General features: G+C 41.5%; 1 protein-coding gene across 2 annotated transcripts; it reads right to left on the minus strand.

Moving 5' to 3' along the window:
* Positions 1-1,891: 1,891 nt before the first annotated feature.
* Positions 1,892-52,678, minus strand: CFAP95 (cilia and flagella associated protein 95). Of its 2 annotated transcripts, none has more exons than XM_007065567.4 (6): positions 52,263-52,674; positions 36,041-36,149; positions 28,249-28,370; positions 27,152-27,220; positions 16,766-16,823; positions 1,892-2,201 (listed from the first exon to the last, which is right to left on the minus strand). In XM_007065567.4, exons 1-6 carry the CDS (start codon positions 52,358-52,360, stop codon positions 2,004-2,006), a joined length of 654 nt encoding a protein of 217 aa, XP_007065629.2. In that variant the 5' UTR covers positions 52,361-52,674; the 3' UTR covers positions 1,892-2,003. The 2 variants fall into 2 exon arrangements, with proteins under 2 accessions (XP_007065629.2, XP_043403325.1); XM_043547390.1 differs by lacking the exon at positions 1,892-2,201 and adding an exon at positions 11,383-13,145 and having other exon boundaries at positions 52,263-52,678.
* Between the last annotated feature and the right edge of the window lie 2,812 nt (positions 52,679-55,490).

Genomic DNA, 55,490 nt, shown 5'->3' on the forward strand with positions numbered 1-55,490 from the left:
TACTACCACAAATAGAAAAACAACAGAATTACGTTCACTGGCTTGTTTCATTAAAATCAACATCAACAAAAGCCATTGTATTTACCAAGGCTGATTTTAATTTCTACCTCAGAGTCAGAGTTAATAAACTGTGTGGAAACAGATTGGCTGTGCAAGATTTACCACACAAAAGGAAAATCCAGTTAAAGTCCTATGGGACTGAAGGGCTTACCTCTCTCTCCACTTCCACAGCTGAACATTTTATTCATTACCAGTACTACTGAATCTGGAAACTATTCTATTGAACTGTTTTAGTATTAGGATTAATGTCCAATCTCAATCTAAGGACAAATATAGTAGCTAGTTGATGCCGTGATTAAAGTTGCCTTAGACTTTCCATATCAGTGGCACAGCAGGTGGCAATCAGGCTATACAGTCAGGTCAGACATCTCTGCAACATTACACTGAATTTGACATCTCTTTTTTATGATATTGTATTGCAGCATTACTCCTGGCCTTCCTTGCTTCCACCGCAAAAGAGAGAGCTTACATCATCTCATCACCAGCAGGTGCCTGGCCTCAGCAGTTTTCATTGCATGCATTTGGTATAACTATCCACTTTGTTTCTAGATTAAGGAACCAATTCTGAAAAGAGGACTGAGGGCAAAAAGTTCTCACAAACCTGCAGAGTCACATTCATATTTGTCACTGTGCATACAGGTAACTCGTTAGTGTATAATAACCATCTGCACACACAGTCACAGTAATTATATGTATAAAGGTCAGTGTGCATTTGAGTGCACACACCTTGTTTTCTAACCCTTTCATCATTCTTGTGGCTCTTCTCTGAACCCTCTCCAATTTATCAACATCCTTCCTGAATTGTGACACCAGAATTCCAGTGCCAAATACAGAGGAAAATAGCCTCTCTGTTCCTACTCAAGATTCCCATTTATATGTCCAAGGAGTGCATTAGCCCATTAGGCTAGAGCATTGCACTGGGAGCTGTGATGAGGTGTCTGCCCACACAGGTGCAGAAAGGGTTAATCTCAGCAGGGAGCAGTGGAAGTGAAACCTCCGAGCAGCCCTGAGAGGCTGTATGAGGCGCAGCCAATCAGGGAGGAGCTGCAGGGAGCAAACCAAGCTGGGCCTGGCAGGCTCAGATAAGAGGAGTTTCAGGGTAGAGCAGGGTCAGTAGCTGTTTGGAGCTCATGGAGTGAAGGGCTGGGCTCCCAGCAGGTGGAAGAAGTACTAGCACCATGGACAGCTCAGTGCTTGAAGGTCCCGAGGTAAGGGCGGAGTAGGTGCAGAGGCATGGGGAAGAGGCTCTGGGAAAAGCAGTGAGCAGTTCCAAGGAGAGCAGCATGAGGTTGCCATCAACAGAGTTCTTGGGTTGGGACCCGGAGTAGTGGGTGGGCCTGGGTTCTCCCCACCACCACCACCACCAACACTGGGGAAGTGGCATAATTATTGGACTACAATACTAATCCCCAATAGGGGGAAAACATAGATGGTGACATGGCCAGAGGGCAGAGCCATGAAGAGGACACTGTGGTTCCTGAGGCAGCAAGAGGGGCTGCAGGCAGATGCAGAGACAGAGTGATGGTATGCAAACCGCGGTCCGGGAGGGTGTCTGCCTTGAGCTAATCCCCAGAGGGACCAGGAGAAGGCACCAGCCAGTAAGTGATGTGCCCCGTGACAGGAGCTCATATCCACCACAACCCCCAAAGCTTTTTCAGAGTCATTGCTTCCCATGATAAACTCTCCCATCAGAGCAACAGTGTTCAGCTAAGATCAGTGTATATATAATCTGTAAAAGCTCCATAAAATGCTTAATCATAAAAAATACTCCATATATAGGAAACCTTCATACAATGTAGGAATAGTGCAACCCAATATAAAGAGATCACTTGCAGAACAATGCATCTACTGTAGCAAGCATTTCAAAAATATTTATTGGAATATTTGGAAAATAGTTAATACATGACATACAATGTGTCTATTTCAGACTCCATTATTACTGCTTAGAAGTTATCTTCATGCACATTTGAGGGTATAGGATTAGTTACTGGGAAGACCTTTTGCTTTATATCAGCATTGGCATATATACCACTCTCATCTTGCCATGTGTTGATACCATGTCTTCTATAATCTGCTGTGTCAGTAAACTGAGAGTGACATTTTCTATGAACTACAGAATAACCATCTGGTTGGGCTCCAACCTGTGGATACAAGAGAGAATATAGTAGTTCATTCTTCAGCAAACAGAAATGTTCCAAAACATGCTGCTTGATAACATCTTGCTCATATTATGGTCAAAATTTAACCTGCAAGAAATTAAACCACTTCACAGAATATAATTATATCTCCTAATTAAATGTCTGGCCACAATATCTGATGCACTGAATTGTGGACCACAGAATACGTATGGTTTAGTGGCCAAGATTGGTGAACTTGGAAGACTGATTTATTTCCTGGCTTCTGGAGATTATTTTTTTTTAATTAAATTAAAAAATATTTGTTCTTGTATAATTTTTTCTAAGAAAAGGAAGGTAACATACTTTACAATAACTGGAATTCTTTGAGATGTGTGGTCCCTATGGATATTCATTGTGGGTTCTCATGTGCTCCATGCACCTGAGCCTGGAAGATTCTTCACTAGCAGCATCTGTTGGTTCACCTGTGCCCTGTGCCTCCTTGTGCTCCGAACCAAGGGCACAAGTGATGGCACAGACAAACTGTCTCTGCAGTTCCTACTCTACTGTAAATCAAGTAAATAACTGAGCAGAGGAGAAGGAGGACAGGTCGTGGAATACCAACACAGACCACACATCTTGAAGAACTCCAGTTACCATAAAGGTAAGTAACCTCCCTGTCTTCTTCTAATGCTGGTACCTGTAGATATTCACTGTGGGTTACTCACAAGCAGTACTCCTTGAGGAGGATGGTGTGAAGACCCAGGGTAAACCACAGATTGCAGGACTACCATACCAAAGGATGCTGAAGATGCCTGAACCAATATGTATTGTCTAGTAAACATGTGCAGTGAGCTCCATGTCACTGCTCTACAGATTTCTACAAAAAGTATGCCTTGCAGAGATGTAGTATATGCTCTAGTCGAGGTACAGAGGTTGTGTGCTCTAGTTGAGTGGGCCCTCACACCTTGAGGAGGAGCTATGATCATATAATAACACTGCAGGCTGTATTCTACTATCTAATTTGGGAACTTTTGAAATGAAATTTCCTCCCCTTTCATCCACTTGGCAAAGGAGAAGAATAATCTCAGGGATTTTCAAAAGGGCTTCATCCTTTGATGGTAAAAAAGCCAAAGCTCTACAAATAGCCAGGGAGTTGTCTCCTAGCCTCTCTAGTGTCAAGAGGTTTCAGGTAGAATACCGCTAGATGGAGAGTCCAATTCAGGTGGAATGTGGAGGGAACCTTTGCGATGAATTTGGGATGTAACCTTAGGGACACTTTGTTATGGAACACCATGTAGGGAGGGTCTGCCATAAAAGCCACAAGCTCCCCAACTCTCCTAGCTGAAGTGATTGCTGTTAGGAAGACTAATTTCATAAATACATGGAGAAGGGAACAGGAGGCCAAAGACTCCAATGGTGGATTCACAAGTGCCGACAGTAGGAGGTTAAGGTTCCAATTAGGAATTGGCACTGATACTGGAGGCTCTGACAAGACCCCTCAGAAATGTCATGGTCAAAGGGTGGGTATACATCACATAATTATCTGTTGGAGAATGGAAAGCGTTGATTGCTCCCAGGTGCACACACAATGAGCTAATGGATAAACCCAAAGACTTCAGGGAAAGGAGATATTCCAATGGTAGAAATGCCAAAATCCAATGGATGTACGTGGCAATGCTGGCACCAGATGAAAAATCTCTTCCACTTGACAGCATAGTATTTTCTCATGGAAGCCTTTCTGCAGTGTCTGAGGATGGATTGGACTTCCTTGCAGCAAGACTTTTCTATGCTTGTCACCCATCCAAAAGCTAAGTTGTGCGGTGGAGGGAGATCAGGCTGGGATGGACAGTTTTGCCTTTGTTCTGAGTCGGAAGGTTCAGCGACACATGGACATCTAGTAGATACTGGTGAACCAAAACTGTCTCAACCACTAGGATCACTGTCAATTTGTCCTGCTTGATCTTGTTCAGGACATGATGTAGGAGGGGAATGAGTCGGAATGCATACACTAGTGACTATGACCACTGAACCATGAATGAATCCCCTCTGGAATTGTGCCCTTGAGCAACACAGGAGCAATAGGCCGGACATTTCTTCTTACTGGGATGCAAAGAGGTCCCATGACAGGGAGCTCCACTGACAGAAGACGTTCTGCACCACCAAATTGTGAAGTACCCACTCACAGTCTCTGTGCAAGTGGTCTCTGCTGAGGCTGTCTGTTATAGTGTTCATTACTCTGGGAAGGTGCACTGCTGAAAGGGTGATCTGGTGTCAGATGCACCAATTCCAGAGCTTGTCTCTTGTTTATGTAGAATACTGCTGTTATGTTGTCTGACATGATGTGAACATATGAAAAGCAGAAACCTTTTGTAAGCCTCATGCACTGCCCAAAGATTGATATGTAACTGGGACTCCTGTTGGGTCCAAGAACCTTGCAACCTTTGGATGTCCAGATGTGCTCCCCAACTTAGGGGGAAGGGGGCGGTCTGTGCTTAGATTCTTTGTAGGTGGAGGGGACACATAGGGAACCTCTACAAACACAGATTTCTTTTTTTCCCCCACCAGATGAGAAGACAGAACACTCTGAGGGATCATAACTTGACTAAGGTATCTCTATTCAGCACCCACACCATACACAGCCATGCCTGAAGGCAATGAAGATGGAGCCTGGTGAAGAGTGTTTTGTATCTGCAGGCAGCCATGTGTATGAGAAGGACCAGACAGAAATGAGCTGTTTTCTATGGACTCAGTCAGAGTTAGGTGATTTTGGAGGTCCCTGATTGCAAGGCCCTGTCTTTAGGTAAGTAAGCTTTGGGTGAAGTCAAGTCCAGAGTTGCTCCAATCAATTCTATAATCTGCATGGTGATTAAACCGGACATTTCTAGGTTCATCTGAAGTCCTACAAATTGCAGGAAACTGAGTATACTGTCCTGTGAGCAGCTAGTCTTAGAGGTTAGAGGAAAAACTGGACTGCCCTGGTGATGCAAGTGTGTTGCTACCACCGCGAATTCCTTTGTGAAAACTCTTTGGGATGTCGAGAGGCCAAAAAGAACCCTGTACTTGTAATGTTCTAGTCCCACCAAAAAGCACAGAAAATTCCAGTGAGATGGGTGAAAGTCTATATGAAAAGAGACATCCTTCAAACTGAGAACTGCAAACCAGTCACCTTTGTTGAGGAAAAGGATGTTGTGATAATTGGGCCTACAAATTTACCCTAATTGTGATCGCTACTGTAAAAAGTAAATGAAAGTTCATGTCACAATAACCTATAACAAACATTGATGGGGAAAGGGAGACAGACTGAATTAGTCCAAACACAAATGCCTACTGATCTAACTCTAGGACTGTGTGAAGATCATGCTTGGTACACAATAAAAGTGGGAACCAGAAGTCAGTGATGAAAATCAGTGTGTTGGAAACTATTTTGTCCATGAATTAGGCCTAATGAGGGTATGGACTATTCCACCCATCACTCCCTTTCGGGGTCCTTAAAGAAACAGACTTTAGGGAGAAAAACTGACTACTGGAGTGATCTTCACCATCATGGCTGCCACCCCCATCATCTCCTAGGACCCCGGGTCCTACATCATGATCTTGAGAGATATTCTGTCCTGACCAGGCCAGACAGAGGAACCCACTACCACTTCTGGATCCCAAAACACCACCTGGGATGAAAAAGGATTGAACTTTAACAACAGCAGCAACAGCAACTCCAGCCCATCTCAACTAACTTCTTATTTTTCCCCAAAAGGATAGTTATTACAATCTTTAATATAATCTAAAAGACTGTCAGACAAGGGAGGGTTTTCCTTCTAAAAATGCTCTCCAGCTAACAGGGAAAAGGAAAAGGGGATGTTAATATGAAAGTCTTATGTAATACTTCACATTTTCAAAGACTGTTTTCCCTTCTTGTTGTGTTTGATAAAAGTTTTAAAGGCTTTTCAATGGTGTGTTTGCCATGGTATTAATCAGGCTGAGGTCTCTGAATACCAAAACCCAAATCTTGCTTAACACTGTTTCATATTGGACAGTGACTGGACTATTTTTACACCTTTAGCCCATATATTCCTCCTTAATTAATACAACAGAGATTATGGAATCCAGAGTGGTCATCCTGAATCTCAAACAGAATATGAAGACATTCAGCTGTCTGGGATCTAGAATGGGTCTCCTTCTTGGAATGAGGAAGTATCTCAAATAGGAAACCCTTCCCCCTGTGTTGAGGAGGCATGGGTTCTATGGGTCCTAACTGAAGATGGGCGTTTACCTCCTGTCTGAGGAGCCTGTCATGAGAGGGATCCCTGAAGAGGGACAGGGAGTGGGCATTTGGTGTAGGAATGGAAAGGAATTTGATTGTGTAACCAGTGGAGATAATCTCCAAGACCCATCTGTCTGAAGTAACATGTTGCCACACTGGAAAGAAATGAAACATGTGGCCACTGAAGGGGGTAGGGACTGTATGGATGCACCAAGACTGGTTTTTAGCTCTTGAAGGTCCCATCAAAATGACTTCTTGGCATGGGATAGCTGGTGAGGGGGGGAAGCAATGGTATGGGGTGCATTCTGCCTGCAATGGTGTAACTTCTGGTTTCCTGGGTGGCTCATAAGCTTATTGATGGAAGAAGGGATGGGGAGTGAGACGCTGTTTATGACAGTGGCTTAGATTACTTCCTCCAAGGGGCTGGGATGTAAATCCCCAGCGAGCAGAGAGTAACCTGGGAGTCTTTGAGAGAGTGTAATGATTTGTCTTTTTTTCTTTTTTTGCTGAACATAAGGTTACCCTTGAAGAGGAGGTTTTCTACCATTGTTTGGACTTCAATAGGAAACCTCAATGACTGAAGCCAAGAAACCCACCTTATAACTACTGAAGTCTCCATGGAGCGGGAAGTGGGGTCAGTAGCTTTGAAAGATGTTTGGAGGGACAACTAAGCTATCCACCATCCAGAACAGCCTGAAATTGTAGATTGAGCTCCTGGGGAAGCTTGCTAGCAAATGGAGACACCTTATTGTAATGAGTCATTTCAACATCCAGAGCCCGGTAATTTGCCATCTGGAATTGTAGGCTGGTAAAAGAGAAGCTCTTCCTCTCAAGGAAGGTCCAGTTTTCTCCCTATTGGATGGGGTAACCAAGGCCACTTCAATCTGTTGTGCTTGGTACTGGCTTGAACTACTAGCAAAGTTGGGACAGGATGGGGGAAAAACATTCTGCCTCTTTAGATGAGACAAAAGTATCTCTTCTCAGTCTTTTTTGGGGTTGGGGCACAGTTAACTGCAGTATGCCAAACAGCTGGAGCCAATTCTAATAAGACCCTATTGATGGGACGTGCTACCTTACCAGGGCCCATAGTTTGAAGGATGCCCAGAAGCTTGTGAGTAGGGTCCTGAACTTCTTCCAGAGGGATCTGTAAAGCCTTCACAATCATCCTCAAGAGGTCCTAAAGTTGTTTAAAATCATCAGGTGGTGAAGGTGAGACCAGCATCACTGCTTTGTCAGGAGCCAGGGAAGACAGAGCTGCAGATGGATCAGGTAGTTCCAGCTGGTTGGGGTGTTCCTCCTCTTCACAGTGCTTCTGGGTGAAAGGAGGGGGGGCTGAGGCTTTTCCCGCTAAGAAGAGTTGTGTTCATATTCCTGCTCTGATCCCTTGGAGTCAGGAGGCCCAAAGTATGGGACCCACGGGTGCCAATAAAGCCCAGATATAGGGTTGTATGGGTATACAACCCCATAGTGGAGGGCACCACTGGTCCCAGGCCTGCTGGTATGTCTTGTGGCACTGAGAGGGCACCCATGCCACATCTTGGCCATTGGAGTGGTCTGTGCATCGGCCTCAATCTTGCTGGAGGAATAAGTCCTTGGCATATACAGGCAGAGCTGTCAGTACCTCATGTCTTAAGCCATGATTGGTAAATTGAATTGGTGAGTGGCACACTTTTGATGCTCACAGGTCAACATCCCAGCTGGTGGAAGGGACCAGGGAGTGGTGTACTGATGGTGTAAGTACCTCTCTGGAGATCACTGGAACAGAGAGTAGCAGTGACTCTGAGTTGGTGTAGACCCTAGTTCCTCAAGAATAGCATAGCTGGGTCCAGCAGAAGAGTGAGAAGGGGCTCGTGTGTACGTGAATTGGACAGTGCAGGAGGTAGCTGTTAGTACCACTAAGTCCCTCTTCCTCATGAAGTGTGGAACCGCCAGTGCAGAGGGTGATCACACTCTCCTTTCCTTCTCTGATGATGGAACCAGACCCATCCCTGGTTGGGCTGTGGGTATCCCTGTCTCTCAGTATTGGCCCATGTTTGCTGGGAGCTGCAGATGCATACTGGGGCATAGAGTTTTGTCTGAGTTAGAAGGGGTAGAGGATGCAGACATGTTAGAGAGTTTAAGTGCAGATTTCAACTGCTTCTTAAGAGTGTTTTCTTTTACCTTCTTCCCATACACACCTGGTAGAGTCTTTAAATCTGCACTCTTACTGTCCATGACTGCAAAATGCCATGTCCAAAAGGGTGATAATGGCAGATCCTGCTGATGTACATGGGGTGTCAGCAACCCCAGGGTTGTGCTGTGGCCTTAGAGTTCCATCAAATGCTTCCTAACCCAGAATTCTCAAGATTGCACATGAATGAAATGAGACACTCCCCAAGGCAGCACAAAAAGGAGGCTTAGGGATCACTAACTGGGAAGACCTGGGGGCAGGCCAAGTGGGACATAAAGCTGAGGATTTGAGGCATAATAGGTGCTCTGAAGAGTGGGGGTGGCCTGGAAGATAACTCCTACCCCCAACACTACTCTAACTAGAATAAAATAAAACTATTTACAAAAAAAAAATCAAACCTGAATAGAAGGCAGGAATGCTAGGAAAGCTGTGGATGCTATTGGCCCATGAGCAGTAGAAAGGAACTAGAAAGCCAGTTGGTTCATGTCACCCATATGCCCTCAGTTTGGAGCACATGAAGGCACAGGAAAAGACCTATGGACACTACTAGTGAAGAATCTTTCAGTCTTGGGCGTATGCGTAGCCATAGTGAATAGCTATACCAGTGGTTCCCAAACTTTAACAGCCTGCGAACCCCTTTCACTAAATTGTGAAATCTCATGAACCCCCTCCTAAAAATGAATATTTCCAGGGATTTAAGTTTAAATTTCCTCCACACTCTGAGAGGCTCCTGCTGCTGGACCCATTGACCGCCCTGGTCAACTGAGCTCCACTGAGCTTGGGCTGCAGGTTCTGCTGACCGCCGGGGCTCGGGCTGCCAGCCCCAACTGCCCGGCCCCGCTCTCCCTGGGGCTCAGGCTGCCAGCCCCACGTGGAGCGCTGGGGTTCAGGCAGCCGGCTCCCGCGCTGATGGGGGCAGGGCTCGGGCTGCCTGGCCCCGCTCTCCCTGGGGCTCAGGCTTCCAGCCCCGCATGGAGCGCTGGGGTTTGGGCTGCTGACTCCCCCACTGATGGGGGCAGGGCTCAGGCTGCCAGCCCCAACTGCCCTGCCCCACTCTCCCTGCGGCTCGGGCTGTCTGCCCTGCAACTGGGTCCCACCTGCTGCCTCCAATGCCCAGGGTCCTCTGGCCGCCATTAGTGAAATTTTTCTGGCGAACCCCCTGTAATGTTCTGCAAACCCCCGGGGGTTCGCAAACCCCAGTTTGGGAACCACTGACTTATAGGAACCAGCACTCAAAGGACCTTCATGTTTCAGAATTTACAATGTGTTACAAAAAATAATTACCATGGTCTGCTTTTTAACTGTCTTTTTTTATATTAAAATAAATATCATCCATTCAAAGGAATAATATCACTAACCATGTTTTCATTTCTTGGATTTGCTGCATAATGTATCAGGGCAATTGTTAGAAAGGAAAAAAATAAGAGCAATATTAATTCCTTCTGTGAATTTGCCTTAGTAAAGGAGCACTATTTGGGATATTTATTTGCATTCTAGCTTACTTGGACATCTAGTTTAATAAAACAGGGCACCATATCATTATCCACATCCCAAAGGGAAGCTTACTTCTGTAGGAACAGGCCAGGGTTATATCTGACAGGGATATTGAGCACAAGATCCTACATTAATGAACCAATTTTTGTTTGGAATAGCTATTAATTTTACAGCAAGCCAAGGATGCTGAAAATTAGATGACCAGAGCTGCTGAACAAAACAAAGGGATTAAAAAAAATGTTTTGTTTGATCACGGAATCAGAGTACTGAGCTTTATTAGAACTAGAAGGTTAGATGGTATATGCATGGGCAGTTATTGCCTAAGGGCTTGAGAGAAGGTATAAAACAATAAGTATAAAACTACAAGTCATAAAAAGAGATCCTATTTGAGCGTCTCTCCTGCTGTATAAAATTACAAAACAGACATGAAATAATGAAGACTTCTTGAAAGTCTATCTTTTGCTCTATGGAGAATTCATCCCCCATTGTTTCTTTGTTTTGAACAGTACTGAAAAAGAGTTTACTTCCTTTGAATACTGTTAAACTAACATATGTCATATTTCTTGTTTGATGGATATTGCTATCCTGTATCATTAAAAAATATTTTGACTAACCACCTATATGGATTTTTAAGTGTATTTCATAGGCTATGGTCTGTATCAAATTTTTTTGTTTAAACCTGTTTTTTTATAAATGTAGAAAATATAGCAAATGATACAAATATATTTAATTATAATTAAGAAAGCTTTTCTGCTCCCTTTAATCAACAAAAAGCTTTCAAAAAGAGTGTAAATACTTGTCAAAGATCCTACCAAGTACCCTGTTCCAGCTGCCCACCAGGACTGCTGTATTGGGAATCCAAGCCTTTGCTACTCTGGATCCCTGGGGTGTTTCAAGCTCTAAATGCTTCAGCAGGCTCCAGTACTGATTCCTCTCTAGACTTCTCTGGCACATTTCCTGGGCACTGACTCGCAGTCTGTTAACCTTTCTAGGAAATGGGGCTTCTCAGCCCACTGCTCTGGGCCCCAGGAACAGCACTGAATGATCCCTGAGATATCCTGGTAACTCAAAACACCCCCTTTTCCCAGAATTCTACCCAAAGGAGTGAAGGTTCTGGTTTACAGTTTAATAACTCTCTCTCAGGGCATGAAGTATGTGTGAAGCAGTCAATAAACAGACTGTACAGAGTATAACACCTTTATGCACAGGTGCCAGCTTCCTCATTTCCCCAGGGGTGCTTGACCCCTGCTCGGTCCCAGGTCCTGCCCCCACTCCACCCCTTCCAAGGCCCCACCCTTTATCACACCCATTCTGCCTCCACCCCAGTGGCTCCTGCACACCACTGAACAGCTGACAGCAGTGGGCGGGAGGCCCTGGGAGGGAGGGGGAGATGCTGATCGGCAGGGCCACCAGCAGGCGGGAGGCACTAGGGGGAAGGGAGAGGATCTGATCTGTGGGGCCGCCGGTGGCTGCTGAACACCCACTATTTTTTTTTCCATGGGTGCTCCAGCCCTGGAGCACTGACAGAGTCTGCGCCTATGGCTTTATGTTCTTTTATACTTAATTGTGTCATGCACTGGAGAGTATGGATCATACAAAAGAATGAACAGATGACACCACAAATAACCCTCACTTTCTAGTCCACTCTGGCTTTGTGAGTCCTTGGGAAACCAGATGGATCGAGGCAGGCAGAGTTCCCACCAAATGCAAGCTAGTGCATACTGGTCTCTCCCTCATGCTTCTGTGACATTGCTCACTCCTGCCCCACCCTTCCTTTTTCTGCCTCACTCCCCCTATTCCTGTGTATTTCTTTATTTAAAACTCCTTGTGGTCACCTGGTCTCTTTTGTTCTACTCCTGGTAACTTTCCATTGCTCCTACCTTCCTGCCTCCTTTCTGGAGTCAGCTAAAACTGTTTTCTAAGGATACAGCTCATCCATGTCCCAGATGTTTGCACCTGAATCGGGTCTTTAAGTCCTAAGCACCTTTGTATTGTATCGGTCTGGTGCGTACATGCTACAGGGCCTGTCAGCAATGGTGGACCAACACATATATAAGCACTCAAGACACAACGAATTTTCATAACACAACTTCACAATATCAATCAAAATTCATAAGCGGTACAGGTATTGCCTCACTATCACATACCATTCTACTGTAGGTTAATATGTTCTTGGCAAATACAGTAATGCAAACAGTCATATCTAATGAAAGAAAAATGGCCAGTTAAGCATGGCCAACATCCTAGGGGTGATCTATCAAAACACTCAGTCAAATGACAATTGACCTTTGTGTGCAAACACTTTACAGAATAAGTTATGCCATTTAAAGAGTATATGGCCAGGATTCTCATCCTACCAAAGCACACAAAGTAAGGCATCCAGACCATAACATGAACCCTCTTTTCCTTCGCCAGGTTAAGTGCTCTATTAAACTTTCCATTTTTGGTGCACAAAAACAGAAATTTTACCTTAATTTTTATTTATATCAGTATGTGATTTCTATCACTTCCAAGTGAAAAGTTTCTACATTTATTATAAATATATGTTGCAAAGTAGTTTCCAATGATAATAAAATGCAAACAAGCTAAATTACTTGTCTATGGGCTCGCTCCTACTTCTCAATGGGTCAATGAGAGTTTTGCCATTCACTTCAGTGGGAACAGGTTCATTTATGTGTCATTTATTCTGTTTGTTTTTTGTTCCCCTTCTGCCTTCCTCTGAAGCACCAGAGATAGCCACAGCTGGAGCTGGAACACCAGATGGGGTGGCCTGGTGCTTTAAGGTGGTACAGAGAATTCTCTTTCTCTGATGCTCTGTTGGTGAGTCTTGCCCACATTCTCATGGTCAAAACTGATTGTCATTTTTGGAGTCAGGAAGGAATTTTCCTCCAAGTCAGATTAGCAGGGACCTTGGGGCTTTTCACATTTCTCTGCAGCCTGGCGCATGGGTCACTTGCTAGAATCCTCTGGGTCAGTCTCACAAAAACAATTGTCCAATTGCAGGAGCCTCCAGCATTGGTGCATCTTGGTCCCTCCTGGTCTCTGCCTGTGGTACACAATAGGTTTAGTCTCCTGAGGGTTATAAATACTTTAATCCAGGTTATTGGGTTCAATGCAGGAAGAAGTGGGTGAGGTTTGATGGCCTGTGGCATGCTGGATGTCAGACTAGGTGATCTGATGGTCTCTTCTGGCCTTGAACTCCATGCCTCCATGATTATGATTTATACTTATCCTTTTCCTATTGAACACATAAGATATTATTGAAATTGTTTTGTTGTGAATACTGTATATTCTTTCCTGATTTCAATTTTTCACATTGTTTGGACACGATGTGCTAAGCAAAATATCATAGAATTTCAACAAATTTGTCCCTTAGAACAGAACAAACAAGCAAAAACAGAAGTCTTTCAGGATCTTATGCTTGGCCTGTGATAAAAAGAAACTTTTCCCGGTATTTATAGTAAATTTTTGTTCAAAGATGGGAAAGTTCTGCTGTAAATAGTCCCTGTTTATACTAGTTTCTTTCCTATAAAATTTCTCACTGCTGCTATCGCTGGTTGAGCTGCAATCTAGTGTAGACAGAACTTCAGGCAACCACTGGCATTTTAACCACTGGGTTGTCTGACCAGCTAAACATACTGACAGACCAGGACTGGGAGGTACAGAGGATATGCAAAATGTCTTAGTCAATGAGAGTTGCAGGTGCTCAGTGCTTCTGAAAAACTCAGAATTATTTAGGTGCTTAAATATAGATTCCAAAGACCCCCTTTTTTTTCTTTTCTTTTTTTTCAAATCTGGGCCCTAAATAGCTGTGATATGCATTTCATTCAATTACTGTGGTTGCTGTGATGCATTGCAAAGTCATGCAATGATGTGGTATTGCATCATCTTATGGTGACAGGATGCAATAGGGGGAAGAGAATGGGGTTGAGAGGCGAGGAGGTGTCTAAAAGTTAATCAAGTCCCAAAGTAGGCCCCTAGCCACTCAAGCACAAGTATGTATGTATGTATATAAACATAGACAATGTGTGGAGTTGTAGGGGAGGAGGGTACCTCTCTGGTGCTACCCTCCCGCATTCCTATGAATATCATCATTTAGGAGATGACTAGATCAAGACAGAGAACCTGTATTGATTTAAAAACAACAAATAAAAAGAGAGGGCTTAGGGTCCTTCCTTAGAAAATTTTTGAAACACTTGATGCAATTCCTTGCATTATAGAAGATTTTAAACTTGCCAGAGGAAAGTTGTGTTTTATTAAACTATCAACCAACATACACCAAAGCTGCCAAATCCAACACACCCCACCAGATAAAAGCAGAGCAATGTGACACTCTTGGTTCACGCAGGGCAGTAAGTGGGTAAGTTGACAGCTGTCTTGCACCTCTGAGTGCCTTAATGCAATGCTATGCTTCTGTGTCTGACAGCTCTGACACCAACAGCAAGCATACAAGCAGGCAGGTCACACCCTAGTTTCCACCATACAGTTACTCTTTGCAGCGTGACCTCAACAACCTTTCAGCCCCAAGTTCTCCCTCCACAATGTCTTTCTCCGCAGTTGTCAGCACCTCTTACTGTAGCACCCACAAAATCTTATTTCACTGCTCCTTTAAAGACAGTACAGTGAAGCTTATTAACTAAACTTAGTTAACTTATTAACTTAACGCTCCACTTCAGTCAAAGCACTGAGCTGCATAATGGTAAAAGTAAAACAAGTTTATTAAAAAGGGGACATAGGTTTAAGTGATACCAAGAAAAGGAATAAGAATAGAAATGGCTACAAACAACAGTAAAAATATTTTTCTAAGACAAAAACTCAACAAACGAGTCTTTTGTTCAAAGAAGGTTTTCTCCCCACAGTCATTCTCCCAGCATGGCCGGCCCATTCTTTAGTCAGGATCCAACACACAGAGCTCAAAGTACTTCATTTCTCTGACTCCTTTGGTGAAGGATAACTTAGATGGCTCTCTCCCCTTCTTTGATAGTAAAGTAAATCTTTCAAATGTATTCATTGAAAAATAAGCCCAAAGTTTCTCTGTCCTCCTTGGCTGTAGATGTCATGCTGTCTTCCCCACTGCTTGTTACCTTTGTTTACCTTATATGTAAATGTACCTTCACTGTCTCTGCCTGATGACCAGGCTGGTCAAATAGAAACACGTATTCCTTTGTCTAGGGCAGACTGGGTTTTTGCATTGCTTGGCAAACAAACACAGTTCTAGCACATATTTATAACTCTTTGTACATACCCCATTTGTACATCATGCAATGATTTTGGTACCAGTTTGTATATGATTTTTCCACGACACCTTTTAGATACAGATTATGACAACAGTGTGTTAATGTAGAGAGTATGTCAGGCCTAACAAGAATTGCTGAAACAATGCTGAATCAAGCTTCCTCCTGACACCATGTCACCCAAGAGACCAGACAGAGCCATTTTGTTGCTCCTGGGCTTTTTTTCTCTGGGGTGAGGGGTGCTGAAATAATATCTCTTCTTCTATCCCATTGAAGCTTTCAGTGAGATTCCTTATTCCTCCCCCTCTTTCCCTGAAGAGAAGGCAAAGCTGTTAAGAGGACGCATCTTCATGTAAAAGAGGCTATTAAGGGACACATCTTCTCTCCTCAGATGTTGTTCCACATATTGGGGGGAAGACTAGAAGCCCCAGAAACTCCACAGCCAAGTGTCAGGTCCTTCTGCTGCTCCTATTTTAGATTCCCATGGATGGCGAGTCCTCAATTCACCAGTCAGTGAGATGGAGCAATCAGCACTCCCTCATGTTCCCTCCTCATTTTAACCTCTACCTTTTATTTCTAGAAGTAGTCCCCTCTCAGTCAATGCTGAGGTACTTTGCTAGGCCAGTGTCCGAGAGCTTACACATATATATGCTGCAACTTTTATACAAACACCGGACTTCAGACTCCATGTCTGACAGGCAAGCATCTTTCATGAACAATGTATTCAGATTACAATAAAAATTTGTTTAAAAATACAGAGGAGTCTCTAAGAGGGTACAGTAATCAATTCCATGCTCAAAAAAAAAAAAAAAAAAAAGAAGCAGCTTTCCCAAAACCTTTGGTTTTCCCTCCAAAAAACTGTTATTCCTTTAAGTTTTTATTTTATTTTAATTATTATTTAATTCCAGTTTTGTATTTGTTACAATACACACAATAACACAATTCTTTCACTCCTTGTATCAAGAGAGCCCTGATACTCATGCATGTGGTGGTGAAAAAAGAAGATATACAGAAATGAATTCTTTAAACTTTTATCATGCTGAAGCATCAATAAGTTTAATCAAAGATGGAAAGAAAGTTATAAATATTTTATTTTCCACAAAACACTGAACTTGTGTGGTAGATAACCAAGAAAGGACAGAAAATAGCTGTGGAGGGAAATCTTAAATAAACAGTTTGCTAGCAAGTTATAAGCAAATGAAGAACTTTGTCCCTGTAGTATATAAACTTAAAAATAAATTATAGCTGTTATAACGGTCTCACTTAATTACTGACTCCCATAGTTATATTGCTAATGGCTCTATGCAAATGTGAACAAATCAACATTTCAAAAGCAGCCTCTTCTTTTCCCAAGGTTAATTAAATACTCTCGATATGAAGCTACATGTAAAACATCACTGTAAAATAGCACTTTTCTTCTCCATATACTTACATATGGCGTATAATCATATGGAGGAACATAGTCTATACGGTATGTTGTATCCAGATACCTACGATGCACAAAACAAAAAAGTAAGGTATACGGTATCACAAATACCTTTTCATTAAGGTCAGTTTATTTTATAGATAATGGAAACATTAGGATAACAACCATTTTTAGAAGTGCAGTTAACTGTTTAAAGTCTTGTCAAATCTGGTCACAACAAATTAGTCCAAAAAGACTGTCCTTCACTTCGTGAATAAGGTTGACTGAGCAAATGTACGCTGCAATTTACTTCCCTCTTTCTACTTGGAAAAAAGGAAATTCCAGGTCAGAATCCAGAGGCAGACTATTTTTATATTAATTTAACTGGGAGCAGTCCTGATACTGAGCCATATAGTGCTACATTTTCAGATATGCGTGTGCAAAAATTCACCCACCTATTTGCATACACTCGGCCTATATAAGCAAGTACTGAGATGTGCACACAGAGTTAGAGCTTTGCATGCACACACTGATGTGTATGCACAGCCCTCCATTTTCACTTTTAAGTACTTACACCTATAAGCTGGGCACATACATGTCTGAAAATATGGCCTGATATCTTCCTTTGTAAGATATTGTAACTGTAATACAAAATCTTTCTCTATTATAGCTTGAATTAAAAGGACATCCTTCGTTTCATAAGAGATATGTAAGTTAGGAAACAGTAGAGAGGTTAACCATAGGTATCATTCACAGGAGCAAAGTGGAGCAATTCCTACTACAACCTTCCAATTCAAAGTTTAAATCAGCATTTTTTCCTACAGTTGAACTATGTTTATGTGCTGTAGCCTGTAGGATTATGAGTGCTGTTAGAATAACTGAGCATTTTCCACCCACTGTCTGTCTGCCAGGTGCAGTGCTAATGCACCCCAGACTTTGTTCCTGTCAGTTCAAAGGAAGGAGCACTCACCTTAAAGTACAATGGGGGAGAAATTATCAGCAGACTTATAGGTAGATAAGCAGCAGAAAATAAATATGTTCAGGAGATAGGACTTGTTCTGTAACATAGGAGATTCAGCTGCACAGAGTTTAGGCAGGTATTTAACTATTTAGGTACTATATCCAGCAAAGTGGAACCCTCCAGACCATGCTCAGAGGAGTCTTACAATGAGAAGAGAGGGGCTCTATATACAATTCTTGTAAGGTCTCTGGTGGTATATGGAAAGTGGTTAGAGAGTGCTAGATCAGTGTAAAAAAGCTGTAGGATCTTTTCAGGTGGCTGTCAATGCATTTTTCTAGGACAGGAGTTCTCAAACTGGGGGTCGCGACCCCTTGAGGGGTCACAAGATTATTACATCAGGGTCACGAGCACATGCATGAAACCGAGAACAACTGCTAAAATAAATATATAATTTAAATCTAGCGTTTCAGAAAATTACACACACCTTTCCATCACAATGTAGTGTATTTACTTCAAAAAGTATTGTAAATGTATAATGCCGCGATCCTTGCTCCTAAACAAAGTATATATTTGGTATCATAACCACTTTAAGGAAATTGGACTCTGGTGATTGTAGTATAGTGCATGGAGGTTTGTTGTCTTGAGACTGAAAAGGTGGGACTGAGACAACATAAGAAGGCTTGATTGTTCAGCAGCTAAAGAGCTGTATTACACCGCAGACAAATCAGAACACTGAGATTGGCACCAACAAAAAAAGCAAATCTATAATTTAACAGTCAGACATGCTGGTGGGGTGGTGCTGGGTCACCCCAAAATTTGCCTTAGCCCCCCTGTAGCCACCCCTCCCAGTGCAAAGGTCAAGTGTGATACAGGGAGTAAGGGTGGCATGGTATAGCATTACCACCCTTATTTCTGCAGTTCTGCACTGCTCCTGGTGGCGGCACCTCCTTCAGAGCTGACCAGACCACTTTCTGGTCACCCAGCTCTGAAGGCAGTGCCAGTGCCAGCAGCAGCACAGAAATAAGAATAACAATGGGACACTAAGTCTGCTGTGAAAAGTAATACTGACAGAGTTTCTTCACACCCCTCCCCCAATATTAAAAAATAACTTTTCTGATTATAACAATCATTTGATAAAAATGTGTTTTAGATTTAATTTAAAAACAGTGAGAAAAGGTAAATTCATTTTAAACAATAGGGTTATAAATTTAGCATTTAAAATAGTGTTAAATATAAAAAAATGTGTTTTTAATTTATAAGGGGTTGGGGTCGCACTCAGGCTTGCTGTTTGAAACCAGGCTTCCCTGGTTCTTGTCATGCAGACAGAAAGCAGAAGACCGGAAGTCCGAAGTGCAGGCAATGCAACGTTTATTGGGGTTAGTTCCAAGCAAGCATATCCATTGCTCTATACGCTGACACAGTCTGTTTCCCAGTGTTCCGTTCCAGCTCTGACACTGCACAGCCTTGTCTGTGTCCCTATCCCCCATTCCCATCTCCTCCTCTTTAGCAGGCCCAAATACCTGCAGTGCACGCCCTAGTCACTCCCCTTACAACTTATGGTCATGTTCCGTTTTGGAGGACAGGAAGTCTGGGGTCTTTATCCCACCTCTTTTGTATCCCACGGGAGGGGTAAGGAGTAAGGTTGTGTTCTGGCCAAGGCCAGGCCTTTCTTTGGTTTTTAGGGTGTCTTATGCCTCCTCCCCAACCCCCTTAACCCTTCTAACTGGTTGCTTGACTTTGGCTTGAGAGAGGAGCCAGGCAGCCTTCCAGTGTCTGCTCATATATTACACTCCCACCATACCCCGTAACACTTTAGCGCTATCCCTTATCTTTTCTCATTGTACTAAAAGCACCATCTGCTTGTGGGAAATGCTACACACAGTGTCTTTGTTCATTGCTCTTCGCACATATTAGTATAAGATATAAGAGTATCAAAAAGTCAAACCCAATATTTTATCTCAGGCTGACAAACAAGCCTATATACTAACTGGGGTTGCCAATACAAAAAGTTTCAGAATCACTGGTCTGGGGATCCCAATGATTAATGTTGCCTTGTGTCCAGATTGAGGACTTGCCTCACAATTAGTCATCAGAGAGTTACCTGGGAATAGTAACCCAGATCTTTCCTCTGTCTGTCACCTATTTGTGCAGTTAAGAGCAGACAGCCAAGAGAGCGAAATAGAAGTTTAGTGCTGTCCAAATACTGTTGGTCAGTTTCTGGATGGCAGAGTGCAGGCTCATGTATCTTTTAATTTAAATGAAGCGCCTCCAACAGCTTGGAGGACGAAAGGCATGTCAGCTTTAATAATTTGGTGGCGTTACGGCAATAGACGGAGGGGTCTCTAGAGGTAAAATCCCTGAAGACAGGTCAGGGACCTTGCCTTCTACGTACAGTCCTCAACCAGAGTCAGGTACAGTTCAGTCTAGCTATTGCATGAGGCAACTAGACAGAGATAAAGAAAAGGAGAAAGGTCCAGTTTACTAGCTAAGCTACATCACTAAACAGCATCTATGGAAGACTGACTCATAATATTTAAATGCATGTTGCTGGATAGGACAAAGGCAATGGGGAAAATGTTAGCCTTAAGTGATGTAGCAGAGAAGATTTTAACTCTGGTTGGATGGAAAATTCATAATGAGTGATTTATTCAGTTTGGACATTGTGATTTTCTCTAACAGAGTTGGATTAATTGGTTTAGTGATAATTTTGGTTCAGTCTTTAATAAACAGTGGTTTGTATTTCAGATTCCACAACAGGGTTCTTTGCTAAAAATGAGCAAGGCCTGAGCTCAAATCTCCAAAAGTATAAGTGCTAAATTGCACTTGTACATGTTTAATTTTGATACACAACTACTGCAATTTATACATATTTGCATATTTGTATAAAATGGGCTTATTCAAACGTAAAAGCACATTTTAGAATGAGCACTTTTGAAGATTTAGCACTGGATGATTTCTCTTCTTGATGGAAAATGGTCTTTTAAAATTATGCCTAAAAACTGACAGGAAAATGTGATAGTTATGTGAAGTGGCCAAACAAATTACATTTAGCTCCTGTCCTGCCCATCCCTGGCCTTCAGTAACTATACATTTCAAAGATATAGTCCAAAGACTACTTTTCCATTTTCTCCTACTTACTTGAAGGACACTTTGGGCTCTATAAATAAAATAAAGACTGCAACATCCTTTGATCATCCTCACCAAACATTATGTGTTGGTCTTAAAGTATACCCTCTCTGAAGATCCTACTCCAAGGCAATGACTAACTTTTTGAAATGGGTTCAAAGCTATCATCAAAAGCAGATGATCCAGTTAAAATGAACCCCTTAGACTATGTAGCTTTTAAGAAGGAATCTGTACGGTAAATATCAAGTTTGTGGATTTGGCTAGCTTACCCACCATTATATTCAACAGGGCTATCATTGCCTCAATTTTTTATTTCCTTTTCTTCTATTTAAAAATATATATACCAGCAGCTGCACAGCTACTCTTTTTGTTTTGCATTTAAAAGAAAATTGTGTCCATTTTGCTCAAACCAGCAATACACAAGTTTGTTGAGAGAGAATCACTTCTCATCATGAATAAACTGATATGTATTTGAATAACCCACAGACAAGGCAAAGCAATGCAGGAAATTCAACAAGATGTAACTCACAAAGTTCCTGACTTATTTTTAATGGGGAGGGTCTTATGGGTCCACAGAGGGGACATGGCCTTGCAACCACGTGAGTTTACAGAGATCAGCAACGAAATCCCGGGTATCCCCAGGCCTCATGTGGAGTACGGGCCTCTGCACTATACCCTGTTCCCTCAACATGAAACCTGGAAACACAGATCCCTCAGATTATTGCTATTTGTATTGCAGTATCATGTAGGAGCTCCAGTCATGGATCATAACCTATTATGCAGAGGTCATTATGTCAGGTACCATCTGTATATAGCTGAGCCATACCAATGTCCATACACAAGGATCCATACACCAGGCTCCCCTAACCTAAGATGCCACTCTCACATGGCTCTCTCAAAAGAGTTTCTGAAAGGGTTGAAAAAATGTAACATTGGCTCCCCTCACCTTCCTCTAACACATTTAGGGTCAATGGAATAGACTTTTATCTGCTTTCATCTCCACTACATTGCACACAAGTGACTCCAAAATTTTCTTTAAAACAGATTTTGTTAAGAGTGAGGGCCAGCATTTAGAAATGTAGTTCTCTAAAGTTAGACAACTAAATCCATATTTCATACCTAAATAAAATACTTGATTTTCAGCAATGCCAAGAATCTACAGCTCACACTGAAGTCAATAAGACCAGAGGATGTTTAGTATAACTGAAAAAATCAAGCCACCAATTTAGGTACCTAAACATGGATATAGGTTTCTAGCTTTGTGCATCCAAATTCCAAAATCTGGGCCTAGATGTTCTTCAAATGTGATTGGCAAGGAACAGCATAACAACTTAAAGTCACTTCACCATATACAGATTTACTGAAAAATTTGTACCCAGAATCCAGTTCAGGTTCTTCTTTTTCAATTAACTGTCGCATAGGAAGAGGCCTTTGACTTCAACAAGGACTTCATTTCACTCTCTGTTTTAATCTAGTACAATAAATCAGATAAAGTCTAATAATAGCCAGTACAGAGAAAAATATACTTGAAAGCAATACTAATCAGGTTAGAAATCAAATTTTCTGAAAAATAAATTCTCTGTTTATGAAGTTAATCCATTACTTTCTAATTTGTTTATAACATTTGCAAATGTTATATATCTCACTATCCTAAATCACTTGAATTATTTTTCCCCTTCAAATTGTTAGCTTCAACACCTCAGCAGATCTCAACTATCAGGACAGAATACAAACAGAAAAGTGGGCTCCAAAGTAGCCGGAAAGCAAACAATAAAAGGTATATAGGCCAAATCAGTACCTGTTGACACTAGCCATCAGTATATTGATGCATTGAGAAGAAAACAATATATCATCCCTAGTGACTTGCCTACACAGTGAAGAAGGGTGACAGAACAGGACCTTGGCCCATCTCATGAGAGCACCATCGAGACAGAAGAGCAATCACCCAACGATACTTTCTCAGTCCTTTCAGACAGTAAGGAACACAGCCATTCAAGTACCATTCTGGAACACTCCGGGGTCTATATCAATCTCTGTCAATCAGATGTCATGGTCAATGGTACAAAAGAGATGCCATGAGCAGATCATTAACAGAGATGATTGGTTTCAGAGTAGCAGCCGTGTTAGTCTGTATCTGCAAAAAGAACAGGAGTACTTATGGCACAGTAGAGACTAACAAATTGATTTGAGCATAAGATTTTGTGGGCTACAGCCCACTTAATCAGATGCATGCAGCGGAAAATACAGTAGGAAGATTTTATATACACAGAGAACATGAAACAATGGGTGTTACCATACACACTATAATGAGAGTGATCAGTTAAGGTGAGCTATTACCAGCAGGAGAGAAAAAAAACAACAACAACCTTTTATAGTGATTATCAAGATGGGCCATTTCCAGCAGTTGACAAGAATGTGTGAGAAACAGTAGGGGGGAAAATAAACATGGGGAAATAGTTTTTCTTTGTGTAATGACACATTCACTCCCAGTCTTTATTCAAGCCTAATTTAATGGTGTCCAGTTTGCAAATTAATTCCAATTCAGCAGTCTCTTGTTGGAGTCTGTTTTTGAAGTTTTTTTTGTTGAAGAATTGCCACTTTTAGGTCTGTAATCGAGTGACCAGAGAGATTGAAGTGTTCTCCAACTGGTTTTTGAATGTTATAATTCTTGACGTATGATTTGTGTCCATTTATTCTTTTACGTAGAGACTGTCCGGTTTGGCCAATGTACACGGCAGAGGGGCATTGCTGGCACATCATGGCATACATCAGATTGGTAGATGTGCAGGTGAACGAGCCTCTGATAGTGTGACTGATGTGATTAGGCCCTGTGATGGTGTCCCCTGAATAGATATGTGGACATAGTTGGCAACGGCCTTTGTTGCAAGGATAGGTTCCTGGGTTAGTGTTTTTGTTGGGTGGTGTGTGGTTGCTGGTGAGTATTTGCTTCAGGTTGGGAGGCTGTCAGTAGGCAAGGACTGGCCTGTCTCCTAAGATCTGTGAGAGTGATGGGTCGTCCTTCAGGATAGGTTGTCGATCCTTGATGATGCGCTGGAGAGGTTTTAGTTGGGGGCTGAAGGTGACCGGCCCAACAAAGGAAGTAACAGAACGCCACTAGCCGTCACCTTCAGCCCCCAACTAAAACCTCTCCAGCGCATCAATAGATGATTTCTTGACCAAGAACATAACAATTGCTTGTTTAAGAGATCCTGGCATGTTGCACTTCCTAGGATGCACAAATTATCTCTACCACTAATGGATCAGTGTCTACCCATTAGATTTAACAGCTGTACAGGGAATGTAACCAAATTATAGGTCATAGCCTGAAGTTCTTCAAACACTTCAAAAACTTCAGTAAGCAAAATTGACTGAAACTCAATACAGAGGAGGTCTCATCTACACTTTGCACCCACCTCCCTGACACAGAGCTGCTACCATGAAAGCAGTCTCTCTGGTCTACGTGAACTTAGCTACATGTACATACATCAAGCATTTGCACACCTATCTTGAGTATGGGCAACAGTAGATTGGAAAACTAAATTTAAATACTTAGCTCCTTTTTTAAAAAAAAACCTTAAAATAATTAAAAGTTATTTATTATGAACCCTATCTATAATCTAATTTTTTTGGATGGCTGAACACCAACAAGAAAAATGTGATGTGACTGACACTGCACTTGTCTGAATAAGATCAAACTTTAAGAGCACAAAGAAACACAGACAGACCAATCACTGAATATTAGTCAGTCATATAGAATGTTATTGTCTTTGACATTGTCTGGAAATTTTCCAAAATATTCTTCTTTTACAAGCAAGTGGAATACTTCAAGTATTACTATAAAAATATTATTTTCCCATAAGGGTTAATTTGATGTTGAAATGTATCTTATGATTACAGTCTTTCCGACATAACATGAAGCACTCCTTTTCAGTCCATTGAGCAAACTCATTCTTTTGCATTGTCTTTTTTAAGTTGGCATTTAATTTTAACAGCTACACAGTCAGTGAGAAGCAAAAAAAAAAAAATTTACATTCAAGAGAGCAGATTCTGAAACACTGTGGAATTAAAGTGTTTTTACCATAATTAGCATTCTATCTGTATACATCTATCTGTATGGTAAATGAGAGACATCTTAAAGTTATAAGAAAATTACATGGAGGATTGGAATCTGATATAATTAAAACCCAACTTATCTCTGTTTCCTTATGACAGTTTGATTATTTTAATGTTATAACATATTGAAACCCCCAAAACTACTATGCCTTTCCCCTCCCAGACAGATCACCTTCTCCTGCATTGTCCTCATGTCCACCCTAACAGATCTTGTAATAAAATGCTTTGGCCCTACGGATATGATGCACTGCTCCACTGCCTTTACACTTGGGATCACTTGCCTTGTTCCTTTGGGTTTCAAAATCTCTATCCTATGCTTACATCAAACCTCATTTATAATGCTCAGACTTATATTGCCAGGCAGACAGTTTCCACAGTGCTTAACCCTGAGGCAGCAGAGGCTGATTTCACATTTTACTTTTAGTTTAACACTGTTAAATCAAGAATGACTTCCAATTATATCTTTTAAACAAAACTTAAGAGTTAAAGAGAATTCCATGTTTGATACACATGATGTCTTTTCCACATCAGAAGCTATCCCCGGTAAAATCTTCATTAATCTGTAGTTATGTCACTGTATCACTCATGTCAGCATGAAAACCCTTAAGGAATATTTGTAATTTTTTAAAATCACAAACTGACATTCTAAGCTGAAGTTCTCCTTTACAATAACCCCCCCAAAATATGGTATGCAAATACACAACTTCAACTCTATCTCTGTATCCCCATCAGATTTTAATCCTTACTTCTGATTTTATATTTGGAGAAGACATTATACTTACACAGCTTGTACTTGTGAAGTACTAAAAAAGAGAACCACAGAGCATTGGTTTTATAACTGGTTTCATAAGCACATGACTCCAATCCTAAACCTGATGCTTTATTACCACATTAAGCTTTGCACTTGCTATGCAAGTGTCATAAATGCCATGTCCTTAGCCTAAATGAATACTTTGGCTCAATTTCCAATAAGGATGATAACCTAGAACATGAGGACAAAGGCAGAATGGCTAATGATCATGAGTTTATCGAAATGGAAAATTACCAGTCAAGGCAGAAGCTAAACTCATAGAGCTTAATGCAGTCAAATCATGGGTCAGGGGGGATGGGGAGCAGATAATCCCCCTCCCAGAATACTGAAAGAACTGGTACATGAAATTGCACGTCTGATAGCAAGGATTTTTAATAAATATATCAAATCAGAGGTAGTACTCTATGACTGGAGAATAGCAAATATAACATCTATATTTAAGAAAGGGAAAAAATGCAATCTAAGCAACTACAGACCAGTTAGTCTGACCACAATATGCAAGAACAAATTTTGAAGGAAAGAATAATTAAAGACATGGAGGTAAATGAAAAATGGGATAAGATGCAACCCACAGACTGCCTAACCCTGTATGATTCAGAGTAAGGTATTGATGTTTTGTGATCATTAATTAGATGAATCTTTGTAATGGATGCACAAAATTGCATCAGAGATTCTGGTTATTCTCCTGGCACTACAGAAGCAGAATTACGATTGTTTAGATAACCCTAACTGTGCATCTGCATACAAGGGGTCATATTGGGACAGCACAGACCAGCAAAGTGAGATGATACTTTTTCCCCTACAGGCTACATTGTGTGCTCTAGGCCCAAATCATAAAAGGTAATTAGGTCCCACTGACATTTTTTAACACTGAAAAATGACATTTTTTCCTCCAACCTCCTTTTCAGAAACAGTTGAATTGTTTTGGCTGAAATTTAAAAAAAAACAAAAACAAAACACCAGCCTGAAGCAGACAGCGAGCATGAAAACATTCTCTCACATTGTTAAAGTTTGGCAAACATATAGGTAACAAAAAACAGGGTCTTACAATAGAAAGTGTCCAGCAACATTAATAATAGGTAGTACTACAGCCCTGTGTATTGTATGCATTGCTCTTTTTTCTTAGATTAAAATTAGTGTAATTATTTTACCAATATACTATTACTAAATAATGTTACTTGAGTCACTAGCTATGCTGGAAGTGAAAACCATACATACTAAGCATAATATTATGGATGAACTAAATACAATAATTCAAGAAGTAATTCTCAATTAGCTAATGTAAAAACAAAGTTTTAGGGATCTTTCCAGACCCAGACACAATACAAGCCACAGAGAACAAATATAATTTATCCCTAAACAGCACATCACTATTTGCTGTTTTTTGGGGAGGATTACTAACATTTGAAAGTGATCTGAAGGGTGTCTTGGCAAAACAGCTCCAACTCCTGTTTTGGGCAGTCCAGTCTCCCTGCAAAAGAAAAGATGATTTTCAGAAAATTAGCATAATCATAAGTAGTTCAATTTTTCAAACTTATTCTATGCAACCTGGTAGCAAGGTTTGAATGATCAACATTTAAAAAGAACCATCTCAGAGCTGTTAAAAACTTTTGCATAGGTTATTAAACCAGCAAATAGCACATTTTCGCCAGATTCACGGGGCAGGGGGAATTAGCTTTGCACTATTTTTTTTATATATATATTTTTTACCAATGATAAAATGCAATTCCTTTTGCAACAGCAGAAGCTGGTGCAAATGTTAGCATACAAATTATAGCTTGTATGTATGTTTACCACTGCCATCTATGGGCTAGAATGTATACAGCCATCTCAAGTATTTATTAGATTGTAAAGGTCCTACTTTGTTAGCTGGAGGTGGACACATGACAGTTGGAGCCCACTTCTGGAACCCAACCTCAAAAGAGGGGATCCACAGCATGGAGAAGTTTCAACTCAAAAATTAATAAAACTTTAATTCTGGAGTGGATTCCCTGAGGTTTGGTAGGAGAATGTGTAACCCACTCACCTTCTGTGATGGGACAGAACACCCCACTAGTGGCACTGAGACTACTTAGAGAGAGATTAATGAGTCTGCTCTGCAGCCTTAGCTAAAGGCCACGTGGCTTTTAGCTCATGCAGTAGAGATTCATACAATTAGCTCCAGAGTCCCCAGGTTCGATCCCGCCCGCCCGCCGATGACTGGGGTCTATTGGTGTTACAGACAGAGTACATTCCTTCAGGCTCCATCTCACTCTCCTCTTATCTACAGTTTGCCAATCCCACAAAGGACACTCTACATGATCCTAGGACAGGGGTCTGGTGCTGGCATGGGGAAGGGAAGACCTGGACATGGAGAGTTCCCTTGGCATGTGGATGTGGGGGGACATTGGAAATGGTCCATGTGGAAATGGTCTCATTTTATCATTCTCTGTCATGCAATTCCTATATGAATGGTCCAACACAAAACTCTATAGTGTACACAATAAATATTAATTATACCTGTCAATAACACCATCTTCAAAATTATCTTCATTCAGCATGGACTTACGAATCGCTATTTCCATATATCCTTTATCTGTATACGGTTGAGACAAATGATCCTGGTATGTGGTGATCCATGTCTGGAAAATAGCATAAAAGGACAAATATACTGGGAAAGGGAAAAAAAACAGTTCTCAGTATATAGGCTATTTTCAGTCTGAAATACTGTACAATTGTTTGTTGCTTGCTAATTAATTATTATAATGGATGCTATACATCATAGCCCTATTTTGCTTTGCAAGTGTTGCACAATGTTTAGCTCTGGCTAGGAGGTCTAAAAATAGTGCTCTATACATAAGCAACAGCTAGGTTTGATCACCTGGCCAGGTCTCTTGCTATAGGAAAAGTGGTATCTGTAAACTGTAAAAAGTGCCAATGCTGTAAACTCTCATATTCATAAGATGCAAGTATAATTTAACTCTGTTCAGAGCAAGGTCACAGAGCTTATAGTAGTGCTGGAAAAGGGCTGCAAATTTTATTATTGAAATGCATTCTTTGTACAAGTATTCAAGAATATTCAAGACATAAATCTCACTTATTTTACTTCATGGGACCAACATTTTAATAAGTTTGCAAAGATCTTTTTTTCCATTGTGTAAATAGGGGAGAAGAGAGTACAAGCTGGTCACAATTGCTCATGATTTTATTAAAATGATCAAAGAAGCCTTATTAAACAAAGACTTACTCAATAAGGGACAAATTGACAGTCAGTCTGCCCATTAACTTTTTTCATTCTTATTTTTTTTCCTTGGAATGGCATTGTTATTGTTTTATATACTTTAAGAAAGCCCGCTCTTACATTTTACCAAATGACATTTCATTCAAATCAGCTACATGAATAGGTGACCTTATAACAAACATAAAAAAAAAAAAAACAACACCATATTATTCATAAAAGTGCAGAAAAATGTCTAAAATCTCATCTTAATCAGCTCTCCGTAGTTCAATAAAAATACAGAGAAATTGTACTTGTATTCCTAGTTTCATTTGTAATTGGCTAAAACATAGGGAAAATGTTCAGTGATGATGCATTCTTTACATAAGTGTTCAGCTGTGTTGATATTTCCATGAACATCTATTAAATAAAATGACAGCATCTTAATTGAAATTTCAAGTTTATTTCTTTAAAATTCATTGTTTAATTCAATAGTTAGAAGTAATAATGCGCACCATACAATTCTGCTTGGTCATCGCTACAGTCAGTCAGCAAACCAATGCCTGTTCAGCATTTGGGTCTTTTTAACCTCATGTACCATACTATTTTGAAGTATGGTACTGCAGTGAAATTGTTAATGGAAATGTATGCCTTGATAATGGCCTATCACATCTAAAATCAATACCTTGGCCAAGTCTCAGTGTCATTAGTGGAGAAACAAACAGATTCCATTAAGATTATCACAAGAATCTATACATCAGATATTGCATATCTACCATGAAAAATACAACTTAGTTGTGATATGGAAGCAAAAAGTAAAATATGTTCTAACACTTAATACAGAGTCTTAAAACACTTACTACATTGTGCTTTCACACAGCCTTCATCAAGGGAGTGTTCCTCTCAACTCACCTTTTATATAATGCTCTCTTTAGAGTCTCACATTATGAATTTAAGTGAAAACATAGTACCTGTTAATTTTCTTTCTTCAAGTTCTTCTATATCACTGTGAATACTTCAGTTTCACGCCTTCCTGAATAGAAGCCCACCTCCTCTCAGAGATACTGAAAGGAAAGGTGTGATTGTTTCTCTTTGATTTCCTTTTTCCATCTTCTACGTAGCTCTTTCTTTAAAAGCCAAGTGTGCTGCATCTAGAAATTCCATACAGCCATAGTCATAGTTGTGTTTTCCTGCTGCAGCGGTAAGTGGTGCCTGTTTTTTCTGTTGGGGGTAAGATCCTTGCCTATGGCAAGTACCAGCCTCAGCTACTTAGGGACTGCTGTGCATAATGCTAGATGAAAGAGTGTGGTTGGACTTATATTTCTGCCCGGATATGGAATATGAGAGGGAAGGGTTAAGCCCACACTACTCTGGAGACTTTTTTGGAAGCTGCCCTGGAAGGAGTATGTCATCAGGAGCTTGATGTGATGAGCATAGAAAGCAATGCTTGAGAATTAGGAGAGGAAGGATACATCCATATCCAGGCTCTTCCAAATGCCAAGCCTATATGACCCCATTTCAGGAGAGAACTACAGTGGAGAAGGGGCACCTCGGTGCCCATCATGAAAAGGAAAAGGGAGTACCTGACCCTATGTTGTCAAGTCATCCAGAGGGTCTTGAGCATTTTCTGGATGGTGGTGCAAGAAACCTCCAGTATGAAACAGTAGAGACAGCAGTTGAAATCCTGAATCCAATGAAGTCTGTGGGAGTTTTGTCATTTGAAATCAGTGGGGCAAGGATTTGGCCTGGAAATACTGAAGAGAGGAGCTGGCTGCCTGAGGCCCAGGTATAATGATTCTTGCTATCTGATTCTTGCTACATGCATCCAACGAAGTGGGTATTCACCCACGAAAGCTTATGCTCCAATACGTCTGTTAGTCTATAAGGTGCCACAGGACTCTTTGCCGCTTTTACAGATCCAAACTAACGTGGCTACCCCTCTGATACTTGCTAGCTGAGGCACTCTTCTGACAGCCAAGGTGTCTCCTGGGAACTCCTCTATGGTGGGAGATTCTACAGCAAGTTACCCTGCGCCCAATTAGGCAGAAGGACTTCCTGATGCTGATCTGCATGTGGTCCCTGAATCCAAGCACCTCCTCCTGCCCCTAGACTTGGTCTCCAATTTCTCCACTATACTCTGTATAGCCGTATCACCTGAATACACCAGGAATGCTGAGGAGAGCATCAGACCCACTAAGCCCAAGATTCTTAATAATCAACTAGAAGCTGAAGAAGCTGTTCCACCTGCTGGAGACAACTGAGAATTCTGTAATGGCCAGCTCCTTAAATGTGCGATGAGAATGTCATCAAAATCTCAAATATTCTGTCTCCATCTATTGGCAAGGAATGCAATCTAGCAGCATTTGTGTAGACAAATGCAGACAGAAATATGTGTTGTTAAAACATTGGTAATTATAGCATAGTTTTGTTTAGTTGGGATCATAAAGTTGGCTGCTTTTTAAACTACAAGGAAGTGTTTTAATGGAAACCCCCCCAGAAGGGTGAAATGTATTTTGGTTGCCATGGCACACACTTGGCACAGTTACCTCCACTGAGCTCTGTGCTATCTCCAACTAAAATACCAACCTAATATATGTTAAAATAAATCTCTTAACCCACTGACAAAAAAGTATTTGTGCACCCCCTTGTGCTATAGAGAATTGCTCTACAACATTCACGTTTTTCTAATCTACAGTTATATCAATTTAAGTTGTTCCCTTGTAGGAGGTACAGAAATTACCACCTCTTGAACTACAGTGGAATTCATAATGTCATATCAAGCCGTATACAATGCAAGCAATGCAATTCACCATAAGATACTTTCTAGTACAGCTGGCAGAAAGAGGTTTAAAATAGTTTTTGCTCTCTTACTACAAAATCAAAACCTTGGATGGCTAGCAGTAAATCAAATTAAGTGTAAAAGAAAGATATGTCTCCCCAAGGCAAAACATCCTATAAAACAGTCAGCATTCATAACTAAAAAAAAGTCCAGTGCATATATGTATTGCACACAAGTCTACAATAAGTGTTGTACCACACTGTTAAGTTCATAACAATTTTCTACTGTTGTAGAAAAACTAGAAAAAGAATCTCTGATCCTGGTGGAATGTAACAGCAGGGTTTTTTCTTTTTAAAATTACAGCACTTTTACTGGAATTTGATGAACAAGAAATGTGTGGTACATGGGAAGGCCTCCTCAAAATGAAAACTGCACCATTGCTATGAGTACTGTATTTCTGTAACTTTTCATACCTCTCCAATGCATGAAAATTTAAATAATTCCATTGAACATGAGCATTTTACTGATCCAATAGGATTGACAGGACCCCGTTCCAAAGAAATCTCAGTCAGGCTTCCACATAATTTTTCCAGAGACTGCACAGTTTTGAATAATGAAGAAGCTGGACACAAATAGGCTTGGTCATCACATTTTTACCAAATCTACTGTATTTATGAATATATTCTTTATTAATAGGCAGGAGTGATAAGATGTTTAATGATTCACGATGAAGGATAATAATACCATATTTAACTGACTTATATTTGGGAATGTCCAGGTTTAAATAGAATTCGTAGTAGGCATCCTTCAGTCTCGAGAGACCATGGGTATGCACCCCTGAGAAGTAAAGAATTTTCTCAGTTAGTTTTATGGCAACCACGGCTGTGGCTGAAGAGATGCACTCGAGAGAGACAATCTCTGCCACATCTGTCACATTTAAAGGTGATGTTTTGACCTTTTGCGCTCTGCCTTCTGCAAGCTCTTTTCTCCTTTGCTAAGCTGGACGGCTTCCTCTTGTAACTCCAGAGATGTTGTTTCCAAAGGCTCTAGTCTTAAGTGTGATCTTCCAGTTGTCCACAACCATGTCCATTTCTTTAAGGTCTCGCTTGCACACTTCCTTGAAATGCAATTTTGGACATCCTTTGGGTCTTTTTCCATATGCCAATTCGCCGTAAAGGATGTCCTTTGGAATGCATCCGTCATTTAATTCGGCACACATGCCCAATCTAGCAGAAGCATCTCTGTTTGAGGAGAGTTTGCATGCTGGGTATACTGGCCCGCTTGATCACCTCAGTGTTGGTAACTCTGTCCCTCCAGGAAATTCCAAAGATTCAGTGAAGGCAACGCCTATGAAAGCAGTTGAGCCTCTTTTCCTGATGAGAGAATAAGGTCCATGTCTTGCTCCCATACAAAACTGTGCTGATAACACATGCACGATACACAGATCTTTGTGTGTTCTGTCAGTTTGTTTGTTCTTTTGCCATACCCTCTTGCTCAGTCTAGACATTTTTGTGGCAGTTTTTCCAGTGTCGATGTTGAGTTCCATTCCAAGTGAAAAGTTGACTGGGATAGTGGACCCCAGGTGTGTGAACTCGTTCACCACTTCAAGTTCATAGTTGTTGATCTTGAAGGAGGGTGCTTCCTCAACTCCTTGCCACATTATGTTCATCTTTCTTAGGCTTATGGTAAGCCCAAAATCTTGTCAGGCTTTAGAAAAGCTGTCCATAAGGTTTTGGAGATGAGCTTCTTTGTGGGTTGTCACTGCTGTGTCATCAGCAAAGAGGAGGTGTTGGATAAGTGCCTACCGAGTCTTGGTTTTAGATCTGAGTCATGCAAAATTGAATAGCTTTCTATCAGATCTTGTGTGCAAGTAGATTCCTTCAGTTGAGGAACCAAAATCTTGTTTCAGTAGCAAGGAGAAGAAGATCACAAACAGAGTTGGGGCAAGTACACAGCCTTACTTAACTCTGCTACAAACCTGGAAAGCCTCAGAGACTGAATTGTTGTACTGAACTGTTCCGTACATGTTTTCATGGAAGGATTGAATCATGCTTAAGGACTTTGGGGGGTATCCAGTCTTTGTAAGATCAGTGAAGGCTATGTAAAGGGGCTTTTTTTGTTCTCTGCATTTCTCTTGTAGTTGTCACAGTGAGAAGATCATGTCAATAGTAGATCTTTTAGCTCTGAAACTGCACTGTGATTTGGGATAGACTCTGTCTGCAAGAGTCTGACATCTGTTCAGGACAACTCGGGCAAAGGTTTTTTTCCATAATGCTAAGAAGGGAAATGCTAGGATAGTTATTACAGTCACTCCTGTCTCCCTTGTTTTTATAGAGAGTGATGATGTTGGCGTCTCTCATTTCTTGTGGTACTTTGCCTTCTTTCCAGCACAGGTAGAGCAACTTGTGAAGATGGTGCAGTAGAATAGGTTTTCCGCATTTTATGACCTCTGACAGTATTCAGTCTTTTCCGGGGGCCTTTCCATTGGGGAGTCCATCTATGGCAAAGCTAAGCTCTTTGATAGTTGGTTCATCGTCGAGTTGGTTCATAACAGGCAGGCTTTCGATGGCATTGATGGGATAAGATGATAACATAATCCTGATACCTAAAAGAGAATTCTCAGTAAAAGGTAACTTCCATTGCAATACATCAACAGCAAGTTACCTTGGGCCCAATTAACTGTTGCATGCACTTAGTGCACAGTAGTGAAAAACAGTATCAATGGTTAGTATTTTGCACCCATTTTGCAGTAGTATAAATGACTGCCCCAGGTGCAGGACAACAAAGAATCTGGCTCCCTCTACCAGAGACTTTTAAACTTATTACAGGCTTATTGCTACTTTTGAGACACATTTCTATGCTAATTCTGCTGCTTTAGACATCATACCAATATTAAAAATTATATACAAATCTAAGTGAAGATGACTAAGTAAATTCAAACATGTTATTACAACATAAAGATTGAGAATTTAAGGTCTGTTCCTGCTCTCATTGAAGCCTATAGGAGTTTTGCCATTTATTTCAACATGAGCAGGATCGGATTCTTAAACACATAAAAGTCAGAAAAGAAAAATTATGGCTCCTTCCGTAACTGTAATTTGTTTCCCCTGGTTATATTCCAAAACATTTGCTTTTAAAAAAAATTAGAATACTGACAACAATATACATATCTACCATGCCATCTGTAAAACCCAAGAACTGAAAACCAAAGACATTCTAAATTTCATTCGTCCCAAATAACACGGATATATTACCATCAAGTACAAATAAATTTCTGTTTCATAACACCATCACAGCTTATAGTTGATTGTTATCCAACATATGCAGTGGTGCATATTCAATACAAGAACTCCAGCATGAAGTGTGGAATGTGTAGCTGATCACATGACATCATAAAGTATGCAGTTTCAAAACACATCTTTTAATTTTAGAGTTTGGTCTGTTAATGCAATCTGGGGTTCACCACTGTGAGTGTGCAGATTGAGAGAAGGCAGATGCCAGGCTTGTGAGTTGAAAGCTGAGAGGAGGATCTAAACTTGGAAGACTAACTCATAATAATAATAATAATAATAATAATAGTACATAATTATAATAATAATAAAGATGTTCTGAAGAAGAGGGTACTAACTACACTAACTAGACTCCTGTCCTAGAAGTGGTAGTATGGTTGATTAAAGGCTTCTGGAGCAGGAAGCTGTAATAAAGTTATATCTAAGTATAGGATTTCATTAAAGAAATTTTTTTTGTTTACTGCTGAAAGAAATTGATTTTAGTTTTATTTTGTCTGTGCCAGATCCTTAGCTGGGGTAGATGGGCATAGCTCCATTCCTGATTATTTTAACCGAACCTAACCCCCTTTTAAGCCAACAGAAATTCTGGTCCATATATTTTAAAGCAATATTTGCTGTATTATAGTGAAAACTTAGCTTCTTTTTATGCCTGCATGCATCCCATAATTTTGTCAGATTTGTAAATAAGCATTTTTTCATTTTTCTTACTCTGTTTTTCTTATTTTTAATTTAACAATAAGTAATCAGGAAGGGTACAAAAGCTGAAGAGTGGGGAAGAAGTCTAACATAACTGACTTTGAAAAAACACAAAAAACATCTTAGAGGAAGTCAGGCTTTAGACAAGGAAAAGAAATGTTAATTTAGTGGCATGGAATTGAAATATTCTCTTATTATGTTTGTCCAAAAGGTCCATGCTGGAGGCCAATTCAACACATGCCTCCAAAACCAAAACCAGATGCAAGCCCTCATGATAAATACATAAACGATATTGAATAATTTGAGCTAAAACAAAGAAAAAATATTTACCCCATCCACAGTTCCAAATCTTGAGTAAGTAGATTGACATAAATTCTTTGAACCCAAAGGAACTTCATTGATATCATAATCTTTAGGTTCAGCCTCTCTGTTTTGGTGCCTTTAAAAAAAAGTTTATATTTGTGAGACGACAAATGTAATCATGATCTCTTGTTTTGAAATCAAAATTTCACTGAATATAGTGAAACTCTCCACATTTATGCGTATCATAGGCTTGGCACTACTGTACCACCCATTCTTTTATCCTACTATTATAATCGTAAGTGCAGTTGCTGGCTGCAATAGTATCTTGTTGCACCTACAGGTGAAGAGTGAGATTTACCACTGAAAATAATATATTTAATAGTACTACTAAATATAATTAAATGGAAAAAAAATAAAGAAAAAATCTATAACAGAAAGAAACCAGGAAAGCAATAGACATGTTGATTGAAGTTTTACTGCAACAAAACTATGGCATATCAGCTAACCTATCACTACCCCTTTTCCCCTTTAAAAAACTGTTATAAGAATCCAAAATGACATGAAAAAAGGATAATGTAATTTTAGGCCGAGTTATCTTTTGACAAAACAATTAACATTTAAACCAGAAAGTTTCTATACTTAGTGAAATAAACACTATGCAAATTATACAAATAATCCTGCATTACATACTAATCTGTTTATACCAGGCAAGGAACTCAAGCTGCCTGCTGGTGAAAAGCATTCACTAGCTAAGGCAAAACCAATGTCAGACAAATAGCCAACTCCCTCCTGCTCATGCCTTTGAAATAATTTATTAGCAAACAATTAAATCTGAGGCTGAATTTCCATCCCTAGTCTAAATGGATTCTATTTGCTCCCCTGAGACTGGTGAGTGTGATACATTAGAAGAGATTTTCAGTCACAAAGATAGAATGTTATGTGCCAAGCACTGTTGTCAAAAATCCATTTTTATTTACATCTTGCAGAGCACCTATACAGCACTCTATAAAAAGAAATATTTCAGTTCTTCATGGTTACAAATGATGGAGAAGAATTTAATTCTTGTGTCAGGAACTAGTATTCAGAAGTATAAAATGTTCAATGGATACTTGAGTTTTGTAGGAATATATAATGTATTTAATATTAAATCCTTCTAGATGGGGGAGGAATATAATTGCTAGTCTTCACCTCACTGTCATTTTAGTCACACAGAAAAGGATTATGCAGGGACACTACATTAACGAGACACCTTTTGGATAAATATAATCAATAGAACTGCTAAGGGATAACTGTAGAATACAAAAAGGCAACTTTGAACAGCAGCAGCAAAGTGCAAGAATGGATGAAAACCCTAAACAAATCCTCTTCCTCCCGCCACTCCCCGTTTCCTTCCCTGATGAGAGAAATAACGGTGTGGGTGAAATCCTGATCCTATTGAAGTCAATGGGAGTTTTGCCATTAACTTAAACAAAGCCAGGATTTCACTGTGTGAATGTGTAAGAGAATTTAGTTGATGTAAAGGAGATTTAGATCTGGATGTCATCTGTATATTTATGGCATTTTAAAATGTGTTCTCACAGTAGCTCTCTCACTAGCTTTATACAGATGTTGAATAATGTGATGGAGAGAACTGAGGCCTGCGAGACTCTAAGGGCTTTAATGAGGAGGAACAGTTATTCCAAACCATCCTGAGTCCATCCATGTCTACACGGAGCAGCAATGTTCACTACAGGGATGTAATTTCTAAAGTGCACTAACATGCAGTGCACTAATTTCTCTGTGTAGACGCTTCTGGTGCACACTAACCATTCTCTCCTACACTTAAACATAGTGCTGTTTGAAATAGTACTAAGTTAAAGTGCATTAGGAAACTTTTAGTGTGCACCAGCAGGGTCTACATGGACTAATTAGTGTGCAAAATGTTAGTATGTTTTAGAAATCACACCCCCGTAGTACACATTGCTGCTCCATGTAGACAAACACTATGTGCTTTTATAGGGCCTACCATGATGGGATCCTGAACCTGATTGCGGCCTGCAGGCACTGCCATAACAATAAAAACAATTATACAAATCAGGGCAAGATATTTAGGGGGGGGGAGGGGAATTAATTTTGCTTACAGCTTTTAAAATAATCTCTTTATATGCAAAGGAACTTTAAAGACACTAGGAATGTATTCCTGTCCCACAAATGTTTATTTAATTGGAAAAATATCACTCCCTACATTCTTATGGGAGAACAGTACACTATTCTATTTCAATGTTTGTCTTCCTTTTAATGGCTGTGGACTTGCGAGTTGTTTTCAAGCTTTGGTACTAAAGCATTCTTTTACTAGAATGGATTCCTTCTTTTCAAAGAGACAAGACAGATGATCCACACGTGCCTCTCACAAGCTCTTCAGCGGAAGTCCAAGCTGGAGGTCAAATTGTCATTTTAACTTTTTTTTTGTATTAAAAAAACCCCAACAATGTCAATGTTCAAGAGTCTGACTTTAACAAAACAAAAACAAAACAAACAACTTTCCCCTTTGTGGTATTGCATGGTGTTTACAGAATTGTGTGATGATCATTCTAAGTTCTTCAGGAAAGGGACCTTGCTTTCATACTTGTCTTTAAAGCATCTAGCACACTGATGGCTCTGTATAAATACATACAAAATAATAATCTGCATATATATTCAAGCCTAAGAACAATGAGATAAAGAGAGAGGCAGACCAAATTCTGAAATCCTTCCTTTTGTTACTTTAGATCAGACCCTTGGTATTATTTTTTTAATGTTACGATTTTGATCCAACTCCCAATGGAGTCAGTGGAAACAATCCCACACTCAATATAAGTTTGATCTGGTCCCATAGTTGTTTTTTAATTCAGGGATTCCTGAGCATTTCTTTCTGTATTTTTTTTTAAAAGTCTAACATCTAAAACAGTGGTTTTCAACCTGTAGTCCATGGACCCCTGAGGGTCTGCAAACTATGCCTAAGGGGTCTGCAAAAGTTTGTCATTACAATAGAACAGTGGTTTTCAACCTGTGGTACACAGACTTGTGGGGGTCTGTAGACTATGTCTAAGATTTCCAAGGGGTCTGCATCTCTGTTTGAAATTTTTTAAATTAAAAAAAGGTTGAAAACCACTGATCTAAAAGAATAACAAGAAAACTAAAGAAAAAAGGCAAATTCCTTCTTTAGTATTTGATCTCGTCCACAGGTTCTGGTTTATATAGAACAGTGGTCACCAACTGGTCGATCGCAATTGACTGGTCAATCCTGGAGACTCTCCAGGTCGATTGCGATCTCTGGTGGTGCAGCAGGGCTGCTGCTAAAGCAGGCTCCCTGCCTGCTCTGGCCCCACGCCACTCCCGGAAGTGGCCAGCACACTCCCGTGGCGGGGGGGGGAGGGGAGGGGGGAAAACCGGGGGTCTCCGTGCGCTGCTCCTGTCTGCAAGCACCACCCCCTTAGTTCCCATGTTGGCCCCTTCTGGGAGAGGCATAGGGCCGGGGCAGGCTGGCAGCCTGCCTTAGCCCCCCGATGTGACGCCAACTGGGAGCCGCCTGAGGTAAGTGCTGCCCAGTGGGAGCCCACACCCCAACCCCCCTCCCACAGCCAGCACCCCATACCCCTCCTGCACCCCAACACTCTGCCCCATCCCAGAGCCCCCTCCTGCATGCAAACTCCCTCCCAGAACTTGCACCCCTCACCCCCTCCTGCAACCCAAGCCCCTGCCCCAGGCTCAGTCAGGAGCCCCCTCCCACACTGCAAACACGTCAGCCCCAGCCCAGAGTCCGCACCCCCTCCCGAAACCCAACCCTCTACCCCAGCCCAGTGAAAGTGAGTGAGGGTGGGGGAGAGCGAGCGACGAGGGGGCGGGGGGGCGATGGAGTGAGCGGGCCATGGCCTCAGGAAGGGACGGGGTAGGTCCTGGGTTGCTCTTACATTCAAAAAGTGATCTTGGGCATACAAAGGTTGGAGACCACTGATATACAACATGAGCTGAATGAACTGTTATTTCCATGATAATAATATGGTAAAACATTAAGATTGGGGCTTTTAAGGGTTAAATCATGCAGAATGACAAAGCTAAGGCGACACATGCAATCTGGAACTCTGACCTCAATTTCTATGCACCTTACAGAGTTCCCAAATGACCCTGTCAATTTGCAGGAACATATTTGACTAGATTTTCCACTGCACAGGTAAATTACCCACCCAAAAGCCTTCCTTTTATATACCTTTGTTTTAAACAAGAAGTGCACTGCTAATTAACGAGGGCTACTCCTAAACCAAATTACACCTTCTAGTCCCCCAGCATTTTCAACTGAAGAGCATCTTAAAACAAGAAAATGCTGCACTAATTTTGGATAACAGAAACAGAGTTTCCCCACCACCCGGTTTTCAACTGGAACGCCTGGTCGAAAAGGGAGCCTGGCAGCTCCGCTTACCGGGCCATTAAAAATCCAGTTGGCGTGGGGCTGGCAGGCTTCCTACCTGGCTCCACATGGCTCCTAGGTGGAGGAAGGGCCACAGGAGCTCTGTGCACTGCCCCTACCCCACCCTGAGCGCCAGCTCCGCAGCTTCCATTTGTCGGGAACTGCGACCAATGGGAATTGCAGGGGCGGCACCTGCGGGCAGAGGCAGTGTGCAGAGTCACCTGGCTGTGCCTCAACTTAGGAGCTGAGGGACATGTCGTTGCTTGCAGGTAGCCACCCAAGGTGAGCGCCACCTGGATCTCACACCCCGAAACCCCTCCCACAACCCTACTCCCTGTCCCAGTCCTGAGCCCCCTCCCACACCCAAACTTCCACCCGGAGCCCACATCCCGAAACCCCTCCCATGCCCCAACCCCCTGCCCCAGCCCAGAGCCCCCTCCCGTACTCTGAACCCCTCAGCCCCAGCCTGGAGTACCCTCCTGCAACCCAAACCCCTCATCTCCAGAGCTTGCACCTCCAGCCAACGCCCTCACCCAACCCCCTAACCGGTGAAAATGAGTGAGTGGGTGAGGGTTGGGGAGAGCAAGCGACAGAGGGATGGGGATGGAGTGAGTGGTGGCAGAGCCTTGGAGAAGGGGCAGGGAAGGGCGGAGCCTTGGGCCAAGGGTGTTCAGCTTTGTGCAATTAGAAAGTTGGCAACCCTACCCCATGGTCAAAAATGTTGGAGCTGGTTTTCCCTCAAAATAAATAAATTATCTTTGGGCAAAGACCAAGTGAATATTTCAGAAATAAAATGCAGCTGAAAACAGCGGGACTCAAATAGAAAACTTTATGCAATCTTAACTCTAGTGATCATTGTTATCCTGATACTGTATAATATTTCGTCTACCAACACTGTAACTCATCAAAAGGAGAAAACAGGGACTTTCAAATGTACATGCCATTGTAGCCAAGTCTCCTGATATTTGGTGTTTCTTTAAAGCCCTAGTCCCTGGAGTCAAGAGATTATACAGGGGTCTCAGCTTTCATAGAAAAGAGTGTTTCTAATCCTCATGGTTGCAAAGAAACGCCTGAAAGCATGAGCTGAGTGTACCCTAAGGCTCAGAAACCAGAAGACAAAGAAAAGAAACTCCAAATTGTTTATTTTTAAAAATTTTCGTGATTTTTAAGCCAATCTTATAATTTTCTAGGCTTGACTTGTGATTTTTAAACACAGGGTGTTGGCAGTACTACTAGCTAGCCACTGAGCTACCCAAGTTCACAATACTGTGTTAATTGCCAGTGAAAGATGTCAGTTTTCCTGAAAATTAAGTACTCTGAAAGACCAAAAGCTAGTAAAATAAAGATGAAAAGTTACAACGATTAAAAATCAATTTATATTAAAAAAATTATCACTAAAGATTTGGTTCATACAGGCCTGATCCACCCCCTTACACTTGGTAACTTATTCCATGAGTAAAAAGAATGAGGAGTACTTGTGGCACCTTAGAGACTAACAAATTGATTTGGGCATAAGCTTTTGTGGGCTAAAACCCACTTCATCAGATGCATGCAGTGGAAAATACAGTAGGAAGATATATATACACAGAGAACATGAAAAAATGGGTAATTGAAACTAATCAATTAAGGTGAGCTATTATCAGCAGAAGAAAAAAAAACTTTTGTAATCATAATCAGGATGGCCCATTTCAAACAGTTGACAAGAAGGTGTGAGTAACAGTAGGGGAAAAATTAGCATGGGGAAATAGTTTTTAGTTTGTGTAATGACTCATCCACTCCCAGTCTTTATTGATGAAGTGGGTTTTAGCCCATGAAAGCTTATACCCAAATAAATTTGTTAGTCTCTAAGGTGCCACAAGTACTCCTTGTTCTTTTTGCTGATACAGACTAACACGGCTACCACTCTGAAACCTTATTCCATGAGTGATGTCATTGATTTTAGTAGGCCTATTCACAGAGTAAGATTCTACTCAACATGTGTATGAGTGGCAGACACTTAGAACCATTCAGGCTTTTATATAGTGCTATAAAAATACTCAAGAGCCTGCACAGTTTGAGAGGGCAGGAAGAAAGAGGTTAAGTTTGAATAATATTGGGATCTCTGTTACACAACTCTTCTATTGTAGCCAATAATGGAAAGAAGCATTATTCCTCCCCTGCATATTTATTTAATTTTGTTTGTTTATTTTTGTTTGCAAAAGGGTAAGGAGGGTAAGGAAACTAAAGCTCCTCTCAGGGAACAGAGGGACAGGACGGAAGGTATGATCTCCAAACCCACAGAACCTGGGGATCTTTGGGAAACTTTACTCCAAACAATCTGGATTCCAAATGTTCCACAAGGAAGCTTTCCCTCTGCAATGATCTGCAGGCCTGGTTCCTCATTCTTTGTGGCAAAGGAACCATACTGCCATGGGCCACCTCCCACCACAGCAGCAATACATCACTCTGCAAACCATGGACAAGACCCTGATGCTACCACACTATGAGCAGCATTAACTTCTGTGCTAATCATCATTCCACTATGATAAAGCTGAGAGGGGATAATACCATGATGTTCGGTGCTTTCTTCTTCTTCCCTGGCATACTCATGACTGCCAAGCTCTGAATCGTGGAGTGGGAGCAGAGGGATTCCAAAGTGACCAAAAATAGCAGGTGCATGTTGGAAAGGTGCTGCTCCCCCTCTTCTATGTTCATCACGACTATATTTGGATTGCCAGAAAGGGGCATTTGTCTTATATTCTGGGGATATTTTTGAGATAAAATTACAGATTTAACCTGATATTCAGAGATAGTGATCATCTATAAACCCCACTTAAGGAACACCATATTGACTGGATGGCCACACTATTATATCCCTCCCCTAGTGTTTTACAAACAGAGCAAGGACAAATAAACATAAGAGCTTTTAGGGGGACACAGGGTGGGAAATGGCAAGCATATTGCTAAAACAATAAATAGAGACTGTTGACATGTCTGTAATCTTTACCCCTCCTACAATTTTGACCTTTGAGATTCAGAGCAAAAGTTTGGTTGTGTGTTTTGTTTTAATGTTGCCTTTTTCACACACCTCTACACTTTCTAGTACCGATCAAACTACTGTGAGAAAAACCATTCTCACAATTATTTTTACTGGACTGAAAGCACGAAATGCTAGAAATACAATGGTAAAATCTACACTTGCATGATTTCCAGTCCTTTCGTGTGTGGGGGTGAACACATTTTAGCAGGGCAAAATTCTGAAAACATTAATTGAGAAAAACTCCTTGAAGTCAATAGATTTTTCAACTAAGGAAAACTTGGCTTCTTCTTGGCAACAAGGCTTCCTAGGTAACTTTAAAAGCATTTGAATGTTACAGTTAGAAAAGAATAGAATATAAAAGTGCAAAGAGAAAGTATGTAGCAAATCAGGAGAGTTCTCTTACGTGTATTACCTCATCTTTCAGACACTCATTATTATTTGCATTATCATAGTGCCTAGTAACCCTAGTCATGAACCAGGACGAATTGTAAAGGAGATGTGTTGTAAAAGCAAGGCAACCTGCTCACTCATAATCATTAAAGATCCCATGACACTATTTTTGAGAGTAAAGATGTTAACACCACATTCTACAGGCCACTATCCTCTGATCCCGCTGAGGAGTACCAAAAGAAAATATACCATCTGATCAAGAAACTCCCTGCTATAGCACAGGAACAAATCTACACAGACACACCCCTAGAGCCCTGACCAGGGGTATTCTATCTGCTATCCAAGATCCATAAACCTGGAAATCCTGGACCCCCCATCATCTCAGACATTGGCACTTTTACAGCAGGATTATCTGGCTATTTGGACTCTCTCCTCAGACCTTACGCTACCAGCACTCCTAGCTATATTCGAGACACCACCGACTTCCTGAGGAAACTACAATGCATTGGTGATCTTTCTGAAAACACCATCCTGGCCACCATGGATGTAGAAGCTCTTTACACCAATATTCCACATAAGGATGGACTACAAGCTGTCAGGAACAGTATCCCTGATAAGGCCATGGCACACCTGATGGCTGAGCTTTGTGACTTTGTCCTCAGTCACAACCATTTCAGATTTGGGGACAACTTATACCTTCAAGTCAGCAGCACTGCTATGGGTACTTGCATGGCCCCACAGTATGCTAACATTTTTATGGCTGACTTAGAACAACACTTCCTCAGCTCTCGTCCTCTAGCACCCCTCCTCTACTTCCGCTACACTGATGACCTCTTCATCATATGGACCCATGAGAAAGAGGCCCTTGAAGAATTCCATCTGGATTTTAACAATTTCCACCCCACCATCAACCTCAACCTGGACCAGTCCACACAAGACATCCACTTCCTGGACACTACAGTGCAAATAAGTGATGGTTACATAAACACCACACTATACTGGAAACCTACTGACCGCTATACTTACCTACATGCCTCCAGCTTCCATCCAGGACACATCACATGATCCATTGTCTACAGCCAAGCCATAAGATACAACCGCATTTGCTCCAATCCCTCAGACAGAGACAAACACCTACAAGATCTTTATCAAGCATTCTTACAACTACAGTACCCACCTGGAGAAATGAGGAAACAGACTGACAGAGCGAGACAGGTACCCAGAAGTCACCTACTACAGGACAGGCCCAACAAGGAAAACAACAGACCACCGGCCATCACGTACAGCCCCCAGCTAAAACCTCTCCAGCACATCTTCAACAATCTACAACCTATCCTGGAAAACAATTCCTCACTCTCACAGACCTTGGGGGGCAAGCCAGCAACTACACACCACACCACAGCAGGAGAGAGCGTGTACTAGAGTGGACAGTGGCAGATGAATGAGCGGTGTCATTCTCGTCTAGATGAAACCCAGGGTCTGTCTACACAGCAAAGAAAAACCTGCCACTGGCCAGGGCCAGCCGACTCTGGCTCAAGGGACTCAGGCTATGGGGCTGTTTCATTACTGCAGCCCGAGCCCAGATATCTACATAGTAATCTACATACTGCAGCCCCATAGCCCGAGCCCTTTGAGCCTAAGTCAGGTGACATGACATGACACCACAGAAACACTAACCCAGGAACCAATCCCTGTAACAAACCCTGTTGCCTACTTTATCCCCATATCTACTGTAGCGACACCATCAGAGGATCCAACCATATCAGCCACACTATCAAGGGCTCATTCACCTGCACATCTACTAATGTGATATAAGCCATCACGTGCCAGCAATGCCCCTATGCCATGTACACTGCCAAACGGGACAGTCTCTACGCAAAAGAATAAATAGACACAAATCAGACAGCCAGAATGGTAACATACGAAAGCCAGTAGGAGAACACTTCAATTTCCCTGAACATGCAATAACAGATTTAAAAGTAGCCATCCTTCAACAAAAAAAAACTTCAAAAGCAGACTTCAAAGAGAAACTGAAGAGCTACAATTCATTTGCAAACTTAACACCATTAATTTGGGCTTGAATAGGGACTGGGAATGGCTGGCTCACTACAAAAGCAATCTTCACTCTCTTGATATTGACACCTCCTCATCAATTATTGGGAGAGGACTACATCCACCCTGACTGAATTGGCCTTGTCAACACTGGCTCTCCACTTGTAAGGTAACTCCCTACTCATGTGCCAGTATATTTATGCCTGTATCTGTAATTTTCACTCCATGCATCTGAAGCAGCGGGGTTTTTTACCCACAAAAGCTTATACCCAAATAAATCTGTTAGTCTTTAAGGTGCCACCAGACTCCTCGATGCTAAACCAGATTTCTTTGCTAAATTCTAACTCAGGTACTTGTATTCTGCCTGTTTGGAATTACCCTTGTTGTTGAAGTTGGATCAGTTATTCTTTGTTTCACCCTTTTAAAAACTGTAGTGTAATGTTGCTGGTCAGAATGGCCTCTGGGGTTTGTCTACACAGCAACTAGACACCTGCTTAGGCTCAACGGGCTCGGGCTATGGGGCTGCAGTATGTAGATTACTATGTAGATGTCTGGGCTCGGGATGCAGTAATGAAACAGCCCCATAGCCCGAGTCCCTTGAGCAAGAGTCAGTTGGCCCTGGCCAGTGGCAGGTTTTTCTTTGCTGTGTAGACAGACCCTGGGTTTCAGCTAGACAAGAATGACACCACTCCACGAGGGTCATTCATCTGCCACTGTCCACTCTTGTACACACTCTCTCCGATATGATGGCACCCTCTCCACTTCTCAATACTGTATTCTTGACACAACTTTCTTCTTCTGTATGAAATACAAACACAATCAAGTCCTGAATTTTAAAAAAATAAAAAAGTCAAGATAAATACAACCGACTCATATAGACTTTTGCTAGTAGAACAGATGCCTGCCAGCTGACAATACAGACTAATCAGGACATATTGCTCCTCTTGTAATCATACTATGAAAGATCATAACTCTCATGCCCAAATCCTACTATGATTATAAAAAATTAAACATTAAAAACCTTTTTACATCTCAGCTTATTAAACAGATCAAAACTAGAAGGTATTCTACATTCTAATCAGGAACATTCTAATTTAGCAACAGCTGAATAGATCGTGTACAATTACATCTGGGAGGGCATAGCTCTTCATCCTGTGTAATGTAACCTGATGCCCTTTATGATTGCTACCAGATAAACACCTGGTATTTATGAAATACCATAGTCTTATAGGAATACAGGAGAGGAAGTGTAGGACATACAAGTAGGCCACAGTAATGCATCATAAAATACTGAAAAAAGATACATAATAGGAATAATATTACATTACTCAGAGTGAAATACACACATTGTTCTGTGAAACTGCATAAATCCAAAACAACATCAAAGCAATTAAAGATATGTTGGATCATTCTGCTCTGAAATTGAATTTCAGTTATAAAAAATAATTGGATTACATTAAGTAGTTAACTAATTTGTTACTTTAATTTGCTTATGGTAATATTACAACAATGTATTTAAAATGAAAGACTGATCTAACTATTTCAGTTTCCTTATTTTATACTAAATAAATAAAATTGGACCCATATTAACAGAGCATAGTTTTAATGTATTTTAGATTATAAAAAAATCACTTTATTGAAGCTCAGTTTAATAATAGAAATGCCAGGGGATAGATAAATTGATGATTTATTTCTAAAAATAAAAGGATTTCTCATTATTTTCATTTTGAAGAACAAAACGCTTTTGCTTTATTTAACTTGAGAATCAGGATGGCTTTCTTATTAGCTCACCACTCACCAAAACAAATAGGTTTGTTATCATACTTCTGCACATCACATCCAAGGCTACTCCCATGTTTCTGTGACCTAGTTATTTTATTTCATGTTTTGCATTACTTAAATAAGAATCTGCCTTAAAATTTACATTATACATACATACAATTATTAAGTGGTAAGAGGTCCCCTTCCCTGATGTTTTTGTTATACTCCTTGCCAGAGCAACAAAAGATTATGGGCCAAATTTTCACATATGCAGATCCATGTAGAAAAAATACAGATAAAAGTGCATCTGTGATTGCATGAACAGTTACCATGTTTGCATGGAAAATCAGGTAAATGCATGCACAAACCATCTGATACCTAATTAGCCTTTGCATGTGCAATTCCTCTCTTTGCACAAACATCCGAAAGTGTATTTTTACAAACAAGTTTTTTGTACGTGAATCAGAACTCTAACTTTAAAAATGTTGTATATTTGCCTCTCACTCTGAAATCATTAGAGACTATGAGCTAAATTCTTGACCCCATCTACAGCAGAACTTCAGTTACAAACACCCCGGGAATGGAAGTTGTTTGTGACTCTGAATAAAACATTATGGTTGTTCTTCCAAAAGTTTACAACTAAACATTGACTTAATACAGCTTTGAAACTTTACTATGCAGAAGAAAAATGCTGCTCCTCCCCCCCCCTTTTTTTTTTTTAGTAATTTACATGTAACACAGTACTGTACTGTATTTGCTTTTTTTTTTCCGTCTTTACTGCTGCCTGATTGTATACTTCTGGTTCCAAATGAGGTGAGTGGTTGACTGGTCAGTTTGTAACTGTGGTGTTTTTGACTTTGAGGTTCTACTGTACCTATGCAGAGTTCACAAGGAAATCAATGGGAGTTACATCCGAGTATCTGAAGGCAGAATTTGACCCATAATCTCTCTATAATTTCAATTAATGCTAAATAGGGTTCCTACTTCCTGGCAAATTTTAAGGATAGGCAATTATGGCCAATGGGAGCTGTGGAGCCGCCCCTCCATGAGTCTAGGGGCTGCAGGGACCTGGCTGCCACTTCTGAGAGCCGTGTGGAACTAGGGCAGGCAGGGAGACTGCCTTAGCCCTGGGCTCCTGCTTCATTGCCAGCCAGGATACCTTTTCGACCAGGCATTCCGGTCAAAAACTGGATGCCTGGCAACCCTAATAACCTCAGGAGACAGTGCTTTCACAGGTACTGGCCCCAAGCTATGGAACTCATTGCCAGATGAAATGGACTATTAACCTCACTACATTCAGAACTAAACACAACCCTCACCCCCTTTCCTCCCAATACTTTCCTGCAATAATAATCTCTTTCTCATGTATTTTAAAAAACCTTAAATCTGCGTCTTCATGGCAAAGAAGAAAGACAGATATGACTGTGATTTTTACCTTTGTGAGAAAATGAGATGCTAGATAGTGAAGGCCATAGACATATTTAGACAGACAGATAGGATAGATAGAAGCAGGGAGACTGAAGAGTGAATGGTACGTTCATTAAACATTCCAGCAGGCAGAGGTGAAAGTAAGCCGGTACGGCGTACCGGTAAGAGCTGGTGTGCCGTACCAGGACCGGCTTTCAGAGAGGGCAATTTAAAGCCCTGGGGTAGCAGTTGCGGGGCTGCGGCGGGGATTTAAAGGGTCCTGGAACTCCAGCCGCTGCTACCCCCCCACCCCGAGGGCCCTTTAAATCTCAGCCTGAGCCCTGCTGCCCGAGCCCCGGGGTAGCGGCGGCAGGGCTCTGGCGGGGATTTAAAGGGCCCCGGAGCAGTAGCGGCGGCTGGAGCCCCGGGGCCCTTTAAATCCCCGGTGGAGCCTGGCCACCGCTACCCCAGGGCTCGGGCAGCACGGCTCAGGCGGTGATTTAAAGGGCTTGGGGCTCCAGCAGCTGCTACCACAGCGGAGCCCCAGGCCCTTTAAAGCTCTGCCAGAGCCCAGAGCCCTGGGGTAGTGGTGGCAGCCAGGAACCCCCAGGGCTCCTCAGTGATTTAAAGGGCCCGGGGCTCCGCTACGGTAGTGGCAGCTGGAGCCCTGGGCCCTTTAAATCGCCCCAGAGCCCCAGGGCTCCCAGCTGCCTCTGCAGCTGGTAGCTTGGGGGTGATTTAAAGGGCCCCAGGCTCCCAGCCGCCACTACCGCAGCTGGAGCCCTGGCCCTTTAAACCAAGATTTAAAGGGCCCGGGGATTTAAGGCCTTGCCTCTTCCGGTTGAGGCCACGCCCCCTGCTCAGGACTCCGGCGTACCAGTAAGTCCTCTAACTTATTTTCACCCTGCCAGCAGGAGATGCTTTCAGTTTTGTTTTCATTTCTTTTTTTTTTTTTTTAAATGAGAGCCTTTACCACCATTCAGTCAGATTGGACACAAGCACTCATGAATTATGACATGTCCAGAGCAGTGGGTTCAACGTAGGAGAGAGGTTTGCTTGGCTGAGGACTCAAGAGGGATGACTGAGAAGAAGGATGGCAAAACTTCTCCCATGCACATCTCAGCACCACCCACTGAAAACATCCTTGGGATCGTCTTTTCCCTTCATGAGCCACAATAGGCATCCTGTTTTTTCTCTGAAAATCTGGCCCTTATACGTGTATTGGATAGGGGGATTTTATATTGTTGCATAACATGGCTTCCTGCTTCTGCTTTGTCTGCTTTCAAACATGAAGTGACCAAGAGTACAGCAGTTTTTGGTATTTGGTGATTTTACACACATGGATCTTTATAAATTTTCCATACCTTTAATTATTACTTGGCTCATAAATCATAATGAAGTTAGCAGAACCACACTACCATAAAATGGGTGGAAAACACTCTCTCTAAAGTTTACCTTCCATTTAAAATTCCATCTTTAGTTATTCTTCTTACATACTGCTTCTGTTTGTGATTTCAACATATTAAATTTACAATAAATTGCTTTACTTCAGATATGGAAAAAATGCCAGTAAATAGCACATTCTCTCCTTACAATACATTTCACATCTCAAACGCATGAATCTCTCACAAACATTTTCAGCGCTTAACTTTGGCTATGCTAAGTAAACTGCCAGACAAATATCAAGGCAGGGACATAATTTACTATCCCAGTGATTTTCAGAAAAGCTTTCAATAACAGTGCTGTGCTCAAATCCACACAGTACAGAAAATATATATATGGAAAAGGATGCCAGCATAAACACACTTGAATTTACTCATGACGCAATTATGACTGCAAAAATGTATCAGATTTTAAACATAAGCCCATATGCATAGTGAAGATTATTTTTGATTCATGCCTAATTATCTGACACCATACACTAAAAATAATCATAATACAAACATGGGGGGGGCAGGCAGACCAGTAACGAGTGTGGATAATATAATAAAACCATCTGCAAAATAGCTGGCAGTAGTTAAAACTGGCAGATGTATATGTATTGGGGCTTTCAGTATAAATTAGCTGAGGGCTCTATGGTGTCTGGTAGGCAATGCCCAAGTTGGGGGTAGTATGGAGCCACACCACTTGAGGGGGAACATAGGGGAGAGTGCAAATTGCTACACCACTTTAAGGGCTAAACAGAATAGAGCCCATAATTGTTAGCGCTCTCTAGAGATCTATTTAGGTATTTACAACCCAATCATCATGGCCACATATCTAAGCACATTTCAAAAATACTAGTAATCTGAACACATTTGAAGTTTGACTCTTTCCCCATTTTAGGGGTCCCCATATTCCTCCCCCTTCTTCTTCCTCACATCATCACTAGTGTATTAGTTACTGATTTTGGGGAGCTAAGCTAGTCATTATTGTGGGAAAGCCAGGATGAAGGGAGGAGTCTTATGCAAATTAGTTCTGAGGGATCCTGTGTGCATCTTGCTTCTATTTCTCCTCTGCTTAGGTGTTCACAGGGTTTATTCCACCGCCTCCATGAACCACTGAACCAGATCTACACCACCTTAGATTTCTATAGTTATTTAAATGGTGAGCCACTGGGTCCTAAATAGCCCCTATGCTTACTGATAGTTTGGCCTTGACAGCACAGGATTTTGGAGATTGCAGTATTTATACTCTTTAAAATAGCTATGTTCTAGAATACTATTTAAAAAAAAAAAAGCCAATTGCCCCTAAAAAGATCCACTTTTTAAAACAAAAATCAGAAAACAAAAAAAAAAATCATGAAAATTTACCAGCTTGGGCACAAAGGAACAACTGTCTGCATACAACAGTTGTACTGCTTTATCTTTAAGGCTCCTTTATACCGATATAACTCCTCCAGGCTCAAGGCCTTACCGGTTATAACTATTTCAGCAAAAGGAACAAACAAACCACACCCCTAACCCAACCATAGTACGAAAACTGTGTGCAAACCAGGCCAAAATCTACCCACCCCTCCTTCGCCAAAGCTCACCGTAATGTAAAAACCCAGGGGAGTGACTTTTTGCAAGGGTGTCCTATATATAGCAGAACATAACACACATCTCTAGGAGGTGCGGAGTACACAAGGGAGCAGCGGGTGTCTTTTCCCCCGGGCCTTTTGCCGAGTACCACGTATGTTCACAGACGCAGGGATACCGAAAGCGGTGCCCTCTCACCAGCGGTACGTTAGGGTGGGTCTCCCATACTGCACGCAGTGCGAGCGCAGAGTCAAAGCCCCCTTGCGCTCCAGCACGTCTGGGGGTCCTATGTCCATCCTCAGGTGGGTCCCTCTGGCGCTGCACTGCACTGCACTGCTGCACTGTACTGACCCCCCGCCCCCAGACCTAAGCACCGAGCCTCCCCTCGCTGCCGTTCACACGCAGGGGCTAGCCCCCTCCAGCAGCTCCGCCGCACTTCCCCACAGAAGCCTCCTTGCTCCCAACCCCTTGGGGTAACGCTGCGCCCAGCTCTGCCTCTCAGCACAGAAATAGTCCCTACAAGATGTTACTTCTTGAGGCCCCAAGTCTCCCAGGTACAATAGAGACATTCCTACGCAGGCGCCGCCTAATCCCCTTGGTAACGAGAGACGCTACGAGGAAGGGGGTGGAGCGAAGAGAGCTTTCCGCGCTTCGGCCGGGACTATAAGCCTGTGGCTCCGGAGCGCGGAACGGCCGCCCCGAGGAGGACTACATTTTCCAGCATGCAACGCTCTGCTTTGACCGGAGCGAACAACGGACAATGCGGCGCATTGCATGATGGCAAATGTAGTCCAGTAAAGACGAACATCTATTAAAGCCGTGATCAAAAACGTGACTTCGTTTTAAAAGGGACTGAGGGGAGTTGAACCCTCCTCCCCCATTTACCGCAGCACCTCACTGCCTAACCTCTCCCATCTGCCCAGCCTGGAGGGCACAAGAGGCAACAAAGAGATAAACAAACAGTGCTGTGATGACTTCCAGCTCCCTAGGGGGCCATGCAGGTATCTCATCATTACCTGTGTTGTCAGGAAGCTGCCAGGAGACCCAGTCATGGACTAGTCCCCCACTGTGCTGATTCCTGCACAAACAGTCCCTGCTAGGGTGACCAGACTTTATACAGACAGTCCCGATTTTGGGGTCTTTTTCTTATATAGGCTCCTATTATCCCCCACCCCAATTTTTCACACTTGCTGTCTGGTCACCCTAGTCCCTGCCCCAAAGAGTTTACAATCTAAGTTAACAGTATTCCTGCTCTGGAGACCAGACAGGCAGGGTGGATCAGAGACAATTTTGCACATACAGTGCTGAATAAATAATTTTGGTTTTGCTCCTGCTATGGTCACAAGAGGTGCCATCCAGCTAATAAAAGATGGCCTTAGAAGCTACAGGTGAAATCCTGGTCCCATTAAGGTCAATGGCAGAACTCTCACCAACTTCAGTGGGATCAGGATTTTACCCTAAAGATTTGCAAGATTGGACATGACTCCCACAAGTAGTCTAAATAGTTTAGGACTTTTTTTTTTATTGATATTTTAAATCTTCACTCCATTTGGACAAGTAGGTGCATAAGTATTGTGATTATAATAGTAGCTCATCAGATGATTTAAAGTTACCTCTAGCAAATAAATCCAAAATAGTATATATAGTTCCACTTACTTTCTATGCCCTCAAATCCGCCTTGTAATAAATCTGTGAAACCAGCATTATTCCAAGGAGAATGTAAATATTCATTTACGTAACAGGATTCAGATGGTAAAATGGTAACATTACCTAACAATATCATGTTATTTCTGTTTCTGCTATTACTGGTATTACTTCACTTTTTTGCAGTTTTTTTTTTTTTAATATTGTCCAAGTCTTTGGAGATAAGATGCTTTGCTTTAATTTCCTTCTCTATATAAAGTATGGTTTTATTCTGAAAAGCGTTGGCAAAAAGTGGCATTAAGGGGTTTCATACCTATTTTGTCTCCATTATTTTCACATTAAATATGTTCTGTTTACAAGCTTTAAAAAAAAGTGTTTTTTCTAACTATTGGCCCTGCAAATGAGAGTAACTCTGCTGCTTGTGCATCAGCACCTGTAATGAGGATTCTATCGGCCAAAATATGGCAACTGCAACACCTGTGCAAACCCATTGATTTCACCAGTAAATTCACTACATTGTCACCAGTAGGGTAGCACTGGTTTAACAGACTGGAACTTGGCACAGAATTCTGTTGTCAAGAAGGAAGAGAAACCTAGTTCAAACTCTTTTACCCTCTTAGCTATGTTAGCTCTGCTGGAATAATAGGAATAAAATGTAGTGGAAGTTTATTTTTTGTCATTAAAGTGGTCAAATAAAACCCTGAATAAATTCAGGGAGCAGATCTGTTAAGTAAGGTGCTTCCATTTTCATTCACTTTTCAGATTAGAGCTGCACTTTAAATATTTATACATGTTGCAGACTGAGTTAATTAACTTTTAGTTTTCCCTATTGAACAACTGAAAAGTGTGTATTTAAACTGCCATTCACTTCTTCCTTTTCAGCATGTCTGTAAATGTTTATGGATGACTAAAGTCAGCTGCCCATTTACTTCTCTTTACAAATTATAATTAAGCCTTTAATTGATGTTGGTGTTCTCTAAGGCTATGTCTACACTACAAAGTTAAGTTGACTTAAGTTATATCAACATTCATCTAGCCCTCTAGTTAAACCACTGTTGCACATCCACACAATGCTCCTAGGACGGTGGAGTGCATCCGCAGTAGGTGCTCTTGCGGACACAGAGAGCAGTGCACCGTGGGTAGCTATCCTACTATGCAACTTGCCACCATCTGCCACTGGTGTTCTGGGAAGGCTTTGCAGTGCCTCATGGGAGAGTGCTCAGTATCCCATGATGCAGTTTTCTCCATCCTATCATTCCATTGGCTTCCTAGTACATTTTATACCACTTTTCAACAGACCCTGTAAACTATGTACCTGCCATCCCTGTCAGAAAGCATGGATCCTGAACTGCTCTCCAATGTTGTGATGACTGTTATGAACACAACGCAGCTGATCCTGCACTATTTCATGAACTGTAAATCTGATGATGACACTGTGGTGTCTGGCCTGCTGTGTGCCATGGTCAGAAACAATTCAAGATTGCTGTTGGCACTTATGGAGCAGCTGCACATGGTGGACTGTTGGTTCTGGGTGAAAGAAACAAGCACTGAGTGGTGGGATCGTATCATTATGTGAGTATGGGATGATGATGCAAACATTTCTATCTTTTGGAAGGAACATGAAAATCAAGAGCACATTTGCCATTGAGGCTCTCACAGCTGTGTGTAAGTCTAGCTGTCATTCTGAAACAACTCCATCCAGGTGTACAGCATGGGGAGGGCATGGAAGGCAGTTCTGTAAGGGCTGCAAGGGGAAATGAGCACAAAGGTGTTCTGCCTAAA

Source organism: Chelonia mydas, chromosome 5 (genome assembly GCF_015237465.2).
Source record: "Chelonia mydas isolate rCheMyd1 chromosome 5, rCheMyd1.pri.v2, whole genome shotgun sequence".
Taxonomy (NCBI): domain Eukaryota; kingdom Metazoa; phylum Chordata; order Testudines; family Cheloniidae; genus Chelonia; species Chelonia mydas.

Bases quoted from the DNA above. Each gene is read 5' to 3' on its own strand.
- CFAP95 (XM_007065567.4), bottom strand. From the start codon at position 52,360: ATGGACATAGGACCCCCAGACGTGCTGGAGCGCAAGGGGGCTTTGACT. The intron at 27,221-28,248 runs GTATAATTAATA...TTTCTTTTGCAG, and splicing joins GAAGATGGTGTTATTGACAG to GGAGACTGGACTGCCCAAAA. The intron at 2,202-16,765 runs GTAAGTATATGG...TTGTATCCACAG, and splicing joins CATATGATTATACGCCATAT to GTTGGAGCCCAACCAGATGG.